Source organism: Phoxinus phoxinus (assembly GCF_949152265.1).
Source record: "Phoxinus phoxinus genome assembly, chromosome: 24".
Classification (NCBI taxonomy): domain Eukaryota; kingdom Metazoa; phylum Chordata; class Actinopteri; order Cypriniformes; family Leuciscidae; genus Phoxinus; species Phoxinus phoxinus.
Window position 1 is genome coordinate 7744158 of NC_136899.1, and position 60948 is coordinate 7805105.

Here is a 60948-nt window from a genome sequence, read left to right on the forward strand (position 1 = left end):
GTCTACCACTGCCCACTTAAGTGCCAAAAACTCGAGCTGGTGCACTGGATAGTTCTTTTCGGATGCACTCAGCTTGCGGCTGGCGAAAGCAACAGGTCTTAAGCCCTCGGGGTACTCTTGGTTGAGGACAGCGCCGAGCCCCTGAATACTGGCATCAATGTGAAGTATGTAAGGCTTGGTGGGGTCAGAAAATGCCAGCACAGGTGCGTTTGTGAGGCAGTGAATGATCTTTTGGAATGCCTCTGAACATGACTGGTCCCACCGTTCACCAAAAGGCTCATTGACTTTATAGTAGGTCTTGTCTGATGCAGAGGCAGACTTTCGATTCTTTTGAGTGGGAGGATACCCTTTGCACAGCTCTGTAAGTGGTCGGACGATGATGGAGAAGTTTTTTATAAACCTGCGGTAGTAGCCGCAGAACCCCAGGAAGGACTGCAGAGAAGGAAGGTCGGTTGGCTGCTTCCACCGCGTCACTGCTTCAACTTTGTCTGGGTCTGTGGCGATGCCGTTCTCAGAGACGATGTGCCCGACATAGGTGACTTGCGAGCGACAGAACTGGCACTTGTCGAGGGACAACTTGAGTCCAGCTTCTTCAAGACGAGCGATGACTTTGAGGAGTCTTTGCTCATGCTCTCCCAGAGTCTTACCGAAAACAATGAGGTCATCTAGATAGACGATAACTTCAAGCATGTGCATGTCGCCAACTGCCTTTTCCATGAGCCGTTGAAAAGTCGCAGGGGCCCCTGTGATACCCTGTGGCATCCGCTCAAATTGAAAGAATCCCAAAGGACAGATGAAAGCAGTTTTTTCTTTGTCCTCCTCTGTCATTGGGATTTGATAATAGCCACTGCGCAAATCCAACACTGAAAACCACTTACTGCCAGACAAGCAATCGAGAGCGTCATCGATACGTGGTACAGTGTACTGATCTGGGGTAGTTCTCCGGTTCAGGGTGCGGTAGTCAACGCACATACGAAGTTGACCATTCTTTTTACGTGCAAGGACAATCGGTGAAGCATATGGACTTCTTGATTCTTTTATAATCCCAGCCGCCAACAAACCTTGCAGGTGTCGCCGAAGGTCATCCAAATCAGCAGGGGCAATACGTCGAGATCTCTCTCTGAAGGGAGTGTTGTCATTCAGACGGATGTGATGTTCTACCCCTTTAGCCAGACCGACATCCCATTCTTCAATAGAGAACACCTGAGTGTGTTTGGCAAGCTTTTGACTCAGCCTCTCCTTCCACTCTTTGCTGATGGGTGACTCACTGAAGTCAAACAAAGAAGGATCCATAGCTGGAACGGATTCGACTTTAGGGTTTGGGGCATCCGTCACAATGTCAGCGACGTGAAGGTGAGCGATCACTGTGCCCATTGGAATGGCAGTTTGCTTTAGAGACTCATTACGCAGGAGCACCAGGAAGTTGTTTGGATCTAGCATCTTGGAGAACGACACAGTTGGCTGGACAAGTACACTTGGAGGAAGAGCAGGTGAGTGGGCTCGTTCAATGATGAGTATGCTGTCTCCAATGTCTTGTTTTTCTTTAACTTTGCAGATAGCAACGTATTCAGTGCCAGGAGGGATGCTGAGAGGACCAGGGCCAGACCACTTAACTTCAGCCACAGGCAAGTCTTTGCTGCCTTTTACAGTCATCCCTGCAGGAACAGGTAGGTGTTTTTCCTCTTGAACTTGAATTTTGACTGAATTGACGTTCTCCAGGTCTTTTTTCTGTGTTCTGGACTTGAAAGGCTGAACCCCCCTGACGTTTGTGCCGATCAGGACAGGTATAGTCTCAGAGCAACGTGGATCAGGGCACACCAGGGCCAGGACAGGAACAGACTTGACTTTGTTGGACTTAGATTTTTGTGGCAGCTCCAACTCAACCTGGATGTAACCTTTGTACGGGTAACTGCTCTCTGACTCACTTAGGCCCCATATGGCTAGACCGGTCACAGAGTTTAACTGTATGTGTGACAGATGTTTGGCATACCAGCTGTCGAAGATGATGGTAACTTGTGATCCACTGTCCATCAGCGCAGTGCAGAAGTTGCCATTGATCCTGACCTGAGCAGTGGATGGCGGTCCCACGAGTCCCTCAGGCAAACTGTTGGTCGGTATATTTACCGCGCTTCTCTTGACACTTGCATTTGTGGTTTTGGTTCTGGTTTCGTTATCAGAATGGCGGTTCTGCTTGGACTTTCTTTGAGCTTGCAGCAGTTTCTGAATAACTTTGGGATAGTTCTCGGGAGAGGAGCACTTGTTGGCATAATGCCCGTCTTCACCGCAGCGATAGCAGAAGAAATCACTTGGGTCTCTGGCTGTAGGAGGTCTTAGCTGCCAGGGTCTTGACTGGCTCTCTTGTGGGCAGGGCTCAGTAGCAGGACTGTACTTTGGCTTGACTGACATGACAGAGACTTGCTTTCGGAGCTTGACAACTTCTTTCTTTAAAGCTTGCACGTTCTTGTCTTCTGCGTTCTCTGCCGCAGGAGTGACTGAAAGCAGTGTGCTTGTCGTGAGGTGACTTGACATGGCGGCGGGGGCAGAGAGTTCACTTACTTGTGTTCTGAGTTGGTGTATTTCGGCTTTCAAATCATTTAACTCTGTGTCAGAGGTCACCGTAGCACTTTTGGCATAGACGGCTTTGGGTGGATGGAGTCTGCGACGTGAAGCTTCATGCTCCTCCTCCAGGCGTATCTCATTCAGCAGCTCGAGAAAAGTGGGAGGACTGTCTCTGCGGTCTCTCAATCCGAGATTTAGTATCATCATGTCAGATCGGATGGCCCCTTTAATGAGTTGGTCAAGACGTGCTTTGTCTGCCACCGATGACTGAAGTCCACCCTTTCGGACAACTTTATTTAGGACTCTCTCTAGGCGTCTCAGGAACTCAGAGAGTTTCTCGTTGGTGTGTTGACACAACATTCTGAAGGCAAAGTAAAGTTCTTCACCGCTCTCAGGGCTGCCAAAGGTGGTCTCGAGAATGTCAATGTAGTCCATAGAGGTTGCAGATGGGTTGTTGAAACGGACAGCTTGGAGGATCTCGAGTGCAGGACCCTTTACACTTTCCATTATTCTCATTTTCTTTTCTCTTTCAGGGCGATCATATTCTTCAATCATAAGTCTGGCTTGTTCAACCCAGTTTTCCAGCTGTTCTTCTCCCAGGGGTGTGGGCATGACCCCTGAGAAAGTGCGCAGTCTTCTGTAAAGATTGTTGTCACCTTGTGTGTGCTTACTTGTCATTTGCAGGACATCACCAACTGCTCGAATGATAGCTTCAGGAGTGGATGCTTGCAGTGGGGAAAACATACTGGAATCTGGCAGCGGCACATTCTGACCATCACCGGCTGCCTGAGCTTGGGGTTCCTCCTCCTGCTTAGAAGGTCCAAAGATTCTCCAGGTCATATCAAGCCCCTCAGGAACAACATCAAGAGGAATGGCGTCTGCATTCACATTCTCCCTGCACTCACATAGCACAGTTAAACTTTGAGACTGTGGGTCATACATTCTTCCTCTCACCTTGACTCTCCCGAGTGCTTTGATAGTCTGCAGCGTTTCTTCAATGAAACCAACTTCAGTTTCCGGAGGTACATCTTTAACCAGCAAGGCTTTCACCGGGTCTATGCCTTCTCCAAAACACCAGTTCTTCAACTGAGCCATCCCCACTGGTTGTGCGCTTACTGTGATCACTTGTCAGAACTAAATTTGGTAGGTTTTAGTTGTATTTGAACACAAATAAAGCTTAATTTGCGTTTTCTTGACTTAAAATGCTTAGTAGAACTCTACTTTTATAGTTTTAAATTTTTCACAATAGATACTCGTTAATATGGTTTTACATGTAGGTTAACAGCTAGCCAGCTTTTGGTTCTAAACTATTTTTTAAACAAACAATTTAAATCTCTGGGTCAAACTAAAGTTATATCTGATTTGAAACTACTTCTGAACTAAATTTATCCCAGCGGTGCCTCCATTTTATTTATGTAGCACCCGTACAGCCACTCAGAGCGTTACTTACGTGAGAATGGTGGGTGCTTGGGTTCGGTGTAGTTCAGGTGGATACCACGAAGGTGCACCTAATAAGTTGTAAAACCTTTTGACAATACAATATTTAGAAATAATGAGACCCAGAGATAGTTTTTAGTTTAGCAAAAAATAGGGTAATGCCCTGGTTTAATTAAATAAAACAATTTGGCAAATAGAATATAAAAGCTTTCCCCAACACAAAATATCACAGAATATTCAAAATAAATAACCAAAAAATTCCCCAAATACTTAAATGATAGCCTCTTTAAATTTAGCTAGAAACCTCAATAGTTTCACTCACACTTGTTACACCAGAATAACTTATCTAAAAGTTATCTCTTTCTTAACAATTGCTAATACACAAGGAACTTTACAATAAACAAAAAAACTTCACGTGTACTGAAACGAGTCTTAGCAAATGCAGTGGTGGGCCCACTCACACACATTCACACACATTTCAGTCTACTCACGGTACTTCTCTGAACAGAAAAAACACGTTGCAGGCCTGTGTTGGTCTTGCAAAACATTGAGTGCGCTGAACAAACACTTGCAACACATTGAGAGCGTGGAAATACTTCGATCCCGATCCTCACGTGCAGCGCGATCAACCGACAGGTCCCGCCACAGCATAAGCCCACCGTGCCTCGCTATCTCGGCTGCCTCCGATCACGCGTCAGCTCCGTTCGACGGGTCTCCGGCTTCGTTTCTCACTCAGTCGCTCGCTCAACAACACCCCGAGTCCGCGATCCTCTCATCTCAACACCCCGTTCAGTTTCATCGGGTTTATCGACTCTTTCTACAGTTATTATTTTCTCAAACGCGAGCGTCCTGTTCTCCACACTGGTCCAGCCGGAAGCGAGGAAAAAACCTTCCCGCACTCTCTCTCACTGTTCCCTTTCCGGTCACGTGTATCCATACAGCGTATTAACCAAATGACCAATAAATATTGTGACATGAAAACAAGAAGAATAAAGTAATAAAAGGCTTACAGTATAAAACCTCTGATAATATTATTTAGCTAAATAATATAAACTTTAATCACTGTCATGAAATAAAACATATTGACCTTTTAATTATGTAAAATAAATTGATATTTCCTTCTTTAGAAATCAGTGTCTCCTATTATTTATTTAAAGTAAATAAACGTTTACTTTTTTTAATAGTCATGTGACTCGTTTTTGAGTAAGAGAGATTAATCATAACCTACCCTGTTTCCATTAAACTATAATACCCAAGTTTACCACTGGGCTACAGTTACTTAAAGCATTTTTGTCATTTCTAGTCTCCTTTTGTGTCAGTATTTGAAGGTGCATGTTATTTCATTATCTCCGAATGTGTGCTGTTTGATGCTGTGATGGAAAGTATGAATTTAACAACACTTTGCTTTCATGGCGGCTCAACAAACCACCTTGTCTCTGGGAGGTGTGTGGCTTTGTCTAATCTAATTTTGCTTTGCAGCTGCCTTGGTCTCTGACGTCAGCCCTTTGTGTTTCAAAGGCGAACCCACAGAAACGGTGTGACAGGGAAATATGGAAGGACTTATTCCGCTACAAAGAATCTGTGGCCCCAAGCAAATTCATAATTTTCACACTGATATGCTGGAGCCAGTGTCTTTGCACTTAGTGCCTTTTATAGCTTTTGGAAATGTTCCGGCGCTCAGGCACACTGAGTCAGAGGAGACATTTATTCTCATTTGTCACATTAAATGACCAAACTAATCATGTTGGGGAACATCATGGAACATTTGTAACCCTGCAATGGTCAATAAAAGCGTATAAAACATAAAGTCTCTCCTATTGTTAAGACACTGATATACTCACAGAAACTTTTTTCTTTCTTTTTCGCTTAGGGGTAAAAAGAAGTTTGAAATATGTGGCCAGAGTTATACAGTTAGTGAACATCTTAATCTTTAGATGAATATGTAAATGTGTGCTGTGTGCTTTTCTCTCAATAACTAAAATGGCAGCGTGAATAAAACAGCAGCTAAGAAAGCATCTGATTATAGCGATGGATATGTTTGCACTAGCTCTGCAATTCGGCACTTCAGTCAAGTCACAGTTATTCACATACCACTTTATATAGTGTAATATATGTATTTGTATATTAATGAAGCAGTTTTAAACAATTAAACATGAAATAAAAAAACAGTCAGTGTCTCATTCAATTAGAATTACAACTTAATTTTTTTACTATAAAGCGGCCCTCCAGTGTACATGAACATGTTTTAAGTGGTGGACGTCCGACTCGACGGACTGAACAAAAGAAATGAAGGGGAGAAGACGTCCATTTCAAAGAAGGCGGAGCCTCAGTATACACCTACTATTATGTAATCGTCATTTACCAATGGTAGTTCGAAGGTGTTTACGCGCCTGAGTGAGCTTTAATGTTTCCAAACTCCTGAAAATAACTCCAAACAAACTTAGTTTTTGCCTGATTTTGTTAAAAATGACAGCACACAATTTCACTTGAAATATATCGGCCCTTTAAAGTGCTCTAGTCAGATCTGTTGGGTTGGTTGCAAACAAGGTGACATTTTTAATGTCTCAACCTCAAAAGCATGATTCAAATTCCACAAGCACAGATATGGGTAATTGAATGTCTGGTTAATTAGCAAACATATTTAACCATTGATTGACCATAGACGATTGCTGTCTTTCTAACTTAGTATCAACTTTAATAGTCATTCAGGTGCATATATAATGTCCTAGGTTACCTGGGTGATCTTTAAATTGTGGACATGAGCCCATGAGATTAAATCACACTTTTATTTGAAATTTTAATACATGAAAAAAAAAAAAAAAAAAAAATATATATATATATATATATATATATATATATATATATATATATATATATATATATATATATATATATATATCAAAGTGTGATTGACTTGCAGTGCTGATCACTGACTCTTTGGCAACACAATAAAAAAAATTTAGGCTAAACATTTTCTTTTTCTTTTTACCAACAGAACCATTTTGTAATAATTGACTCCCTGTTTTGTGTTTTGGAACAACGCAAATGGATAACAGCTCTGAAAAGCCCTTCAACACATTACATGGTCTGTGTGACCTCTTTAAGCAGGACAAGTTAAACACATTTCTGAATATCTGCACATCACAAAGTCAGTGCAGACCTGCAGAATGTACCGGTACAGGAAGTGTTTCCTGTTCTGTGAATCAGTAGATGTTTAGTGGAATTCAAGAGCAACATGCACTTTACCGAGATCTGCTTCTGTTTAAAATGAGCTGTCTGATGTGTGAAGGTGTCCTGATATGATATGAATATGATCTTCTGCTGTTTTAATAAACAACACTGACTGATGAAACAAAACTCGTATTCTTCTGTATTGAATTTAGTTAAGGTTTCTCTTATAAAGCTGATACTATTATTAGCACATCTGCATTATTAAAAGTCATAAAGGACAACATGGCTTTTATATTTTATTTTATTTTATGAGTGAAAAAAGGTTTATCATCACTAGTGACAAATTCTCATCCAAAAATCAAATCAAATAATTTATTTCCAATAAAAATCATTCACATGAACATTAAACAACGCAAAAGCAATGAGTTTAATGAGTTTAAAATTAATTTTATAAAAAAATAAAAACCATCTGCATTACTAAGGGGCGTATCGATTACAAAACTGTTCAAAAGTCTTTTTCCATTTAAAATGCTGTTTGCCTGGATTTTCCATAATGACCATCTCTGCTTTGGTTTGGACTTTAAGATCACTGGTCAATAAGGAGAATAATTAAAGGCAGTTTAACTTGGAGTTGGGTTACATGTGTCCTTGCTCATTATAGGAACTTGAACCACTTTCTTGCTTCAATGCTTTCAACCCCTAAAGGCAAATAACTGCAGTTAAAGTCAGGGACGCCCAGACAATGTTCTGTGCAAGGCCAAGTCAGATGTGATGAATTACACCAACAACGGCAATTGTCAATCTCAGGTCCTTCTTACAAAAACATTTAATTAAATGAGTTCCTATAGCTCTCATGCACAGATTCGCACTGGGTTTCAATGAGTTTTAGAATAGAAACTTACCTGTAGAATAGACATTCCTGAACAACTTCGTCAGGCAGTATTGTGAAATTTCTGTATTGAAAAGGGCAGGAGAAAGGAAATATAATCTTCACTTTGCAGGAGTCCAGATGAGCTCAAGTCACTAGACTCAGCCGTAATGGAAACTCAATTAACCTGACTACAGATTGAAGATGGATGTAGTTTGCACAATCAATATTACTCATTATCTTGCAATATACAGGCTGTATTCACAAATTAGGTTACTGTGTGCAATGACTTCCTATAGGTCATATGATCAAAGTAAGTGCTTTTTCATCCATCCATCCATCCATCCATCCATCCATCCATCCATCCATCCATCCATCCATCCATCCATTGTTTGAAGAATTGAGGGGATGACGGAAAGGTATATAAAAATGGTGCTTTATCCCTGTCAAAAAGGAGTAAAGGCCTACCCAAAAATGTGAAAATTCTTTCACCTATCCCAGCTTGAGAATCTCTATTCGTTCCATTGAAATCACAAAACAAAATGCACTCAAACGTGTCCTGCTCTTGAATCAATGATGAACATATTTGGTTTTAATGAGAAAAAAATAAGAATCAACAAGGAGGTTTAGACCTCTGGCATGCTTAACAAAAGTTATACCGCTAGACCATTGCACTCTAAAAAATGCTGGGTCATTTTAACCCAATTTGGGTCAACTATGGACAAACCCAATTAATACTCTAAAAAATGCTGCGTTGTTTCAACCCAATTTTGGGTCAAATATGGACCAACCCAGCCGTTGGGTTACATTTTTTAATTACATTTTTAACCCAACGTTTGGTTTTGTCCATATTTGACCCAAAATTGGGTTGAAACAACCCAGCATTTTTTAGAGTGAAACGTTGGATTAACAATGCAATTAAAAAATTTAACCTAATGGCTGGGTTTGTTCATATTTGACCCCAAATTGGGTTAAAACAATCCAGCATTTTTTAGAGTGTAGAACTCACAATTATCGGTAGCTGATCTATGTATTTATTCACTACCATGAAGAATCTCAGGACTAACAACATAGTGTATTAGTAGATGTAAGGATGAAACCATCACATTAAACTTGAGTTCTTTCCATATTTATAACTTTATAAACTATAATCACTGGCTTCCGGAGTTCCGGCCGAGGAGTGAACTCTAACCAAACGCATGATGTATTGACGAGCACTGAAGTGCAGGAATAGAGCAAAACAAAACACTGGTCACGAATTAGAAATCTAAAACAAGAGTTTTAAAGAGAAATTTTGGAGGAGCTTGAGTTTGTTGCTATCCCTAGGGTCAGAGTTCACTCGGGCCGGAACTCAACTTGCTTACGGCATTCCGTAACCGGACACTAGTGATTATGCATTTTAAATATGGATATTTTTCTTACAAAAACGCATTGCTTCGCTTCAGTAGACCTTTGTTAACCTCCTGGAGCTGTATGGATTTATTTTATGATGGATGGATGTGCTTTTTGTGGCTTCAAAATCCAAGTTTCCATTCACTCCCATTATAAAGCTTGGAAGAGCCAGGATATTTTTGATATTTATAATATAATATAATATAATATAACATTTTATTATATGTGTTTGGCTGAAAGAAGAATGTCATACACACCTGATGGCTTGAGGGTGAGTAAATTATGGGATAATTTTCATTTTTGGGTGAACTAACCTTTAACTGAATAATTTAGTGATAATATTTCAAAGGGATTTCTGTCATTTTGACAGATTTACCTGCTTTAGAAACATTACAGTAAACACTGCTAATAGGGATTAGAAGTGAAAAGGGGAGACAATTACATTTGAAAGAATCTGTATGAAAACAAACCTGGAAAGAGATGTGAGGATTTAGGAATAAAACAAGAGGTATTTATGTATTCCAGTGAATTATGTATGGCATATATCATAAATTAAATCGGGAGAGCAGACCACAATTGCGCAGTAGCCTATATGTTCTTGTTCTTTCACGCTGTTACAAGCGGAATACAAAGGGAAAAAGAATCAAATCAGGAGGAAAAGTATGCAGCGACTGAAAAGAGCTCTTGCCATTGATGTTCTACCACATTAAAATAACAAGCGTTGTTATTCTCATCTGAAAATAGAACATGAAGGACATTTTTACAGTTCATTCAGTCAAATGGATGGATATTGTTTATTTGTAGCGCAACCTTTTTGAGTGGAACTTCCCCAAACTGGTATGCCTCCAATAATCTAAAACACAGGTTCCTTTGGAAAAAGGTGGATAGAACAATAATTCCGAATCGACCAATGACGTGAGGGGGTGTGACAATCTGTTCTTTCAATTATCGTAGTTATTATAACTAAAACCATAAAACAGTGTTAGACCTACTTGAAATAAGATTTTGAAAGAAGTATAAATATATATATATATATATATATATATATATAGGCAAGGCAAGTTTATTTATATAGCACATTTCATACACAATAGAAATTGAACTAAAAATTTAAATTAAAATGAATAAAAACTATAGACAGAAGAAGCAATAACTAACAATTATAAACTCTAAAAATAAAACAAAACAAAATTCAAAACTAATTCAAAATATAAAAAACAGCATAACATTTTTTTAAATACATTTTTACAGTTATATGGTTAAAAAATGCTACCGTCTAAACATTAATGAGCTTACAGTATATGCCTGCCGATAGTAGATGGTGAAATGTTTTGTTTTACATATTGCATGATTTAGCAACATAAAACGCTGTGATGGCTCCGCTGTATGCTATAATTTCATTTATTTGCTAATGGACTCTCTCGCATAGAAAAACATTGCTGATTGCTTCATTGAAGTGACGATAGAGAGAGTTCACCTCTGTATTATCAACAAATACGCCTGGGATCAAGCGATCCATTTCAGCTGAGCTGACATAAATGCAGAGTTTTCCATGGATATGTAGTCAGGTGAACTGTACTGTGAGGCTGACACTAAAGGTGCGCTTAAAGCTCATATAATCATTAGTGTTTGAGCTAAAAGGGTTAAGGTCAGGCTTCCTACTGAAATTTTAGACTGACAAATGGAGTAAATGACTATGGGGAAAATTGAAGGCAAAGCAGATTTTAATGGAACATCATTCAAAAGCTGTACAGGGTCTATGTGGGTTCGTTCACAGTCACGACGGCCACATTTAACATAATATAGGCTTACTTCTAAGCCTTATTGTCTCTGATAGTGTGTTCTGAAATGGAACATTTAAGACCTAAATATATTGCTTTACTTGCACTTAGGCTTTAATTCAAAAGCCTTAGAGGTTCAAAAGCCTTCCTGTGTCACAAATCAACCATGTCCATCAATCTCTGTCTCTGCTTTTAGATGTACTTTGAAAATAAAGCTTACCGTAAATGCCGGACACATAAGATATAACAAGTTAGAGGTTTTTAAAGAAGAAAACCATTTGTATCTGGTATCAAAATATCATATATAGACAGTTTTATATATTAATGTGTCATACATATTGTGTAGGATGGGGGAAGATGTCTCCTCCCCTAAGAACAATGGAGATTTACTTTTAAATGGTAACATTTAGATAAATTAGATTTTTGACAATTTAGTTGAATAATTGAATAACTGATGACAGTCAAAGCAGAATCCCGTAAAAGAGATTCGTCTGAAAGGTAAAATTATTCTATGAATATTTCATACAGGCATATGAATATTTACTTATTCAATTGCCCGTATTTTAATTGAAGAAATGTCATAATAGCAACACGAATGCAAACTGAATGCAAAACTCAACTAAAATATAGGTTTTAAAGTGCCTCTATTATGCAATTTTAAAGTTTCCTAATGTTGTTTTGGAGTCTTGACTAGGTTTACATGCATCAATGGTAAAAAAACAGTTTAATTTCCTCATAATATACATTTGCAATTCACCACATTTTCAATGATTCTCAAACGACTTGTCAGATGAATCAATCTCTCTAAATCCATCCTTTCCGCGAGCTACTCTGCTCTGATTGGCCAAACAGCTCAGTCTGTTGTGATTGGTTTACCGCGTACAAGGCGCGTGTCGAAAGCAAAAACGCACATTGCCATAACAACATCAGCTCTGCGTGTACAATGTACAAACAGTAACGAACAATGAAGTCGAATTTAGCATATCAATGCGAGCGCAAGTTCGATGATGAAACATTGGAAGAACTAGTTATTCAACCCGAACCTCCATCGTAAGGACAACTTGAGTAGGACGTTTTTCAGTGATACACTAGTTTGAGGTACATTATGAGATGTTGCAACTGTTAGCAGAAGTATTTCAGTTAGACAGTGATGACGTGAGCTAGCCAGTTAGCAGGAGACCCACACAATATAAAACTCAAAACTAAGTATTTTGAAGTATTTTCAAGTTTTCCCTGGTGTCTGCGTGCAATAAGTGGGCGGGCAATATGCTAATGTTTCGTCTTGACGTCACAACGAAATGGCTTATGACTCGTTTGAAAAACGATTCATTTCATTGACTCAGAGTCGACTCTTACTTTTGAAAGACATTAACTTTATATACGGTGCACTTTCAGATTTAAAACTTTGCAGGGTGTTTTCATTCACTTACAGCTATGTTACACGAAAGGTGATTTTCAAGATATGTTTCTTTGAAAATTAAATTTAGCCTAATTCATGGAAATACTGTATAAAAACCCAGTAAATTACAATAATTATTCAATTTAAAAATAATAACACTAGTAACAACATGCCACGTGGACCCTTCTGTGCTAATTCTGGCTTCTTACCCCAAGGGTCTAATTTTATCTTTTTACTTCAAAATAACAACTATAACTTTTACTCCACAATTCTAAAAACATGAATGTGTCCACAAATCCCTCATTAACAATAGACCAAAACATTTTTTGATATTCAACATGATACACTGTCATAGATCACTATTTTCCAGAGAGACAAAATTAGATTAATTAACTTCAAAACTCTTTCGACTGACTTAAATCGCACAAATGTTGATATTCTGATAAAATTACTAAATAAAAAATAGTAACGCCATTCATTAAAAGTGCTGCGATGGAAATTTGTGCCATCTATGGTCAGGATAAAAAAAATAAGGCGGGGTGGGGGGTTGAGTTCATCTTACCCCAACCTACCCTAGTGTTCATATGCATGGAGGTATTTCACAATATTCCATTGTCAGCTGTCGTACTCCTCTGTGTCGCCCTCTATCAGTTCTGTGTGGATCAGCGGCGCTAAAGAAATCTCCCCAATTAGGCTACTACAGGAAGGATTGATGTTTTGGTTCTCGTACGAAATGTATTTGTGCTTCAATGCACTGGCATGAAGTGAATTGCTTATTTTCAGGTAACTTTGTGTGCACCATAAAACATTTAATTGTTTATTATTAGAGTCGACTTATTAATGGGAAATAAGCTTATTTATTTGTTTTTTAACTTCTTTTTTTATCCAAGAGGCTGCTAAGGAGGTCTGTGGAATTTTCCAAAGAAAAAGTTTTAAAATGTATCATTATATTTTGCGATGCTTGGCATCAAAAATGTAAGAGAGCATAACAGTCCACATTATTTTTGTTCAATTTGTTTTGCTTAAAAAAATAATAAAAAAAGATGCAAACGGGAACTCCAAACGAAGCATTAAAGCCCCTTTCCTCATAGTTACTAGTGAGAGCTTGATGTGTGTGCGTGGGGGGGAAAGTGGGTGTCGCTGTGTGGAATAATTATACGAGACAAGGGAGGTATTTTCTTACTAGTCGCTTCACAGAGGACTCAACAACTCGAGGTCTGAGGACTGCTGTGCTGTGCCTTCATCTGCAGTAGGCTACGGGTCCCGTGAACGGATTTGATCTGGATTTTCGACAGGTATTGGACCGGTCGAAATGTGGATATAATGTATACAAGCACACATTGTCTCGAGATCCCGAACTCTTAAGTGGACCTATGATGATCTGTCTACGAAGAGACGCGAAGGGTGCAAGCCACCACAGAAGCCCAGCGGACTGTTGTTGTCTGAGAAATGATAACAAATGAACGACACGGAAAGGAACATGGTTGAAAGGACCAGTAAATTTCTGTTGATCGTCGTCGGATCGGTCTTCTTCATGCTGATTTTGTACCAGTACGTGGCGCCCGGGGTGATAAACTTCGGCTCCCCGCACGGGTACCTTCTCGGCGAAGAGGACATGACCATTTTCCCCACTCCGGATCCGCACTATGTGAAAAAGTACTACTTCCCTATTAAAGATCTAGAGCGCAATATCGATTTCGAAATCAAGGGAGAAGACGTGATTGTGTTTCTCCACATCCAAAAGACCGGCGGGACCACCTTCGGGAGACACCTGGTCCAAAATGTTCGACTGGAGCTTCCGTGTGATTGTAGACCGGGCCAGAAGAAGTGTACTTGCTACCGTCCGAACCGAAAGGAGACCTGGCTGTTTTCTCGGTTCTCCACCGGCTGGAGTTGCGGTTTACACGCGGACTGGACCGAGCTCACCAACTGCGTCCCAGGAGTTCTCAACAAAAAAGAGAGCAAGTCGAAAAAAATGAGGTGAGTTTGTTTGACCCTGCAAGTGCTGAAAATCGCAAGGTTTTCAAAACATTCAGTGTCGCGAAGAGTTAGCCTAAGTTACTCAGAGCGTAAGTAAAATTTTGGGTTTCCTGTATAGATAACAATAAGATTTTAAACTGACTTTCTGTGTAAAATCGCCTCAGTAAATCTCCAGTTGTTCGTAAACAACAGAATTGCTGTAGCCTTTTCTCGCTTAGAAAACGTTCAAGTCTCCGTTTACCCAGTCAAGCTTACAGTATCAGTGTCACGAAGGAAAAACTTACTGGAATCCGTTACATTTGTTACCGAATGGGACTTTTGTTTGGGCAATATCGCTTCATTTTTTTTGTTACATTTACTGCTTCGGTGCGGGTGTTTCCTCATTTGTTTTTACCGAAGTTATTCTATAAGATTTGAAAGGGACATTCCACGGCTTTTCCATTTTGAAAAAAAGTGATTTTGTCGTATTTTGTATTTCAAAAAACTTTTAATCAGTCAAAAAATATGAGTTAGATAGGTAATTTCCATCTGTAGGGACCTAGCAAGCCTATTACCATATTGAGAAGTAGTATCGCTGTGTCTTTAAAAGGCTGATGGGAAATAGTTAACAGCTTAGTTAATTTAGCCATTAGTCATGTGTGTTCAAGCCAAGGTAGTGGCACTGCAAGTCGTTTGTTAGAAATATTTAATGCTCACGTTTGACATGTCTATGTTTTTAATAATCAGTTGTTTTCTCTATGTATCATGGTTACAGGACTGACTATTTAAGACCTTAGTCTCATTTGACACTTGTCCTTAAAGCATGTACATCCTGAAGAGATGATGAGGAAGGATGTCATTATGACATTTAAAAAATAATTTAAAAAAATTATGGAATAATATTACATCATTAAGTTGAAACTTTTATTTAGGTCACTTGAACTTGACCTAAAGAAAAATTGAGTAGGCTATTACTCTGTGGCACAGTAGTAATAGTTTAATGCTCCATCCCTTTGAGTTTAAACTTGTCCTTAATTTCTATGAAAATGTCCCATCATTTCTTCAAAATCAGAACTTGTTCTTATTTAGTTTATATTTTTGATGAAAGTGGTATCACAAGTCAACACAATTGACTGTAGTATATGGTATTTTGGTGAAAACTGTGGTTCCACCCCATGCAGGGCTTGAACTTATACAGGGTTTCAGTTTATAGTTTTAACCAGTAAGCTATATCACCCTATTTCTGTCCTGCATGTCAAATTTTTTTTTAAGCTGACCACAAAATAAAGTGGCTCAGTTGTGTTTATTGTCACAATGACTAGAAAACACCAAAGCAGTTTCAGTTTATACACAAGGAAGCTCTCCAGCTGTGTAACCAGTTAACTCAGACGCACAATGGGGTGTGTTTTAGCAGGCCTTCAGGGAGAGCTGAAATAACATGCTGATATCTTGCTATTCTGGACAGCTTAAAAAGACGTCTTTCATGACTTCTCTGTGCGTTTAAAAATCACTGGCGCTAAATGTGATAATGGATACATGTGACTCATGTTCCAGAGTAACTTAGTGGAAGGAAAAGTCATCCTAGAACTTGCCTTGCCTTTCACTTTCCCAGGTGGTTTTCTAAAGGATTTTTTTTTTTACTCTGCCGGGGAACTTTGTTGAATGACTGAGCATTCCAGTGTACTTTTAGCAAATGGCCAGTTAACCTCTTAAACCTCTAATTGACATGATGTTTAGAAAAACCTGCACTTTTCAGTCAAGACCTTCTAGATCCACAGGTTTCTCAACCATTGAATGGCCACATTCTGTCAGCTGTAGGCTAGGCTGATGAAAATTGGAAATTTCATGGATGGTTATGTCCAATAACTGAAAGAGAGGGTTTAAAAGCTGGCCCAACTAGCCTAATAGGTATCCCGCTGGCTGAGTGCATCACACATGCCTTGATGCACAGGCCTAAGTGACTCGCACTACCAAGAGAGCCATCAGTTGTTACTGGCTGATCTCAACGGCCCCACACCATCAGCCACAGTTACACTTAAACAAGTAGAGCGCCGTTCACACTCCCCTGCTGTTGACATGTTTTCAAGATGGAATCGCCATGTGTTCAGTGACTACAAAGTGCTTTATAGAACACAATTCACTGTGTTCTCAATTTAATACCGAGATAATGTGACCCTGTGGGAAGGTTAAGTTAAAATCTCTAGAAAAGTTTTAAAAGAGGTAAATGCATTGCATATTATGAAATGTATGTTCACATGCTAATGAAATTAATGGTATGCACAATATATCAGTACTATATCAGTTATCAGAAAATATGTTTTTATTTTTTCATTTAGATTATATTTGCCATTTAATTCTCACTTGACGTTAAACACTAGGCTAAATGTAATCTTTCGAAAATCTCACATTGAATATCAATCTCTAGTTGCTGCTCTAGTCACTGGCTGACTATTGATTCTACTAGTTGAACCTCCTCTAATGTGTTTTATGGTGCATGGGGGCAGTTGCTTCTTAAGATTATCATAAAATTCAGAGTAAAGGCTCATTATCTGTCCTTCCCCTGGGTAACGTCTTAATGACACACACACACACACACCCACACACACATTTGTGTGTGTGCACGCCGATGAGAGAAGGAGAGCAATTTGACTCTCAACCAGAAATAGAATAAGGTTAGTTGCACTTGAGGAAAATGTTGTAACTGATAGTTTGGATGGGGTCTACCGTCTGCTTATTACTTTAAGTCCTTTACCTAATAATGATAACAACATAGAGGAATAATATTCAGTTTTTCCCACTGAATTTTGTGAGACTTTATTTAAAGGGGAGCGTGCAAGCCATACTGTATGTGTATGCGCAATACTTCAGAGTCTGACCACCTTATTTTATTAGAGAACTGCAAGATTACAATACAAACAACATATCACAATAAAGAGCATTCGAATTAGACAAAGCTTAAAATATTAATTACGACTAAAGTCTATATTGGGGGGATTAAATTAAAGCTTTAGGGGAAACTTATTATGTAAAAAAAAATGCATGCACTTACTTCACAGTGCAATCATCAATAATTAGATCAAATTGAAGTTGCTTAAATAAAGGGGTATTTCCAGCCCATGCACAATTCACAAAATTAACTGGTTTGGTTTGAGATATATCCTCTGCGTTTGAGTGTAATGATTTGATAGCATTGTACTGTAGTGTAGACAAAAAATGGTGATAATATAATGCAAAATTAAATCAGTCAGATAATTCCTCTGGCAGTAACTTGAGCTGTGTGCTGCCCGTTAATCTCATGACTAGCAACACCGGTAGCATTGACCGATAATGTGACACAATAAAATAAAAGATGACATACATAGGGTCTATATAAACAGTTTTAAATATTGACGTTTATTGCTAAGTGTGACTAAATTAGTTTATTTTAATTTTCTTCTCAAAACTGGCGTTCGGCCATACAATAATGCAGGCGTGAAAAACTTCCGGCAAATTTGAGATTTGCTTTGCAAGTCCGTCTGGCCAAGAGCCCATTCAATCCCATTTCCAATCTTTCCAGATCGAGGCACCAATCACAAACTTTACGAGGCGGGCTTTACACGATGACGATCGCTCTGATTGGTTTTAGGTCTATCCAATTGCACCCAGAGGCATTTGAGCGACGTCTGTTGGTGAAATCAACAGCCCATTTCCCTTTGGAAATGGGCTGTGAATTAACCTTCCCCAGACCCACTCTCACTTACAACTGAGAAGGGTCTCTGGTGTCAACCAGGCTAGCCTATACAGGAAATGCAAGTACAAGTTAGTATAAGCAGAACAGCTTCAAACAACCTTTAAAATATTTAAGCAAACTCAGCTGATTTCACAGTGTCTGTAAAGAACAAGATTTTTCACTTTCTGATGAAAATGTAAGTAGGATGACTGGCCAAAACCTGTGCCACAATGCAAGGTTGATGACAGGGTGGCTGCTAAGGTGTTTTGGATGGTGGATTCTTATAGTCCAGGTCAAAAAACAGTCCATCTGCTGGTTTGTGCTTCGATTTAAGTCTATATGTTATTTTCCCCCTCTTCGCTCATTTTATTATTGGTTTGAGGGGATTTGTAAGTCTGATAAAAAAAATTTATCAACAAGTCAAATTATTGGGGTATTAATCGTGTCAATAGCACAAACTGTGTGGATATTGCTAAAGTTTAGGCTAATACTTAGCCTAGCGTTTTGAAGAACACTCTGCATTCTGCCTTGTGCTTAATCCATCACCCACACACACCATGTTAGTTTTCACCTAAGCATGCAGCTATTGACAGCTTTAAGTCCAATCTGTCTGTAGCCCTTGGCAACAGACTGTTTACATCGTCTGCATGTCATGAGAGTTGCTTATCTTAACGGTTATATAGGAAACGGCAGTTAAAATGCAGGGCCGGCGTCCATAAACCTTGCCGTTATCAGATAATTCGATTATGTTGCAGTAAAGTTATTTATTAATCTATATGTAATTTAAGTAGCACCACACCTCTCTTCTTTCTGGGCTGGTGATGTGCAGTTCAAAGTGGAGATGTGATGAAACGCTGGCTGTCATAGATCTGGATCAGGCGGGATGGTGACATAGATTTAGACAGAGCTGCTTTTGTGCTAAATTTGGGTCTCGGGCTCCACTGGGAACTGTTCAGGGATATTATGTCTAGGTAAGGTCTCTTTGTAGCTTGAACGATTATAAGAGGATTTGTTCTGGACATAAATGCTGATAATAATCAGTTCAGCAAATCTTCAGCCTGATTTTTTTTCCACCACAGCTATTATGAAACTAATGTGCAGCACAGGTTTATTATGAATTGCTTTGCAGTATGCATGGTGCTTGTGACGTTTTGTGATGAATACTTAGCCCACTAGAGTCAAATGGCTATTTCTGGAAGACTTTCACTGACTAATAGGTTTCATTTGAAGATGTAGCCTACTGTATGAATAAAGCAAGGTGTGTATTAAAACTAAAAGAGACTGTAATAACGTAACACTGTAATACATACAATAGAAATGTCTGTTGACGTTCATATTTGTCATTCTATGTAGTTCTAGCATGTGTGTGTTTAGAATGATATCTGCATCAAAAAATTGCAGTTAATATGTTTCTTTCACAAAAAATGTATAATGATGTAGTTTTTGGCATTTACCGGTAGGGCTTAACGGCTAAACATAACCAGCTGAAAAATTTATACAAATGATCAATGAGACTGAGGGGGTCACAAAGGTTATAAATAGACTGACTGGGTGAATCCTCTTTGCCGCACTGGTGTAATCTTGAAGAAGGTGCATGGACTGGTAATAATAGTGGTGCTGGCTGCAGGATGTGATTTACTGTGAGCCAGAGAGACAGGACAGCAGCCTGTGAGGGAACAGGCCAGCGGTGAGCCACTAACTACCTGTCCGCCGAGACAAATGAGGGCCAAATTCTCTCAGACTTTCCCCTGCTCTTATTTTTTTGTTGTGCTCATTACCTCCCTCGCTGTATCTACTCCTCTTTCTCGCCACTTCATAGCTTTTCTCTCCCTGTTCTTCTCTGTGAGCACGACTGAAATGTCTCCTTTAATGTAAAGCTGCACAATTATATTATTTTGTGTTGCTTGCGTAGTAAAATGATGCTGGCACTCTAAGGAAAAGAACATAAATTGTGGTTACCTGGCATGTGAGTTTATTGCAGGAGTCTGGGCATGGATTTCCTGTAGCAGGCATGAAACTAGATGAGCTCTGGGTGAGCAGTGGTCTGTAGCGGCGATGAGAAGCAGGAGGTTCGTCGCTAAATTGAATCAGATGTTGTCAGGCTGTGATGGCTCACGGTTCAGTGAGAGCCATTCAGACACACTTTGGAGGTAATTGGAGGACTTTTCTGTTCAACCTCACTCGTTCTTACGTTGATTTATCTTAAGAGATACCTATACCAGTGTAGAGCTTATATTATTCTGATTGTACACTGATATCACTCATTCAGACCCTTTTCTGGGCCTCATGGTCTATCAGTCTCATGTTGAAGTCCGCATTGGAGGTTATTCATTCCAACAACCAAACCGTTTGATTTTTACGTGACATTTGAGGTAAATTGGACATAATTCTTTGAGTAATGTGGAATATAATCGTTTTTCTTCTTCTCTCAAACTCCAATCCGTTTAGTTTTTTTGTAGTCTGAACACTGAACAGATATTAAAATTAGATTCAAAATAGATTTTGTCAATGCATCTTAGTCTGAACAACCTTTGTCGTTTTTACGATGCATTAGAATTTGGTTAACCGACCTCATGAAAAACATAATCAATGGCGGTCCATTAATTGCACATTTCTTGGCCATTGCACATTGAATTGGATGTGGTGTTTGCAAAGTTCAAAGCCTTTGGTGATTGTGGTAAAGCTCAGTATTAAGGTTAGTTGGTCAGAGGATACAGCTGAACTTTGGGACGTTAGCTGTGTCAGTGACTGTTCATTGCATGATAGCATAGCGCACAGCCACGTCCCTATGAGCTGGGACAGCCTTAGTGTGTTAATCCAATCAGATCAGCGAGGGATTAGAGGCCGTTGTCTCCGAAGAAAACCATGGAGTTATGCTAATCTCTTTAGCGATGTGTGCTGGGCCATTGCGTCTCTCTCTCTCATGAGATGGAGACAGACAGTTGGTTCCTGTGTTGACATGGGGTAATTTCATACAAAAAAGAACATCCACGATGATGTTGCATTTTTTGGACCACAAGGGTTGTGTTCACACTGAACTGACAGACAGCGACCAACGGCAACAGACAGACACTTTGTCGGGTTTTGTCGGATCAGTGTGTTACTCCTGTCGGCTTCTGTTGTCATTGGTCAGAGCTCGTTTGCACCAATTGAACATGTTGAATCTGTTTTTTAGGGTCATGGAATGTCTTTATATATATCAATTTGTAATGAATAAGAAACATGCAGCACAACCATGTCTGCATTTCCCAAAAGCATCGCAAGCCTAAGTTGATCGTAGAGACCATTGGTGGTAATTGATCTACGATTAACTTAGGCTTACGATGCTTTTAAGAAACTCCGCCGGCCAGTATATTTTGATTCCTAAATTAATTAATATGAGTCAGTTGTTTTTAGTGAATCAGAAACATACTCTGCAACCAGTTTCCTGAATGCATGAGTCTTATGAGTCGGCTCATTTTAGTGAATCAAAAACAGAAAATCGTTATCGGTAACACTTTAGTTTAGGGTCCAATTCTCACTATTTGCTTATTAGCATGCCTATTACTGGTTTATCAGTAAAGCACATTTTGCCGTATTCTGCATGACCATATTCTACATCCTTTAATCATACCCATTACCTAAATTTACCTACTAACTATTAATAAGTAGTAATTGGGAGTTTGAGGCAAAAGTTGTAGTTAATAGTTAGTGAGAATTGGACCCTAAACTATAGTGTGAACAAATTATCGTATTATTTGGGAATGCAATTGCATTTTCCCCCCAATGTTTATTTCCGACAATCACTAAGAAACCAAGAATTTCAAGAATCGTTACTGGAAGTGTTATCGGAACCAGAGCCGTTAAATTCTTTACAATTTTGATCCCTACAGTGTTACGGAAAAAGCTTAATCAGGCCTCGGTTTTAACAAACTTGAAAGGTTTTTCTTAAATATGAAACTCTTGTCTGTACCAAACTGAGAAACACTTTAATGTCTTATTCAGCATGAAAGTTGAAATTGATGCTTACAAATGCGTCACACTTTTAATGGCAAAAAGTCCTGCTCGAATACGCCCTGCGCTGCCTCAGTGACTAGATGACTGATGTTCACATCATTTGCCGGGACTCAGTGCTGTATGAAATTGAATTCAGTGAAAGCGAAGACCGCAAGATGGGGATTTAGTAGCTGATCATTGTATTCTACTAGGGAGAGAAATGTTATCAGTTACTCCCTTCGGGAAAAGCAGGCTTCAACCAAATCAAACATATACGGACTTCACCACACAGGAAGTACACGAAAACTGGTCGATCTGTCAAATAAGAGTTCCTCATGATCTGTGTTTCTGTCGTTCTCATCTAGCATCAAGGACATTAGGGGGATGAGGAATTTATGTTGGCAATAACGACAGTCGTGCTTTTTCATTTTTAATCCAAACAATTTGCCATGAACTTTGATTCTTTACTTGGCCTCCTTTGTCTCGGTGTGGGAGATGTCTTCAGTTGAATGACATCTCACTTAGCACATCTTCAGATCTATACCGGTGCGCTCAGGAAATGGGCCGTCCTGCCGTCTTGCACTAGATTGATGCTCTACAAGGCCAAATTACAAGGTAATGAGTGGTTAGCAGGAGACTCTCTTTAATTATGGCCTGATGGTCTCGAGTGAGTCTGAAGGACAACTATGGATTATTGTGTGCCTGTTTGTGTGTGTCTGGTTGTTTCAAGTAGCGACTGGTCAAAGTCTCACACTTTCCCCTGTATTTTTAGTCGATTCCAAATCTGGCGGCCCATTTCAAGGCGGACTAATAATAGCCCTGGGGCCTATTATGACAATGACGTGCAATCTGTCTCTTTCTACTGAGCGGCCGGCAGGACACAAGCCGACTGCAGAGATTCAGCTCGTGCTAGCTGAGACACCCTCATTAAAAGTGGTCTTAATGAAACATGTGAAAACGGGTGATGAAGGAGAGCAGTTTGTGCGGGAACGATGACAGAATCAAAGCTGTGACCAAATGGTGGTTCCCAGTGGGATTTCATTATCAAATTGACAAGCACATGTCAACATATTTGCACATGCACACTTAGTGGTTCATGTAGGAGTCTTTTTTATTGCTTTGCTTTTTTTTGGCTATTTGGACGTCATTGGTGACATTGTGCAACCCAAGCTGTGCTAACCATAATAGTGCCTGCACAAAATCACGGAATTATTTTTCCCACATTTTCCTCACTGGTTGTGGAGCTGTATCAGCTGTATTTATTTAAAAAAAACTATGTAAATATAACTATTGGATTTATTTTTTGACTTTTTGCTTCTTCAGTGAGAATTTTGCATCGATTTTGCAATGTGCGCATCCGCGATAATTTCAAGTATAGGGAACATAGTTGATCCGTGATTCATATAGAACAGGCCCCACAGTTCGAAACGCACATAATTTGCAGATTGGGCTAATTACAAACTCAATTTGGAACTCGTGTGCTGTTTTCTGTGCAAACAATGCAAACATCGAATTCCGTTCTTTCACGTCTATTTGTGCTTGAACAAACATGTATGTAAAATTATGTCAAAATGCCAGTCTCGGCGAATATCCTTGTAAACAGTCGCTTATGGCTTAAGTGAATGTGAACGACTAAAACAGATGTGTCCAAGTATTGGATCCATGCATTCGGTCTTAAAGTGACAGCAGCCTAATAAACCTGCGGTTGTCTGTGTCATTAATAGGGTTGTGGACCGAGAATTTTATCCGGATTTTATCCAGAACCGTTAGTGTTTTTGAAAAATACAGGAACCGTGCGTAATTGCTAAGTTCCTAAGAAAGTCGCTGCCTTCAAATAATGAGTCTATCGATTACATCTGATGCTTCAAAACAATCATAAAGACGACTGTTAAAGTCCATAACTTTTTTGTGTTCAGAATTTTCAAAATGTATATAATGAGCGAGTACATCATGAATGCCTTTTTTCAAACCGTGTTTTTGTCTTATCCTGAATCACTACGGCAAGCCTGTAATAAGCGTTTATATTCGGACTACTTTAGACTGGCCGGCGGATCGCAGCCGCTGCGGAGTAGCTCAGTTCCTGCGTGACTCGTCAGTCTACAATGTTCTTCCGCAAGACGCATGCAGTTCTGTTTATTAACCGCTAGAGCGCTGATTCATCCAGTAATGAAACTAAATATAAATCAATCTTTATAAATCAATCATTCAAACCGATTTTAAAAATATTCTGTTTCACCTGTCTGGATCTTACATGTTCAAGCATATTCTACCTCTTCTGAGAGGGTATTCTACACTGCTGGAGATACAATACGCTAGGAGAGGTCCCAAACTATCCTAGAGAATGCAGAAATGTTTATTTTCCTTCAGAAAAAAATATTATTTTTGCAAAAATTGCTGAATATAATGTTGAATTTGTTGACATTACCAGTCTGTTAAACTCATTTGACAAGTATAAGAAATAAACACAAAAGGGATTGTGCAATTTGTCCCTTACTATTTTTTTATTAGTTGTTTTAATCATTTTTATTTAATGGTAACCGAATCAATTGGCGGAACCGGAAAATTTCTTACGATTCCCAACCCTAGTCATTAATGTTAATCAAACAATAAAATACAAAGAGAATATCACTTCTGCAGCTTTAACAAAGGTTAATTACAGTTCATTTATACAGTGGAGACTATGCCTTGTTGTTTTACATTTGATTATTCAATTTCTGTACCTGAATGCTGAAACAAAGCACTGTTTATTTAATTTGTAGTATTTATCAATGTTGTAATTTGTTTATTATTTACAAAATCACAGCAATCATTCTAAAATTATTATTTTTTTCCGAATAGAGCTATTCAAGTCATCTGGTGTTTGTTTTTATAAATTGTTTTTATATCTTAATATACATAATAGAAAAACACTGTCTGTTTTTTCCCAATATCGTGCAGCCCTACCAGTGAATATGTTTAAGTTGCAAGCTCTGCAGTGAGGAACAGCATGGGTAATGTGCTATAGTGGAGAAGAACAAAGTTGTTGCAGAGTTCCCGTATAGTTGTTATAGAGCAACACGGTTGGTTCTGATTCATTGGATTCACTCTTTTGCAGACGTTCACCTCCCACTTCCTCTAATACGCTCAGCCCATCAACACGCGTATAGTAATTCCAGGCTCCCTCTGGCTGCTTTCTGGCTTTACAGTAAGTCCTGGACACAGATCCTGCAACACTGCACCAGATTGATTCCTTTTGCATGCCGTAAATCTTCGCACACCCCTGCTAATGCCCTGAGAACTGAGCTGGGAGAGATGCCTCTTCATTACCCCAACAGCGGGGCATCCGAACCAACCTGTGACACAGACGATTCTCAGCACAAATCGCATCTGTTATCCCAGAAGATGTTAAATAAAGAAAAGGAAAGGCTGAGCATGTGGAAAATGATAATTTGGCTTGAATATGAAGGGTTTGGTTTTTTTTTTGTTTACCCTTGTTGTTGCTGAGCAGATGTCTTCAGCCAGTGAGAATTGGATTCCGTGAAATCTGGGCTGGCATTGTGTTATTAGACATCTGGATGCTGTTGTCTGATATTTGGCTGTGCAGCAGTTGAGGGCTTTAAACCAGCAAATTTTTTCGATTTTGTGCCTCTTGCGCCCACAGTTGAAAAAGCAGAAACATCTAAACGCTAGAAGGAACATCTGAGAGATTGATGGAGATGGAGCATATGCTTGGAAAACAAAAGCTTAAACTCATATTTTGAAGCTTCCCACCTCCCTGATTTTGAAACATAAACCTAGTGGGATTGGGAGGGAGGGAAAACCAATGCACACATCACTGGAGATATTATTACCCATTTATGGTACTATTTATACCTCCACTGAGCCTGCAGAGCACTGAGGGGAAGTGAGGTCATATATGTTGAGATTGCTGGAGGCTGGTTTACATTCTCCTGCACATGTTTTATTTATTAATACTATGATGGAGGTCAGTAACAGGCGCTTTTCGGCACATATCCAGCATGCTGTTGGAGGCGGTGAGAGCACCGGATCGCCTGAGGGATGTGGGTGGGTTTTGGTTTATGCTCTTACCTGGACATGGATCAGAAAGGCAACAGGCCGTACAGGCTTTCAGTGGTTTGAGCTGTGAGAGCATGCCCATGGGTTGTTTTTGGTGTTAAAATTGAAGGAGAAGAAGAGCGGGAGAGAGCGAGAGGAGTGATAAATAGATAAATCTAACCACATTGATGAAAAGATTTACATTGACCTCCAAAACTGTCTGTGAAGAGTAATTGTGGAAAAAGATTAATGGTCTGTGTCCTCCCTTCAAAATCACAAAAAGGGATTGGGTGCAAGACCATCTATTTATATATTTATATCTCTCTCTCTGTCTATCAATGGCAGAAATGTCAACAGGAAATTGTATATGCTCTTATTTTCTAGCTTGGGCTGTATATATATATATATATATGGCAGGGATTGAAAGTATCAAGTCATTCTATGGAGTTTTGCCTCTAGTGTCACAAACATAAATAAATAAATAAAAACATCTGAAAGGCCAGTAAATTACAAGACTGCGCACTGTACATCATACCCGGGGAATGATGGAATACCATGTCTACTACTTCATCTTCTGCTGTTTTGCATTATTCAGCCGTTTTCAATTAGGTAACAAAGTTTTTTATGTAACTAAACATAGCACAGGGCCAGTGGTCTCCAAAGCAGCTAAAGGATTCAGTTTTTGCTTTATAATCTGTTCTCCAAATGACTATAGAGGAGATTATGAGTGAGTTTTACCTTAGGATGCTGATGTTAACGGGATTGGGACCAAGAAATAAAAATCTGTCATTATTTACTCGTCCTCATGTCATTTCAAAGCTGCATGACTGACTTTCGTCTGTAGAACACAAAAGGTTTTTCTGGAGAATATTTTGGGCTTTCTTTTTTGTAATAAAAATGAATATGGACTGTCAAGCTCCAAAATGACCAAAAATGCACTAGAGAAGTACATCTCATGCACTATATTCCAAGATAGCTTTGTGTGAGAAACAAACTGAAATATAAGTTATTGACTTATATTCGTCCCCTCCAGTGAAGTGTTAATATCAATATTAATATTAATATCTGAAATGCTATGCGACTGGATCTCAAGAAGTGCTTATCAGTCCCAATACCTTGACAAGTGTGGCCAGGATTTTTGTATAAAAAGGAAGTCATACAATACATGATGACATAATGTTCATTTTTGATGAACTATCCCTTTAAGGAGCTTGAGGAATACACTCAGAGTTGTTTGTTGGTAGTGTGTGTTTGTTAAAATTTCTTGGTGTGGCCCCGAGTGTGGGTTTTTAATATGTCTGGATTTTTATTGCCATTGGGAAAGGCTTGAGCTTTTGTGAACTACAGCCTAAATTGACAAGTAGATTGAATTTGTGCAAATGAATGATGAAATGCTATTGAAATATTCATTTTTCCGTCGTGCTGCAGATGGGTATGGGCTCCCACCCACATGCCCCGGTACTGCTTCACTTGAGAAAAAACTGTCACAGATTCGTCACCTCACAGCTGTTCCTCATAGGAGGAGAGTTCCAATAAACGGACGCATTTCTCTTCGTGATCAATCAAACCACTATTGAAGTTGTTCCTACGAAATGAAAAGAAACCGAGGGAACAGGCTTTCTTAATACAAGAACATCCAGTCTTCTGTTATTAAATGTTCTGAGGTGATGTCCTGCTTTGCTATCATGCATTTAAAAGGGGAAACTTGGGATCTAATATATTAAAGGCAGTACAGGAATCTTGCAGTACTATTGTGAACTACGCTGGTCTGTTCGATGAGCATGATAATTGAATTGTTGGAAATGCAAATCCATTTCAATGGCATCTGCAGACAATGACCACTGGCAGAAAAAGAAGACCCACCTGTGAAAGCTATGAGTATGTGCTGGGAATTGTGGGTAATCATTGCTTTGCAAGCAGACAAAGACCCTTTGAATCTCTGCAAGCTTTTCAGTCTTTTCTCTCTGGACTAAAAGAAGTTAAGACCTATCATGTCTGTCAATCTTTTCTCTCCTTTCTCTCAGTCTCTCATTCACGCTTTCATTTTCAATAGATTTAGTCAGTGTAGAAGTTTTTTTTAGTAGGACTACTTTGATATTGAAATTGAAAAGTCGACTTAATTTTAATTCTGGCCATTTAAGGGTTCTCACTCCTCAGTCATAACATGAAAACACTAAGCAATTTTGTAATTAATAATATAAATTAATAATAAAATACTAAAAACCCAAATAAACTGTTTTAAGTGCTACAAGTGAATTTAGGCATCACAACATTATAATGTACAGTATGAAAAATGGACATTCATTTTGAGATTTGCAAAAGATTGCATTTAATAGTGTTATTAGTGTTTTTAAATATTAGCTTTAAGTGGGTAAATCTATCGCTATCCCTTTAAGTTAGCGCTTTTGTATGTTTCACTTATAAGACTTGTTTGTATTTGTTCGAGCGAGGTTCTAGTTGGGTCAAGTAAATCCAACCATCCATCATTCTCATCAGCCGAGCATGTCTTTACCTCAGCAAGCCGCCCGTTCCCCCTAAACTCCTGAGTAGGTGCTTTGGAAAGTTTGTTCATTGAAAAAAAAAAAAGTGCTGAAGGGGAATTTCCTTCTGAAGCGCAGCGGCCACGGCTACGTACAGGCCTTTGCTGCGATGACGTGATTGAAAGCTAAACATGCAGGCTTTCTAGAAGATCAAATGATACGAGTTGCTTATTCCTCCAGTGCACAATGTTTTTCTTGGACTAGCGCTGATGTGCAGGGGTTTGAATATGTTAGTAGGTGCAGTACACGTTGCTTGCAGGCCTTACACTTCAAAGACATCTCACACACTATTTCAGACTGTTTTAATGGCCACTGGTGGAGGAAACTGGATGTGATTTATAGGTTGTGAGTGAAACCACTTGATTTACTTTGCTGCGTCTTACGTCATTTCGAAGGAACTCTGCTCCATCATCATTTTTTTTGTCCGCCAGTGTTGAATTGGACTCTGGCAGCCCTGTTGAAGCCACTGGGACTGTGACCAGGGGATTTTTTTGTCATTGAGTGTTCGGGTTTTTCCAAAGAATTATAATTGATGATGCATCTCAGCAAGAATAAAAAGTGCTGCACTCTAAAAAATAAAACATTGGGTCAACAAAAAAAAATATGTTAACGTTTTCCACTAGAATTTTTAAGTTAAGACTGCTGGCATAATTACATTAATTCAAAGCGATGTTTTGAGTATGGTGAATTACCTTTTAGTCCACAATAAAACGCATTTCTAAGTAACATGAACTTAATAATTTTCAACATGAATGCAAGTAATTAAGTTGATCCAACATAATGTTTTAAGTTAGGTGAAGAAGTTTTTTCCTACCGAAGCTTCGAAGCTCAAAAATGGTATTCGGAGCAGCCCAAATTTTAAATAACACAAATTAAATGACTGACTTTTATAAGGAATTATGTATATTTTTAAACAGCTTTCCAATCACTATTTATCTTTTTAGCACCATTTTTTAATTGTAATATATTTCTCTTTTAAACATACATGTAACATTCATCTTTTAATATATTTCCCTTTCAAAACATTTAAATGAACTATACTATAATATTAATATATAATATTAACATAATTAAAGAAGTCGTTTGACATACGTTATAACGAGTCATTAATGTCCTTTAAATTATATGTTTCATATAATAGAACAGAAGCTATATATTGTGAATTTAAACATTTCTCGAGTCGTTTACCAGCGGCAGACGTCAGGAGGACCAGCCGAGGTAAAGGCTGTTCCAGGCGGCTTACATGGGCTCGAGCACCCGGTGATCCCCTGGGTCTCACACAACCCGAAAACGTCCGATCAAATGTTTTAAATAGGCGCTATCTTTATAAATAAACCACAGATTTGAGCTTTAAACAACTCCATTCTCGACTGAACAACTCTTAAAACTACATTTCGTGACACAATAACAGTAGTATTTTTAAATTTCCCGCAGCACTTGCCTCTCCCAGAAGAAGCGGATTTCGCCTCGGACGCGTCAATTTCGCTCCAAACGCTTGCTTTTTATACGGACGCGCGAATGCATTCAAAATGTTCAAGCGTCAAATTAGACGCGGCAGGCGCGAATTTGACGCGCTATTCGCGTCCGGTGTGAACGCACAGCCTACTATCAACACTCAACTCAAATTTCAGAATAAGGACTTCAAGATTTCGGTATTCGGTTACTATACAGTAGGCTTTCACCAACAGAATCCTGAGCGAATGCAAATGTGTAATTAAACATAAAATTACTAACCATTCACCAGATTGAGTTTCAACTGTGTGGTCCCACTCGTCGTCTGGCATTGAACATGCATGCGCGCGGAAACTGTGGGCCGTTTACACGTCATCAAATTGTATTTTACATTAGCAGAACTTAAAATTAAATGATTTTTGATTGACTGAAAATGTTAAACTCTGACAAGTCATGATAGTATATTGAATCAATAGGCATAATTTGTGTGTCATCCAAGCTCAATAAAATAACAATTACAAGTAAAAAGTCTAACTGTATCTCAGAACTTGATTTTTTATTTCACAACAATATGTATATTTAAGTAATGACTAAAGGTCCTCTGAATTAGTTTTTAGAGTGTGGTCTCTGCCAGTAAAACTGGATTGCGACAGAGATAAGTGCAAAAGAATGTCTTTCTTGCGTAGCTGGGTTGACTTCATTTTTTGATGTACTGTACGATATGTGAAGCTCAGTCCGGTTTTGTTTCTAGAGTACTTTCCCTTTCCGTTTAATGCTAATCTCAAAGTTTACTCACTGCTTAAAAATGTAATTGCCTTTGGTTACAAAATATTAAACCTAGGTATGCACAATATATCAGTAACCTCAGCTATTAAACATGTTTTTGCATTCTCATTTCTTCTATTCACATTTAGATTACATTTGCCGTCATTTAACGCTCCAAGTTCATCTTTAAAACATGAATAATTTAACACTGTTAAATGTAATCTTTAGAAATTATTGATTTTAGCTTGTGATTGGTTGATTGAATTAAATTTTGCTCATTACACCTGTGCACTAAAAATGATTGGGTTAAAAACAACCCATTTGGCAACCCAGCACTGGATAAATGTCAGACAGAACACATGCTGTGTTAAAGGAAGTGTGGGTTGCACACTTTAACCCAACTTCTGCTCTAAAAGCTAAACTAAAAGCTGGGCTAATTTTGGTTATTGTAACACTCGCTTAACAGGAGATAGGCTACTTCAAAATGGCCATGTCGCGTCTCTCACTCTGTCTGCAATGCAAGCGAACCTAGCAGATGTGAACCTAGCAGATGTGAAATCCTGTTGATTACTCTCTCTGCAGGACACCTGTGTGCATGACTTCATACATGCACTAAAAATGACGTCTTGTGTGTGTGCGCTCTTGCATTGGTCGGTTGCGTGTATGGAGTTCAGTGCAGAATGCAGTGGTCTGGGTCCCTCTGTGCTAGTGAAACGCGAGGTGATCTGTGATTTATTGTGTCAGTTATCACCTTCTGTGTCCCAAGTAGCTGTCGCCCAGATGGTCTTGCCATTAAGAGGTGTAATTTACACGTTTAAATGGAGTCATTTCAGAACTATGTATGTGCATACATGCTTTTTGAAAATGAGTTGTTTTTCATGCTATTGTACACATTATAAACAACATAATTCAAAAATAATTGATTTCATATTTTGCTAATGTAAATACTCTGCAACCATCTCCACATATAGTTTGTAAAAAGCTTTTATTTGCCATTTTGTGGCATGTCACCAGGTATTTTGCTGTGTGTGTGTGTGTGTGGTGTGTGTGTGTGCTGATCCTAATGCTGGCAGCTGCATCCTGTTATCATTTACTAGGGTCAGCAAACCCAATGAGTCTTTGAATGATGACTTTAGCCTCCTTTAGCAGGTGTTTAATGGAAGAATGAGCCAAAGCCTCCTTCCCTTTACCTTCAGTTTCATTAAACCTTCAGACTGGAGCTTTTAACAGCAGCTGAGGATGGACTGAATAAAGCCAAAATCATATTTAAGCATCTTTCAGGGAAGAAATGGACTTTCAAAGCATCAAGAGAAGTCAAACGGCTCATCTGGGATTCATCCTAAAGGTTTTGGGTCAAATAGGATTTACAGAGGGTTCTTCTCAGGACTGCTTTGAGCTTCATTTAAGAACATAAGATTTCTATTTGCCTGTTTTTTGGCAAACTTGCTTTGATATATGATTGTATAATATTATTTTAATGTTAATGCAGCGATGTTGATGTGTGAGATTTGCTTGTCCTCTATCCTGTTGCTGAACTCTTAATAGACCCTTTGGCCATCTGAGAGAAGAGGTTCGAACAAACCAATGTCCCCATTCACATGCTAACAACTATTCAGTTTCACCCAGTATTCCATACTAATGGATAGGGTATCGATTATAGCTGTCATGTTAAGAAACATCAAGGGACTGGGTTATTTTATTTTTTTTAACAGTTAAAATTCAATGATGGCTGAAGGGTCTTCCCCTCGTTGATGTCAATAATCAAACACTGTTTGGAAATGGACCTGTGAAAGACAGAAAGTCAATGAAAAGCACTTAACCGGCATGTGGTCAATTAGTAGATACATGCTGAGTGATTTTTCTATTGGTCAAGGAATTCTGAAAACCTTTAATGGTTTGTTTACATTTGCCCTTTAAGTTTTACAGGATTGAAGGCATGTAGCGGCATTCACAATGCTGTTAACTTGTGACATTTCTAAGTGAAACATTTACATTTTGGGAGGTGTTTTTCATTCAAAGTAACTTCCAAGTGCTTTCTTGGAATTAAACCCATGATCTTGGAAGAATATTGAAACGTCCTTAAAGCAATATAAATGTATTTCAGATTCAGAACTGTGATAAAGACCTTCTTTTTCAGAGAATATGTTTGGAATTAAGTTACCGGTAGTCAGTATATGCAATTTTATAATCATAAAATATTTTCTTTCTTTTTATTACTTGCATAAACATAATTTTGATGGCTTTGGGCTTAACACAAGACAAAATTTCAAAGTGAGGAAAAATACATTGAATTCTATATATTCTCTTTTTTTATAATCTTGTATATATTGTAATTTATTTTGTTTAAAATGTTTATTATGATATGTTTTTTAACTGGACAATAAGACAAGATTATGGATTTGTTCAGTATTATTGTGTTCAGCATTAAATATTGTAAGGCAGAACTTTGACTTGATTGGCTCATTTAGCTATAAAATGTTTGACTAATGTTATATTTCATTTTAGTGGTGGAGAAAATGACATTTAGATGAAATATTTTAAGAAAAAACTTTTTTCCTCTTTAGAATAATGTGCATTGATGAATCGTGCAACAAGACCAGAAACATTTATTTAGAAAGTCAATGTCAATTTGTTTTCTTGTTGTCCTGAAAAGCGTTTCTCTTTCTTCTTTGTTTTTGTAGCAAGTCCCGGCTTGGTTTAGCTGTGTCTTTATTCTTGGTTTCTCTTAATTACATGCTCGTCATACGCCCATAACTGTAAGGCTGTAATTAACTGGAAAGCGTTCCGCCGAGCAGCTGTTTGTGGTCTGTGGTGTGGGTCGGGTACGAAGCATGACAGCCGAGACTCTGGATTAACAAATCACTGTGTCATGATCTGTTGCTGAACATTATGATAACGGTGGTCATGATGACATGATATACACACAGAGTTTTCTAAAGTCAGGCAGGGCTGACAGTGGCAGGTGGCACCATGGCCCAGAGAGACACTTTTGTCCGTTATTGCATTATTCCACTGGTTCTCTCTGTGAGTTCCTACATTAGTTGTTTTAGAGCCATCTGGATCCACTCACTCTTGTCTTAAAGCTCTTGTTCTTCCGTTTAAAGGTCAGTGGTCAGCAGGAATCTGAGCCTGCATGTGGGCTAGAGTGGTTACCACCATTAACATCAGGCGTAGAGGTCAAAGGGTTAGTCCCTGTAGGGACTTATTTTATGGCATGCCGCCTCCTTGTCAGAATGATCCCATTGCTTTTTCCAGATCGGACAGCAAGCCCGATTGGTCGAAAGCAGAATTGTCTTGCTCACCACAAATCTTTTAGATACAAAATAATGGATTTCATTTCAGTTCAGTGAGTCGTGACACCGTTCCAAAGTGATTCTCGATGCATCTCAATTTTTCAGCTACATTCGTATGCAATTCTTTGTCGAGTTGAGACAAATTCTTAATTCAAAAGCAAGAAATGTTTTATATTGTTAAGAAATAATTATATATATTTTATAATTATAATATATAATAATAAAAATTATATTAATAATTCAGTTTATTTCATTACAAAGGAATTCAAAATTCTGATTGGAAAAAAACAAACATTTCTGGATAAAACCAGATTAGCTTGATGCATTTGTAAAGTGTGTGTGAATCACTGGTGGGTTAAAAATGGATCGACTTAGTTTCTGCAAAGCAAAAATTTTTAGTTATTTTGCTGAAGTTCTTTGTGGAGATGCGGCCAACGCCATTTTTTATTTATTTATTTTTTTCCGAGATGAGCTTTGCCATTTAAAGCCCATTAGGTTGATTGATTGTGTCTGTGTTATGGTAAATGGCAGCGTTGGGTTGATGCCCCTTTTCATAAACTCCGTTTTTAATCTTGCAGAAAGGTTCACGCATCTGTTCATTTTTCATCCTGGCGGCTGGCTGAGGTTCATCGTGGCTGGGGGCACCATATGGTTGAATTATCCAAAAGCCACTGGTTCATCACCTGTTTTTTCCCTAATATAAAAAAACAACACTGGTTGAGAGTGCTTGAGTGGGCAGAGAGGAAAAGGGCAGAAACACAGACTTGTGAAAAACAACATGCTCCGAGAATGCCTTCTGTGTCTGACTGAATGTCATGCGGTTCACCAGGAATTCTAGGTGTGTTTGACTAACCCAAAAATGTGTCTGTCACTTTTTTATGCTAATAACGGTGAACCCCGTCTGTTAAGTTAGCATACGTTACATATAAAATGCAAGTCTCAACTTCAGATGGCATCCTTATTGACTGTTAGCGAACCATATGATGATGGGTTATAATCATATTGCACTGATAATAAAATTATTGTTCACATATCCATAAACCAGTAATTATTTTCTTGTTATGGCTGATAACCGATGAATAGCAGATATTAAAATTCTTTATTATTTAACTTCTAAAATCTATTGTGCCTACTAATGTTAGATGTTATTCTTTTCTTTTGTTGTTTTTTCTTTTTATACCTTGTTTTTCCTTTGTTTTTAAATGTACAATACATCAATGTAGGTATTATTCAATTCATGCTTTTTTTTTATTACACATTTTGCAAATTTACAATAGAAGACGGGGAACATACCAACTTCGAAGGCACACTTATTAGCTAACATACTATGGAAAATAAGGACAGTATTAAAATAGTAATATTTTGACATCGTATAAGATTTCATTAAGCATACATTTTCAAAGAATTATTAGAAAGAAATGCATGTTGCAATAAAAAATTAAATGATATTTTTTTTGTCAAGTCAAGAATTTGTATAGCGCTTTTCATAATACAGATTGTATCAAAGCAGCTTCACAGTATTAAATTAAAATAATAATAAAACGTCCATGTTTGGTAATGCTAATCAATAGTATTATTCATTGATTAATTAATTGAATATCCAATTAATTAATCAATTTTTTTGTGTTATTATTAAATAATTTATTATTATAACAAAAAATAAAATAATAATCACTTTATGCTACGTAAAGGTGAAGGTAAACCTCTGATCAGATCTTCCTGTCTAAGTGGTTGGTTTTTGGATAGAATAACCTTTCTGCACCTAGTGGACAAAGTCTGCTGATGCAAGACTAATAGGACTTTGATAAACTGGTGATGATGACAGTTAACTCCATACTGCTGGTAATCCGGAGTTCATAGGTCTGTGCGTTTGATGTCCCTCAGTTCTCAGATTATCCCCGTGGATCCTGTTAGTGTGATGTTCACACTGCTAATCTGAGCCAGACACATGCAGCACACATCTCATATTCAAATCCACACAAGGCCACCTGCTCATGAGATCACAGCTGCGATAGAGAGGACAGGAAAAAGATTTCATTTGACCTCATCAGATGTTATTATTTTTCTGCAGCGAGCGTTAATCTCTCGTGTTTTCTCCTTTTGTCTGCTTCTCACTGTTTCTTATCTCGCAGATCGGAGAAGAAAAGATCTGAAATGAACATGTCACTGTTTGCAACGTTCTCTTGTAAAAGGCAGATTTCACAAATTAGAAACTGTACTGATCTTGCTCTACTGTTGTCTCTTTTTATCTCTTTGGAAAAGACTATCTTGCATTCCATTTATGAGCTGCTTTAGTGCTGGTCTACCTGGTTTTATTCAAATCATTTACCTTTAAAGGGATAGTTCACCCAGAAATGAGAATTCATCATTTACTCACCCTCAAGTTTTTCCCAACCTGAATTAATTTATTTCTTCTGTTGAACACAAAAGAAGGCATTTTGAAGAATGTCGGTAACCCAAAACTGCATAAATTTGCATTTGCATAAATAAGAGCATGATGATCATATAATGTTACGGTAGTCAAGGATGCCGGGAAAAATAGATGCTGTGTTAATTGCGTAAAATATTTTTAAATGTGTACAACGTTAGTTGACTGCACTCATTGTTATATATACACATTTAGACCACTTGGTGATTGCTATCAGGACGCAAAGAGACTTTCAACCAGCTTAACAAAAATGTTTCTGGAACAAATCACTTTCACTGCCTTTAATTATGAGCAATAGTAAAAGTGCCTGTTTAAAACTAATTTATTTCAATTTTTCTCTCTTTTTGTTTCTCATGCTGACCATCTCTGAATCTCTACTCAAGGTAAGGACAATTCATTTTTCTCAGTTTCATTCCTTTTTATAGTGTGGTGTCTCGGTGTGAGGTATTTCAGGTATCTCTGATCATGTTGCCAATAATGACGCCTCATGGGATCTAGGGTCCTTCTGTGTCAGTGGGTCCTGCCTTGAGGCCATCTGGGTCTTTCGCTTTTGTCTGTCATCAAAGACTAAGATTTTCCAGATACCTTTGATATGGACGACTGCGGATGAACATGCACAGGGTTATACAAGCTCTGTTTTTTGGTATTTCCGTTTCCTTTTTTGCTTACTTAACCGTAAGTTTGGGGTCTTTAAAGAGAGAAAAAAATGACATTGTAAACTTGCTGTAGGTTTTTGCATAGGCTCATCTACAGTGAAATATAATTTGTCAAAAATGGTATGACTGCATAACCGTTTATCAAATAATGCTCTGATTGGCTGTGATTTTACTTAATGAGGACCAAAACAATATTTTGAGGGTAGAAACTTTAACAACTGGTGGTGAATTTAAGCTGTTCAAAGACTGCTTAGTTCAGATTATTTACAGTTTACTATTATTAGAGCAGATGATTTCATTGCATATGATGGTTGATCCAAGGGTATATCTGTCATCTAGATTATCTCCACCCAATGCTTTAAACTCATCTGTTGCATTCCAGCTCGCCCTTCCCTTTACAGTCAGCAAATGGTGGAGGATTGTGGAAGGGTTTCTGTTGCTATGCAAATGCATATTTGGTTCATGCAAAACAAGCCATAAATAAACCAAAAAACAGTGGCCTGAGAGTTTGAGTAGCATCCAGGGAAGTGCGTAGGCTCCAGTCAGAAGCTGCTCCCCTTATTGGACAGTGCAGTTGTCCATCATTTTGGGCAGCCAGTTGGTGTGAGATGATGTCTATTTGCTGTTTTTTGGTTTCTTAAAACAGTTGCAAGTAAAAGTTCTGGAAGCGAGGAGGTGTTCCTCTTAGAAGTGGAGTTTATTCTTTTACACACTCTTTCCTTTTCCTGAAATCGGTAAAGTTACCACAGAGTTACAACACCGTGTCTCTACCAAGAGACAGTCCTTTCACTGAGGGATCAAAGCGCCAGCACTTTTGTCTCTAGATTACAGAGGCTAAAGATGAGACCGTAAGATAGAAAGCGAGCGTTTGAGGAAGGCATTCAGAACTTCCTCTTTGCTGTTGCTCAGTTTTCATCTACTTTTATCTGACTCCCCATCCGTGTGTCTCTCATACTCTCACTTTCTTTGTTTTGCTGCCTCTCTCTTCACATGGAGATATGAAATCTGGTAATTGCAAAGTGTGAGGCTCTGTGCCAGCTGTAAATTCTCACAAAATGAAAATTCTGTCATTATTTACTCACCCTCACGTTGTTCCAAACTCATATTAGTTTCTTTCTTGTAAAGAACACAAAATAAGACAATTTGAAGTTACGGTTTTCATAATTTTTCCATGAAATTACATTGAACTGAAGCTTTAATGCTTCCAAAAGGATTCAAACGAATCATTCTGACTGGTTTTGTGAACCAGAGATATTTATTCATTGTTTAGATTTTGGTAAAAAAAAAAAAAAAAGCGATTAATTTACAAATCTGACATTTCTTTTTCTCTAAATTAAGCAGAGTTAAAGCAAATTAAAAGATTTTCAATATGAAATGCTTAAGTTTTACCCACACAAAACTCATTATGGTTTCCCGAAAACTTGGAATATTAGTCATATAGACAACCTTTACGATGCTTTCACAGTTATTTTGGAGCTTGACAGCCCCAGTCCTCATTCACGTTCATTATATCAAAAAAGAATGACCAGGATATTCTTTAAAACGTCTTCTATATAAAAAAGAAAGTCATATGGGTTTAGAACAACATAAGGTTGAGTAAATATTCATTGTTCGGGATTTTTTTGAGGTGAACTATCCATTTAAGGTTTGTAGGAATCCTACAAGTCAGGCACTTTTCATTTTTGTTGTCTGGCTATCTTTTATCGAAGCAAAGTCATTTTTGATTGTCTTTTGGTGTTGTTTTGTGCTATTTGAGTGAATGAATTTGTTAGTATGACAACTTTTTTTCAATTGTAACTACTTTTACACGACTGATTCAGAGAAATTATGTTTCCTGTATTCTCAGAAAAGCGTCAATCTGCAGTAAAGACATTTAGAATAGACTGATCCGTGTATGGTGAGTGACAGTGTCTATCATTTCTAAACATTAAAGGTGTACTTGTTTCTTACATTTCAGTCAGTTGACGCTGTCCCAGGAAGATGTTTACTCCGAGTGTTTGCCACTGGTGAAATAGCGTCTCTTTGAACCGATCGTTCTCCTAAGTACCATGTCCTTCTCAGAGGACTTGCTCTGTTTGTGTGGATTCTCTGTGTTTTGTTTTTTTTTCTCTGGTGACTTACCTTTTACTGTCATGTTTTTTGAGTGGCCTGAAGAGAGCTGTCAATCTAGTTGATTGACATTTAGACTGCATTCGCACCTTGCCTTTGAGTTGGGAGTTTTCCTTCTGTCCATTCATGTGTGCCATTATCCGTCCCAGCAGCCCATGGCACTAATAAGTCTGTCACGGCGGCCTGTGAAAAGTCACGTTCAGCTGTGTGTATATGTGTATGTGACCCGGGGGAATGTGGCACCTCATTCTTCAAACGAGACAACAGAAGTGCCGATCTTTGAAGCCTGCGGTTGTGCCGGAATTGAACCCTGTGTGACTCTGTGACCTCCGTATGGGAGGAAGCTTGTACACTGACACTCCCACACAACTCAAGAGGAACTTCCATCTCCCTCATGTGCTAACTGTTCATTAATGTTTAACATGCAGCATATGCCAAACACGCACACAATACTGTCACCCTGCCAAGTAGGCCAATAGTGAATGTATTGGAACAGTTAGTTTATTATATTTCAAATAAATGTTTATAACTAAAGAAATAAAACTTTCTATTCATCAGAGTCCAGAAAAAAATTATCATGATTTTCAAGAATATTAAGGCAGTATAACTGTTTTCAATATTGATGAATAGACCTGAAGACTGGAGTAAAATTCAGATTTTGGGATGACCAAACGAGTGTCCAAGCTTTATCGAACAGGACCTGTGCCGGACTCTGATATGTGAATGATTTTTGAAAGTTAAACACAAACATTCTTTTAAAACCACCTTTTGTGTTTAAATTGAAGAAAGTATATAATGACAGTTTTAATTTGTGGGTGAACGATTTCTTTATTTAGTTTTGGCAACAATAAGCTCTTCCGTTTGCAACAACCACATGTGTTGCACAGCAGTGCAGAGCTCAAGTGCATGACTGCGCCTGCACATCTGTCCCTGCATTGTCTCTCTGTTTTTGTCTCTCAACAGTTATCTTCGTGTTTTCTCATTCTCTCTCTCAAGGCCTGTTCACACCAATAAACAGTAAAAAACATATCACAAAATAAAGTGATTTTCCTCACCGAAACTAGTCCTGTGGGAATTCTAGTCCTGTGGGAGTCTTCCTTCTCTGAGAGTATTTGCATGCAGTTTAGCTTGTTTTGTTTTACTCTGATTGTCTGTAGCTTCTAAACCAAACCCCCCCCAAAACTGGGAAGTGGTTCTCTGGACGCAGTTTAAAATCCCGTGCTGAAATTTCAGGCTTGGTGTGAACAGACCTCAAGTCTTTATCTCGCTAGCAAAAGTGTATGTTTGAGGAGGAGGGTGTTCCTGCCAGCACAATAATTTGCTGACGTGCCTCGTGGGACCTGAAGAAAGTTGAGCTATTATGTGTGTGAGTATGTGAGTGAGTGTGTGTGTAATGCACCAGGGCCCTGTACTTCAGCTCCAGGCCTGATTGGTGAGCTGTGTTAGTGGAGGTGACGGGCTGACATGAGGTGAGGGGTCTGACTGTGGCAGGATCTCCACCCCAGAGCTGCTCTGTGGCCCCAGCAAATGTTTCTCATTCTCAGCTGTCATCCGCTCCTCGCAGACAGACTGGCTCGCTGGGATCTCCCCCGCCCAGAGCCCTGGAACGCGACATGTCGTAATGCTCCACCCCCAGTGCCACACGTCCGGGTCTTTAGAGACAGAAGCGCAACACAAGCTCCTGAGAAATTCACAAAGTATGCTTGTGAGCCGCCACATAGACGCTGCACTCTTTTTAAACCGAATAAACGAGTAAGACCACCCCTTTCTTTCTCTCCCCCACTCTAATGGAGTTGCCGGGGATGGAGGGGTTAGTCCCAGAATACAGCTTAAGAGGATTTGGGAGAAGTACTGTATAGATTTAGAGATGAGTGCTGCATAATGACCTCGTCATTTATTAATTAGCTGATAAAGGAGAATGACTCTCCCAATGTAAACACTTCCTGATAACATTGGTATTTTTTTTCCACAACATTGTTCATGTTGTGGCCCACAGATTATTTTGTTGTATAAATATAAAAACGTGCAATATAAAGAACAGGGCCTCTGCTTGAAAAAAAAGCAACATTTTGTACAAAAAGCTGAGAAAATTGCGTTTTTTTCCCCAAGACTACGTCCGGATCAGATTCAGAACGATGATAAAAACATAGATGGAGTAGATCGAGTCCATCAACACCCCCAAATCTTGCACAGTCCTATAGCTCGTCCTGGGTCGACATTTCCTCCGGTAACGTTTGGCAGTTTTGATTCCGTTATTTTACATGTGCACAAGCAATTCTTTTTTTTCGTCTTTGTTTTAATCCGGAGATTCTGTAATATTTCAGAAGATGCGTAATAGTGCCTACTTCCATATAACAGTGAAAATATGGATTGCCGGAAATTTCCATCACTGGCGGGGAAGCACTGTCTCATAAATTACGGAAAATTCTATCAATGGCATGGGAAGAGTTAAGCTAATTTGAATTACTAGTACAGACTAAAACTAACCTACTTTCACTTAAAAACTAAATAAACTAGCTAACGAAATTTTAATTAGATTTATTTCTGATACATTTTTGTTTTTTCCTGTGTATTATTTGTATTTTGTTTATATTTTAATATATTTGTCAGGTGTTTTTCAGACTCCCTATTCGTTTTCTCTTGTCCCATGGAGAGAAATTCAAGTTTTCAAAACTTCTCCAGATGTGCACGTTTTCTCTTGTCCCTTCCTCTTCCTCTTCCTACACATACCCATAAATAAAAAAAACAGACAGTCTGAGAATAATTGGGTTGTTAAAGGCCAAGGCTATCTTTTAGAGGATTTCTATTGAATCATTTTCTGAAAGTAGTCCTACAAATGAACGCAGGCGACTGTCAGATCGATAGAAATCATGTGGTTAGTCAGACCATCTCTCTCGTATGCCAGAGGGAGAATAGTCTCTTCTACAAACTTCCTTAGACATTTACTAGCCGTCTAAATGTAAAATAATTATTTTAATGTATGACTATTACACATTGCTCTGTGGTGCTCACATGTGAATCTGATTCTGACCCACAATGTTTCCTGATCCCATTGCATCTATGTAGTTTTGCCACAAATAACTAACAAGTTTAAAAACACTCTAAATGTAAAAACGGAATTATTTTGACTAGTTTTCTCTTTTTACGTGTCCTTCTCTTTTCACTATTGTCTCTGGTCATGGCTAAAACCATGCTTTTTTAAATAGTACAGTAACATACAGTTTTATTAAAACGCAGAAACCACAATCTTTAATAATGTCCTCCACTTGCTCTCTGTCGCTCTCACACACAGGCGAGTCTAACATTAGCGAAGGGAGGTAATTGTGTCAGAGCCTTAGAGGGAGGTAAAATGGAATAATGAGACTCATTATCATACTAAAGAAGGAGAGCGAGAGAGAGATGGAAAACGGGAGGAACATGAGAGAGCGAGGGAAGGACGAGGAGGCGCTTCCATCAGTTTGCGAGCGAGAGCGTCTGTGCTCTTGTTAACAGAGTTTAGCTGAGGAGCAGTGTCAGTCTGGCTTTGCTGAATATTCTTTCTTACGCCACCGAAATGAAACCACTTTTCCCTCTGCTCAGTTTCTTTGATCAGCCCGCTCCAGTCTTCTTCCACAATGGATGAATGGCTGGGAAATAAGACTAGTGGAGCGCGTTACTGCCGTGCAAATGACAGGTGAAGGGCAGTTTCCTCTCGCTCACTGGCAGGGCTGATCCGGTGACAGACTTTGAAGTTTAGAGGAATCTCCTCTTCATGTTGAATCGGGGTGGATAAAGCACTTCAGACTCTGAGATGTTTTTGTCTCCGCTCTGAAGTGGGCGAGATTACAGCGTTTTTGAGTTTTTTAATCCTAACCGAGCGTGAGATTAGAAACGCCAGCACAATGGAGGAGGAGAGTTGTTCAAGGACAGGAGAAGTTTGTCTTTTGAGGCAAATATGACAGGCAGAGACCATGTTTTGCTGCATGTTGCTTTAATATCAGAAGCCTAGCTGTAATATGTCTCACATTAAGAGAAGGTGAAGGGGGGAGAGAGAGAGATAAAAGAAAGCGAGCGGTGTTGTTTGATATGATGCACAACGGTGCAATATTTTGTGAAGGAGACTCCTTTTTTCTTTCTGTAGTCCCTTGTAACCAGACTTTTGATTATTTTAAATATAAAAATATTAAAAATGTGCTACATGTTGCTGTAAATGCAGTGAATCCATGATGAATGCAGGTAAACTAAAACTCAGTTATAACTAAATGCATTTTGTGGTGCCGTGGAGCGAGTAAACCTTTGTATTTGATCACAGATTGTGAACAAACATTGTTGGGTGAAACTGAGTTATCATAATATCACCATCACATGATATCCAAACACCGAACCATCGGTATTGACCAGTCGAATGAGGAAAGACAGCTGTCCATCAGCCGAGAAGATAACTTATCTGATAGCAAAATGATTGTGAGGCATATGCTTCCTTTAAGTTTAGTCCAGGGAGATGGGTTTAAAAGCAGAAAACACAAGGCGCTGCAAAAAACATCGCTTAGCACACCGTTACTGTTGTGTCCCTGCAACGCCTGTGTCGGCGGAGAGCGTTTTCTCTGCAGCCGGCCTTATTGTTATCGGACTGAGCCAAATCTCACCCGAGCGTGTGGATATTCATGAGCACGTGACACAATATAAACACGATAACCATATGCCGACTCAAGTGTATGATACATTCTGTACGATATTTGGTGCTGACTGCTTTGAGTTCTTGAGCTCAAATGCTTTTGTGCTGTATATTTTTTGTTTAATGTTTTCAACTAAAAGAAACCTCAATATATAATGTAAGCTTGAATTATGAATTAACATGAATTAACAATAGTTTATGTATAAATTAACATTAATCTAAATAAAAACTGCTGAAAATATGGTCATTGCACTGCAGTGTTGGTTCGAAATGCCAAAATTGGGTCAAGCCAGCCAATGAGAATGCCACTGCAGTTTTTCAGCCAGCACTTGCCATTTTTGTGTGCAGTGTGCTAAGAGAGTCATTGAACGGATTGTGGATGGTCTGTGGGTGTGCTTAGGCTAAGATTTATTTATTTATTTTACGTTGTTTTGGGGTAATTGCGTTATGATATGTGTATTTGGAGCAAGGCACAGATTCACGTTAGCACTCAAACCTGTGATCACTATGAATCATCACTGTATACATTTATATGTCTAGCACTAGACTTCTTATGACCTTTGGCAAGAGCAAAAATAGATAGAACTCAAAAAGCAGATGAAGATTTTAGCCATCTGATCGCTATTTAGTAGATTTGCTGGTAACTTTTTACTTTAATGTTTTTAAAGAAGTATCTTAAAGGGATATTTCAACCAAATATGAAAATTGTCATCAGATACTCGCCTTCAAGTTGTTCCAAACCTGTATGAGTTTCTTTCTTCTGTTGAAATATAATATTTTTAATGTAAAAATATTTAATTTGTTTAATAAATGTTGACATTAGCATAATAGCTAAGATTCAATAAAGGCTGCAGAAGTATTGTTCATGTTAACTAATGGTAAAAATGAAACCTAATTGTAAAGTCTTACTGATTTTTCTATTATCAAACTTTTTTTTTATTATTATAGAAACATACGGCACTAACACTAGGGCTTGTTTAATAGTCATAAAAGGTGAGAAACACTAACACATTTCTGTTTATTATCAGCTAAAGAGATGCTATTTGTGCTCTTGTGGTGTGCTCTTCTCTACCGCTGAGCCAATGAGAATATAATTTGATTACCTTTTATTGTGTGATGCCAAGAGCTCTTGCTGAAATTATGACTCAGTTTTAATAGCATCATTACTCTTTTATTTCATGTAAATGAGTCATTAGCTGTGCGATATATCTACCATCTTTGGCTTCATTATGTTTTGGCTTTTGTTGTTTATCTGCAATCGTTCATATGAAATATTACTCTGTGTATACCAGTAAATTTGGTTTATATTTAGTATTTTCCACCAAACCTTTGACTACAGGGTGGGTGGCATGACCTAAATCTTCTATCACGCTATGATGTTTTATATATTGCATAACCGCGAAGCTGTCTATGGGAGAAATTACTATACGGTTTCTTTTTTTAAATCGAGCCATGGATGTATTGTACAGCATATTATTCAACTGTTTTTCAGCTCTAAAAAAAGATACAGATTTGTTCAATGTATACATGCATTAAACGGACAGGGACCACCTCCTGTTTGACACTTTTGACACCGTAACCAACAAAGAGCTGTGTCGTGATTTCAGATTCACTTTAAACCCTACTGGCTCTTTTGATGGATCACAAGGAGGACCAAACACACTTCACATGTCACTTGCTTCTCCAAGGTTTTGTGATTTGGAGAAAATGCTGAGCAGGCCACATGTCACCTGTCACTTCACCTGAAACCCCGACTGCTATCAAACCCGCTGAGGCATAGACGCTGTGCACGGTGCCTACCCATATTGTGTGTTTGTGTATCGGTGCATGTCCGTGATGTTTCTTGAGTGCTTTGACGATATGTCTTATCTTTGCTGAGTGGCTGCGGTCGTGTCTCGCTAAGAGTGCTGAATTTCTGTTCTCCACTCCGAGACATTTACATGCGTTTGACCGCTGTCCCTGGTGCTGAACGACTGTCTGGGTGAACGCTGGAGTGATGGAGTGGGGCACTTGTACTCGCACAGGTGGAAGGAGGTGAGGGACCTACCTAGTGTGTATGCTGAAGTGATGCAGACCAAACTTGATCACATTCTTAATTGAGTCCACTTCCTCTCTGGCCCCAAACCCTGCTGCTCTTCAACCCTGAACTATGTGGGATGTGTCTTAATGGCCTTTAAACTCGGATTGACTGAAAATACAACCACATAGCACCCATTAAAGTATCTACTGTATATTCAGCTGTATATTCCTGTTCCTGTGTTGCATTACAATTCACGTATTTATCATTTGTGAGTATAAAATTATGTATATATACACAACAATTAACATAGTTACATAACACAATTAACAAGTTAATTGTTATAGCTTTGGTTCCAATACGTGGTAAAGATGTCTCATAAAGACACTGAACGAATTGATTTATGACACTTGAAAATGTATATTAGCAGCATCCAAAGAATTGTGCGGGCAGGTTATAACCTGTAGTAACATAGTCATTTTAGTAGTCATAGTTGCTCTCACATTATTGAACAAGTGGCTCGGTTTACAGATGTACTTCTAGAAGCTGCAGTGTTCTGGTGGAGAAGGGGTAGATAATGGAGGGATTCTGGAAGCGGAAGAGAGATTCAAGATTCACTGGAACACAAATTGGACTGAGGTGAAGGTGTCGTCTGGCTGCTGATGACTCTGCACTTATTCCCATCCAGACACACACACACACACACACACACTCCAGGATCTGGTATCTCAGGTGTTAGATTATGCTCATATTACACAGACTGATTTCTTGGAAAGGTTTGAAATGATTAACTCGGATGAAAAGCAGAACCCAGAGCTTCTCCGATTTCTTCATTTTAGAGGGAGTCACTCCTTTATCAGAAGAAAATCTGAATAAGTGTTGCATCAAACCCACAGGATATTATAGGATACAACTGACTCTCTTATTTAGTGAGTTGTGCATTCATGAGCCGTTCTAGTGAGTTGTTGAATCAGCTAAGATGAATTATTTTGATTCAGTCTTTTTTAGCAAATGAATCATGATGGTCCGATAGATTCAATTGATTCAAAGGAAGGATTTGTTTTGTGGATCACATAACATTCAATGCAGTTGTTTTGCTTTTATGTCATAGGAAAAGCCATTAGAAAGTTCTGAGAAAACATAAAAGTATTAATTTACATAAGTATTTCTGTTTCACTTCTGACGTACATTTTACTTTTAATCACACTAAACCCATTTATGTACCAAGAACAATGTGACCTCATTACAGGAGTAAATATGTATTCTGAATTGGCTCGATCCTTCGATGAAGCACTATCAACAGCTAACAAATTCCAAAGCATTATTGGAAGGGAAACATGTTTGGCGACAGGTGTGGCACAGAAAAGTGTGTTTGAATATGAATGAGATTTGAATGAGTTGCCATTCCAAGCACCATGTATCGCCCTGTCACACACTGTCTGATCCCTGCAGACAGATCCGTATTGATCAATGAGGAGTGTGTGTGTGTAGATCCGTCCCTCGGTCAGCATGGAGGATCAGTGGGCTGATTAAACTGCGATAATAAGAATCTGTTCTGCTAGAGTTACCAGATGCAGAAATCAAGTTCATTTACTGATCAGAAGTCTGAACAACACAGCGACCCTCTCTGCGCATGATAACCAGTTTGTACAGGGCTGAATTTGTATTGCATTTTCTTGCTCTCTTTGTGTATATTTTTTTGTATTCATTTGTGTATTTTGTGTTTTTTCAGTCCTTCCTTCCTTGCAATTTAGATCAGTGAAAGAATAGACCGCACTGAATTGCTAACTAGCGGCCAGTTGCTTAAACATAGCCATTATGTTAAGACTGCGTCTTAAGTACTAGTATGACCAACTAGCGGTTAGGCAAGGGGCGATCAATCTTACTTTTTGGTATTAAATTAGACCAATCTACATTTTTATGTACTAACTTTAAAAAGTTATGAATAGTCTTAAAGAAAAAAAATATGATGACTAGCTTGTGAGTCAATATTCTTAGCAGTTTATGCAACCGGCACCAGTTTGACTGATTCATTGAAAAGAACTGAATCAACATTTGTTTTTGAATCGTACACTATCATGTTCTCTTTTTTTGTTTCCTTTCCTCCCTTTTTTCTTTCTTTTTTTTATTTTCCTGCATCTTACCTTTTTACTTTTTCCCTCCTATAATTTTTCAATTTTTTCCCTTTACTTTCCTCCTTTTATCTTTACTCTTTTTCTTTGTCCTCTGTTTATATTTGCATTCCTTCCTTTTCTAATTTTTCTGTTCTTTTTTTCTTCCTTTTCCCATCTTTTTCCACACACACACACACACACACACACACACACACACACACACACACACACACACACACACACACATATATATATATACAGATCCTTCGCCCTTTCCTTTTATTTATTTATTTCTTCCTTCCTGGTGACATTATACATTGAGAGTTAATATATTCTTAGTTAAAATATATAATCTTGTCAGACTCAGGAATTATGCTCCCGTTTTTTTTTTTTCTATACTTAGGCTTTTAGCTTGTTTTGTGTGTGTGTGTGTTTGTGTTTTAGTTCAAGTGTGGGAGATCGACAACTGGCCCTGAAGGGTCTCCAAGGCCCGTCTGCTTTTATCAACCTTCAGGCATATGAAGGTCTCTGTCTGACCTCCTACCAAGGAGTCGGACCCTCAATGCATTATCGCAAGGCCAATGTTTCATTTGAGCCTTCACTTTTTTTCTTGTTTATCTTTATGCTGGTTTTTCTCTCAGCGTCACCACGATAAAGATGCTGTCTGTGCCTTAAAATCACAATTCACAAATGTCTCCATTTGCACTATCTTCATTGAATAGAGCGAAAATAGACTTTGCAATTATCCAGGAGAATCTGATGTGTGACGGGCATCCTGGAGAGGTCAGAAACACTTATTAACATCAAACTGTGCGTGTGTGCGTCATGTCTTCCTTGTGTGTTTGTTGTCTTTATACACTAAATAAGACATTCATTGTTTATTTGCACAGAATAATGTGAACACGCATGTTAAACTCTTGCATTTCTCTTATGTTAACTATGTATGGTTGAAATATAAAACAGAACAACATAAACATAAACCAACCCCTAACCAACAACACTATGCATACTGATCTCATTTTTCAGCCTGGCAGTCAAATGAATGTGTATAAATGAATAAATAGCAGTACATGGTACAATGAAGCACAATAAATAGACAGTTTAGCCTGAAAGGATGGATGTGCAACACCAGCAGTGATGTGCATTAGCCAGGAAAAAAGGGGAAAAGCCTCTGGCCTCCTTCCAAACAGCCTGGAAAAGAGGAGCCAGAGAGAGTGAGGATGAGGAGGGAGCAGAGAAAGGAACGGCATCTGCTTCGCGCCTCAGTAGTTTTAAAAAAACAAGCGGAGGGGAAAAGCGCTGGATGCCAGAGACTGAGTACACCTGTCTGTGTGTCACCATAGCAACCTAATTAAAAGGCCAATAGGATGAAGGCAGGGGTTGGTTAGAGACGCCAAAGACAGGAGCTCAAAAACAGTTCAGTGGGAAGATCAGTCTGCAGAAACAACGCTTCAGCTGGGGTGATTTGAGAAGAGAGAGAGAGAGGTCTGTCTTTACTGGTCCACATCAGAATTTTTTTTTAATTACAATTTCTTTCTTATTATTTCATAGTATTATATATATTGTTTTTGTCTCTTGTACCTTTTATGGATTTTTTCATTTTATTTATAAATATATATATTCTTTTTTTTGACTTACTAACCCATATTTATTCTTGCTTTTGTTATTTAGCCTCCTTTATATTTCTACTTCATATTGTTTACTTTTTCATTATTAGTTTATTAGTATAATATTTATTCTAACTCAAATTTGCTATTGCTTTCTCATTTTTAATGTATACCGGTACTTGTATGTTTTTAGTTCGTATTTAATTTATTTATTTTTTCAACTAAAGTTTACTATAACCTTTTCATTATTTTTACATTTACAATTGTATTAATTATTGATATTTGATTAATTTTTTGCTGTCCCATTTTGGTCACACTTTAGTTTAGGGTCCAATTCTCCATAACTAACTATTAACTACGACTTTTGCCTCAATAAACTCATAATTACTGTTTATTAATAGTTAGTAAGGTAGTTGTTACGTTTAGGTATTGGGAAGGATTAAGGGATGTAGAATATGGTCATGCAGAATGAAGCATAATACGTTTAGTGCTTAAGGAGTACTATTAAACAGCCAATATCTTAGTAATATGCATGCTAGTTCATAGTGACAAATGGACCCTAAACTAAAGTGTTACCATTTAACTTAATTTATCATGCAGTAAAAGCACACTCCGTCTCAAACTGAAAGGGAGAGTGATCATTTCAGAGAAATGGATTAGAACAAAGGTCTCTTATATTTCACTTCCAAGCCCCTCTGTCTCACTCTCTCTTTCTCTAAGATCTCTTTGTCTGTCTGGTAAGACTACTGGTCTGAAGATGCCCGGGGTTAAACACAGTCCCTCCTCATCTTCCAGAGATACTCACTGTTTAAACCATAACCTTGTTAACCCAGGAATCCAACACTAAAACAGACCTTTGTTCTAAATACAATTAATGAAAGAAAGAAATAAGATTTGTTTAGTAAACAAAACAGACAGGGAAAGCAGAGCTGTCTTTGGTAATGAAAATTATTACATTTTAGTCCGGACTGTATTAAATACCCAGGACTGAAGAGATCATGTTTCAGTTCTGTAGGGATTGTGGGTTCTGCTGGAATTGCAGTGTGTGTCCGTGAGAAGTCAGTGAAGGTGAAACGGAGGATCTTCCCCTCAGGCTGTTAGGGGGTCTCTTCGCTATAAACATTGCTCACATTCCTGCTACTAATTGGATCAGAACCGTCGAGTTCCTGGTGGAGAGCTCTTTTATTGTGCTTTTAGAGACTTGCGTGGGTGGTGGTCTGATTCTTCTCTTTCTCACACGCTACTATTTGGTCTGTTTTTAAGGGCACATGGTAGTGTAGTGTCTTCCTATTTTGTTCACGTCTGGGTGATTGGATATTTATGACATATTAAAAGAATATTTTTTTTAATGGTTGTGAAACCTAATAAAATGTTATTTTGAAAAAATATAAATATTACATTTATTTGACAATAATAGTAATACATTATTTATATTAATTATAGTGTATATAAATATATATCGTTTTATAATTTTATAAACATTACCGTATATTATTGTTGTTGTTTTTTTATTTTTATTGGCCACCAGTTTTCTTAAAGCTACACCGTGTATGAATTACTCCAATCTAGCGGTGAAATTGTATACGACTACCAACTGAATATTACTTTCTAGCCCCTCCCATTCCGAGGGCGTTTTAACTCTTACGGTGGCCGTATTTCAAATCTGCCAGCAGTCGTCGTCACGGTGCCACTGAGTGTACAAAAGCGAAAGGCGAAGCTTGAATATCCAGGTATGTCCCTCTTTGGCTAATGTATTTTCAAGATGGAGGAGCAACATGGCTTCTGCCATTCGAGCAGCTCACCCGTATGTACTATAAATGGCAGCTTCTACGCTTACGAGAATACTTGATTAGTTATACATTAATGAGCACATATAATTTTGAAAGAACAAAGTGTTTTTTGCTAAGAATCAACTTAAAAAATTACACAGTGTAGCTTTAAAGACTGGTAGGCTTTTTATTGTTTTGTTTTCCTTTTGTTGTTTTTTTGGTTCTAGTTTTGTTATCACTCAAAATATTTCATGGAAAACCTGAAAACCTTTCTCTGAAAACTTTCCCCATAACACATCAGCAAGGAGTAAATATTCAGGGTCGGATGTTAAAGGCCAGGTCATCCTAGACTCTCTCAGGAGGGCGTCATATTATGAGAAGGATTTATGAAATCCTTCATTATTCCCTCTCTAGTCTCCAGTCTTGCCTTAGTCCCTCCTGAATCGTCCATCATACATAAACATGAAGAACTGCATGCAACAATAAGCTCTAGCTTTATTAAAGTCTCTGCTCCATCTTTATCGACTGTTTTGCTGCTGTCTGTCCACCCGTAACTCTCTCTTTATTTAAAGTTCAACTGCAATCTTCAGTATGTTTTCCTTAATACATGGCTTTTTAAATTGCACAGCATATATGTGGTCAGCTCACATTTTCCACCCGTCGTTCATCGTCACATAACTTTTTTTTATGTTTCATCAGTGTCTTTCTGCTAATATTTCACAGATTTAATTCTGATTCCTAATAATCTGTTAACACATAATTTATTAACATGTTGTGAATTGTTGCATTATAAGATGTTAGAATGCGATGCTCATTTTGGAGTGTGAGGAAACAGTTCTGACTTCAAAAATAGCTGAAAAAGTTCCAGATGAAATCATAGCTCTGCTTCCACACCGCTCACGTAATCTTCAGACTGCTGATGCCCCGTGATGCCCGTCACAATTCACATCGTGACAGCTTTTTAATGACACCCAAGAGGTCACGCAGGGTTCCTTCAGTGTGTTGCTTTAGTGCTTGATCTGTCCTTGCACATTTGGCAGATCTTAAACCTGCCGGGAGTCTTTCCGCCTGCTAGCATCTCAACATGTAATTTATCACCCGTTCTAAAGAGGAACACCTGTGCTGGTTTAAGATCGCTGCTTTACGAGTGCCCGGGTAGGACCTGCAGGGGGTCCACCCATCCTCACTGACTTATTTACCACATTTTGATGTGACATCTTGAACATAGATGTTCTCTGTTTTATCTGTGGTTCCTCTTGCGGTTCCTCATCTATTTGGGGCATTACTCACTTTGTTTTTCATAAAAATCTAATTCTTTATACCTCATCCTTTTTCTCATTTCTTCCTCTCTCTCATGGACACACTGCCATCTTTATCCGTGTCTCTTCCTCCCACATCCCAAGACGAAAGAATCGCCGCTCTCTTGTTAGTCACGCTCTCTCGGCTGTAACGGCATGCGACAGCGAGCGCCACGAATGAGGTGGAATTTACATTCATCCTGGTGAACGCAGTTGGGCTGCCTTTGATAGTCAGACAAATCTAGTTGAAATCCTCCATCCCACCATACTTTAACAGGTTTGATGCGTCACGGATGAAATTTCCACCTACTGAAACTCGGGGAAGACCCTCTTTCATCCTCTGGTTTCATCTTACTTCTGGTTCCCTATACACTTCATCATGTTTGTGTATATTCACAGATCAGAGTAAAAATAGCTTATCTTGTTTCAAAGGAATGTGTAAAGCATCATTTATCAGACTCCATTTTCATGGAATTTGGTTATATTTTAAATGTGTGAAACGTTTTGTGAAATGATTGTGAAATTCTACCTCATTCATTGCATATTTTAGCCTGCTTGCTGTTAGCATGAGTGTAGCGTTATATGCACTGCTGTTCAAAAGTTTTTTGTTTGTTTTTGGGGGGAAATTGCTTCTTTTTTAGCAAGGATAGATTAAATAGATTATTATTATTTTTTTTACATTTCTATTTTAAATAAATGCCCTTTTCAACTTTATATTCATCAAAGTATCCTGGGGGAAAAGTAGCGTGGTTTCCACGCAAATATTAAGCAGCATGACTGTTTTGAACATTGATTATTGAATGATTGAGTAATGGCTGAAAATTCAGCTTTGCCATCACAGGAATACATTACATTTGAAAGTAAATTAAAAAATACAAGACCGCTGTTGTAATAATATTTCACAATATTACTGTTTTAATATATTTTTGATCAAATAAATGAAGCCTTGGTTAGCATAAGCGATTCCTTTCATAAACTTACTGATCGAAAACTTTTTGAATGGTAATATAATTCAGACAGACCTCTCCATTGGTCTATAGTGTTGTTCCAGGCACTAAGACAGGAATCCTCCAAAACGGGGTTAAAAATTGTCACTGACACCATTGTGTGAAAAATCAGCTTTACCATTATTACCGGATGAAGGTAATTCATCTACACAGAATAAAACCCAAAAGTGTAGCTACTACTTAACTAATCTGGACTGAGTCAGAATTGTTGAATAAAAAGTGATGTTAATGTGCCTTGTTTCATCAAACTAGTGTGAATGCTGTAACCTGTTTATATGGGCTTTTGTGTGTGTGAAATTAGCCCTATTAAGGATGTAAATGTGGACCGCTCCATGTTATTAAGATTTAATGACGTTTTCAAATAAGAGTTTATAATAATTCTCAATGGCTCACTCCCATAATGTATGGTGCAATCTGTGTGCATTAGTTAAATATATGGAATAAATAAACTGGAAAGCAACTTTGTGTCTCTTTGTGAAAGAAACATCCAGGCCCACCAAACCCTGAATAGCATGTCAGTAGAATGACATCATTTGATGAAAGGTATAATCATATCACAACGCATGCGGTGGGCCAGTTCAAAATGACTTGTGTTGTGGAGCCTTGCATCAAAATTTGAAGGATCAAATGCTTGTAATCATAAAAAAACCATCCTGGTGTCATTGATATGTCAGTGTGTGTGTGTGTGTAATCATCCTTGTGTGGTCAGGAAGAGGTAATGTTCAGTTGTGTGTGAGACAGAGTTGTGTGTGTGTACACAAATGTCCACACTGAATTGTCAATGCTCTTCTTTGTGTTTTTTTTTATACTCGGCTCTTACAGAGAAATGGATTTTCAAGTGGACCATCTCCAGGATGACAGACTAGAGTCATTTTGCACAGTCTGGTGCTTTTTGCTGGCAAAAAAAAAAAAGAAACTTTCATTTCCCAATCCGCACTCAGAGCAGTGAAAACAGAACTGAAACACCCAGGACAGCACAACCCTCCCTGATGAAATTAAACCAGTCAGGGGTACTAGCATGTTAAACCAGTAGAAGTTTAGAGGCTCTGGCGAGGTGAGGGAACCTTGTGTCAAGAGTCAGTGTAGGTACTGCATCAATAATGCAGCAATGCTTCACTTCTCTAGTTTAAATGCACTATTGGGTGCGAGTACTGGGAGTGAAACTTCCTAAGAAGCCAACAATGGAGATGAATGGCCTTCTGGGTGTGAATGTGAGAGAACAAAAGCATATTGGCCCCAACAAACACTATCAGGGTTAACACACTCATCCAAACAAAACACTGGAAGTTGTTCTCTCTGTTTTTCGTCCACTTCTGCTGTGTGTTGTGTGTCGGAAAGAGGAAAAAGTGCCCCCACAGCTGTTTTGTGTCGGGTCTGTCAGAAAGGGTGACTGGTCTTTGTGCAGTCATCATATATTTGAGAGGCTGATTTGCATGTGGAGTCGTGTCAGATGGAGAGTTGTGACGGCTCCACTGTGAGCTGTCAGCCCGAGGAGTCGTCTTCCAGCACGCTCTGTCTTCAGCTCTGACCTTGAACTCCAGACTCTCCAGCGGGCTGTTCATTCCGCCTCTCATGAGCCACATTTCCTTTCCCATGTCTCAGTGGGAGAGAGCAGGGTTGTAACCTTAATAATGGGATTTTTAATGAAGTTGTGGATTGTTTTAATGTTTTTGTTAAGTGTGTTTGATTCAACAGTGAAAAAGCATGGATGGACACGAATGATGAACCACCACAGACATACCAACACCCCCCCCCCCCCCCCCCCATAGATTTACACATTTATACTCTTCCTGACATTGAGGTTTTGTAGTGCAAGAGGATTAAACAAATACTTAAAACCACATCCGCCAGATTCCTACACTTCCTGTTGACTTTGCCAAAGCAGCCTTGCACACATGCTGAAATTCTTCCAACCAAGCTGGCCTCAGCTTGGTCTTAATTTAATTATGAAACACTTTTATAAAAGGGACTAGTGTTCAAAAGCTTAATTTATGAGTCTGCACACTGCAGCAGTCCAAGCTCGTAGTATGACCCTCAGTTACATTGCGAGGTGCCCTAAGTCTCAGTACTGGGTCCATTCTCATTAATAATGTGGCTGTTTCACTGTGTGTTATTAGTATTGACCGACCTTGCGCAGAGCAGGCAGCCAGTTATTGGCTGGGATTTGGATCTGCCATGTGTGTTGATGGGGCCCAGAGTTTAATCGCTGTGGAAACATGAGAGTTATTAAAACAGGAAGCCTTGGCACTGCAGAGGGATCTCAGATGTCTCTCAGGCTCACTAATGATTATAAGCCTGCAGCCTTGTCACCAAATAGTGAGAAAGGAAGAGGGATTGAGCAAAAAGAGATTTGAAGATCCTGAAAAGACATAAAGAGTCAAACAAATTATTCTATTGATTTAGGAGAAAAGAGGAAAAGATCAGCAGGAGTCTGAAGAAGTCAGAAAGTCACTTTTAACAACGTTCTTGCAAGTCTAAGAGTTGTCTTGCTGTGACAGGGAAGGTATTGAAATGTGCATAACCGTCCTATGCTTTTGTTAGGACCTGGTTAATACATGCACACTGCCACTATGTGGTCAGCAAGGGAACTGCATGTACCGTATTAGAGCTTTTGAGTGCACAATGTTGGCTGGATTGCCACCTCTTGGCCAGAGGCAAGACGATTGCTCAGTGTATCTCAGCACCCAGTGATACCTTTAAGTGCAATGTGGGTCACCAGCAATGAATTTCAGCATTGCCCACTGTTCTTGTCTAATCAGAGATTTCATGCTGTTTCCGAATGTGTAATCAGCTCTCTGGCACTTTGAGGGGTATCTGTTACCTTGGCACATTTGGTCACAGGGGTGTGAAGAGGTAATGTAGGGTGAAGCACAGCTGGAGCGGGTGGTGACGGGGGCGTTGAATCGGTAACTGAGAGCTAAATCTCTCTGTCGTCAGTTTGGTTGAGATTAATCTGTTGAAAACCACCTGCTAGGTTGTTGGCAGTGCTTGGTCTTCCTCCCACTCCACAAATCCTTTGCATGGTTCCGCCGAACTCGTTTTCCCTGTGGCCTTTGTCCCTGTAGCATGCCATGAGTGGCAGAACGCTCTGCTAAATTATTGTTGCATGTTTTTCAAGAAAGGTCCCTATAGTGTGCGTGTAAGCAGTGTAAGAACTAAGGTCTTTTCTTGAGGTGGTTTCATCACCATCGCTATCTGACTGCTCTCACTTCAAAACAGCCTTTCACTAAAAGACTCTGAGCCATGCCTGTTGTTTCACTTCAGCTCCATGTAATGATGGTTAAAGATGTTTGCAGATGTTTGGGTATAAGGATTTATATCTCCCTTTTTCATCTCGTGTTAAGGGAGTGTGTATGGGCATACAAGATTGTTGTAGTGTGTGTAGGTGAAGTTTTAGTTTGTATTCAATTAATTTAAAACCGATTCACTGAAATTAATTGAAACTTACTAACTTTAATGCTATTTTGCTACTTACATTTATGCATTTAGTAGACAGTTAATAAAAACTGATTAACTGAAATTAATCTCAACTAACCAACTCTAATGTAGTTTTCGCTGCTTACATTTATGCCTTTTCGCAGATGCTTTTATCCAAAGTGACTTTTTTTTTTTGCAAGGTAAACTTTTTTTTTTAAATTTTATTAGTCAAACCCATCACCATGGGTTGCTAGTGACATGGTATATCAGTAAAGCTTGTATTATAACATTATGATGGTAATTTATATAAATTATATTGATTTTTAAATTATATAATTATTTTAATACATAATAGTCACACCAAATATATTGTGAATATGCCATATATATTCTCCTCCACTGTATATCAGCTTTCCTTGATCACGTCCAGATCCTAGTTGTTGTTTTTGTAGCATATACAATGATGTTTCAAGGTCCATTGATCACAAGAGAATCTAAGCTGGCAGGATGTGAAGTGGTGGGAAAGGATTAAGACATTGGTGCCCCTGGGCATGCTGGGAAGACTGAGCAATTCAGGCGTTTATTGAGTCACGGTTTACACCTGTTACATCCTGTCTTCCAAAACAGCGTATTAATTATAGGATAAAGTTATAGACATACTACACCCACAAAACAGGTTGCTCATTTTCTTTTGTTCTACTGCACGCGTTTGTTGATATAATAGCATATTTATGTAAAGCATGACATTTGATCAGTAAAGGCACACCCTTGGAACTGAATGACTTTGGCTTTGCTAATGTCGCTTTGGATACAAGTCAAATTCTTAAATATAAATATCATAATTTTGTATATTATTGGTTTAATTTGTGACTAATGGAGTTCTCCTATCCTGTTTCCTACAGAAAGTTCTACTACATCACTCTACTGAGGGACCCTGTTTCCCGCTATCTTAGCGAATGGAGGCACGTCCAGCGTGGGGCCACGTGGAAGACGTCCCTGCACATGTGCGACGGAAGGACCCCCACTCCTGAAGAGCTGCCCTCCTGCTACGAGGGCACGGACTGGTCAGGGTGCACTTTGCAGCAATTCATGGATTGCCCCTACAACCTAGCCAATAACCGCCAAGTGCGCATGCTGGCCGACCTCAGCCTGGTAGGCTGCTACAACCTCTCAACGGTCACCGAGAAGAGGCGCTCGCAGCTCCTGCTCGAATCAGCCAAGAAAAACCTGCGTGACATGGCTTTCTATGGCCTCACGGAGTTCCAGCGGAAGACGCAGTACTTGTTCGAGCGCACCTTCCACCTCAAGTTCATCCGGCCGTTCATGCAGTACAACAGCACGCGGGCGGCTGGCGTGGACCTGGACAACGACACGATACAGCGCATCGAGGAGCTCAACGATCTTGACATGAAGCTGTATGATTACGCCAAAGACCTGTTTCAGCAGCGCTACCAGTACAAGCACATGTTGGACCGGCGGGAGCAAAGACTACTGAGAGGACAGGCGTCTTTCCACAGGCCGTTCCGAGAGGACGGAGTCGGGGGAGAGGGTATGGCACGCCTGCCAACCGAGGACTACATGAACCACATCATCAATGGATGGTAACCGCCCACCCCTCTCCAGAGAGACCGAAAAAGAGACACAGTAACGAGGAGAGGGGGAATAAACGTACCCAAGTGGAATACCCATTCCCAGGCTGGAGAGTTCATTGTTCCATCCTTTGGTCTGGAATACAGCACCAGAAAACGTTCTAGAAATGTGTCTGTGAGCGTTTTGCTTGGTGCAGCATCTCAAAGGCCTTTTTAAATGAAAGTTCTGGCATAACATATTAAATTATAGATTTTTTTTTTGTGCCACAAACCATTTTTTCTCGACCTCAGTGCTGCAGTGTTTCACAGAAAGAGTGACTGAAATGAAAATAGGTATTTCAATACCTGATTCACATGAATATCAAAAAATCTATTGATTGTTAAAAGATTGTTTTTTTTATTTACATAAATATAAATATGTATAATAAATCTTAGATTGCCTTTTTTAAAACCCTGGTGTGAAGTGGATGGTGCAGTCACAATTGGCTGAGAATTACTAACAGGTGTTGTGAGTGAGTATGATTTTATAGATCTTAATATATATATACAACACAGAAGATTCCCTTTTTCCATGAGTGTTTTAATTATGTTTCCCCTTTGAGTGTTGAACAGATTCCTGTAAGTCCTGGAGATTGTGTTGAAAAGCCATTCCTGAAAGTCAAATGTATCCAACTGCAGTTCTGTCAATACTGATACCTAAAAAAAAAAAAAAAAACGCCATCATGCACTGTTTTGTTCGTTTTTATTTTAAGCATGTGCTAATTTATACAGTATGCACCGTATGCATTCTGTGCTGTGAACCTTTTACCCATAATCCAGTGCAGTATAGTTCCATTGTGAATCATACTTTAAATGAACCAAATCGTTCTCTTCCTTTTCCGATCCGGATTCACACTTGCCCTCATTAATTGTTGAGTTTGTGTGCATGTAAAACATGATAATGAACTTGCACTGAGCATGTTGAGGCTTGACATCGCTTACAGATAGTTCTCGTTTGACTCTGTCTACAGAGACTCCTTAACTCTCATCTTCACACATCCCTCCTGCTGAAACTCTAAATAAATACACTGCTGTTGACGCCCATTGAAGATCCATGTTAAAATGCTTATGGGAAAAGTGTGAAGAAATGGATCTAATGTTCCATCTGTATGTATCAATCAGAATATGGAGAACAATCCTGATTAAACCAAGAGATTGGTGAGGAAAATGTGACCTGTGTGCGTGTGTGTGTATATAGTGTGTGAGCGAGAGAATATTTGAGGTGTCGAGTTTGCTTTCCAACATGATCATTACTGTGAGTATTTCTGTTATTCATGACACCTGTATCTTTAAAGGTACCAATAAAAATATATTTCCCATTTTTATGACACGTCGTGTTGTCCTTGTATATATATATATATTTTTTTTTTTTCTCTAAAGAGCAGTATAGCTTTAAAGGACAAAACAATAAAACATAGCCATTACTCCAGTCTTCAGCATCAGATGATCCTTCAGAAATCCTTATATGCTGATTTGCTGCTCAAGAGACATTTATCAACATTGAAAACACTTGTGCTGCTTAATATTTTGTGGACATTTTATTTAATAACGTATTTTATTTGTAATGTTATCTTAAATGTTCAAAAAGATGTCCATTAAGATCTTTTAACATGGAGATCTTTTTATACCATTTAACAAATTACTGACATTTTTGAAAATTGTATTGCATCCTGCCTGAATAAAATGTTTTTTTTTTATCTTTACTGATGCCAAACAAACAGTAGAATGATATTGTGTGTGTGTGTGTGTGTGTATGTGTATATATATACACACACACTACATCATTTTCCAATATGAATCACCGTATTACAGTAGGGCAGATGTTCATGTGTGACCTAAAGTTTTGTCAGTTAATTTTTTTTGTATCATTTTAGTATACCCTAGGCTAGGTGTTTTGTCTTTGTGTGGA

The 60948-nt window shown here is 38.6% G+C and overlaps 1 protein-coding gene across 1 annotated transcript; it reads left to right on the forward strand.

The window, feature by feature from the left end:
* Positions 1-13721: 13721 nt before the first annotated feature.
* hs6st1b (heparan sulfate 6-O-sulfotransferase 1b) lies at positions 13722-60362 on the forward strand. Its single transcript, XM_079602391.1, has 2 exons — positions 13722-14587; positions 58314-60362. The coding sequence occupies exons 1-2, from the start codon at positions 14067-14069 to the stop codon at positions 59014-59016; spliced, it is 1224 nt and encodes a 407-aa protein (XP_079458517.1). The 5' UTR covers positions 13722-14066; the 3' UTR covers positions 59017-60362.
* The last annotated feature ends 586 nt before the right edge of the window (positions 60363-60948 follow it).

Excerpts from the sequence above, each read along its gene's own strand:
- hs6st1b (XM_079602391.1), top strand. The coding sequence starts at position 14,067 with ATGAACGACACGGAAAGGAACATGGTTGAAAGGACCAGTAAATTTCTG. Across the intron at positions 14,588-58,313 it reads AGCAAGTCGAAAAAAATGAG|AAAGTTCTACTACATCACTC; the intron begins GTGAGTTTGTTT and ends TGTTTCCTACAG.